Genomic DNA, 72,089 nt, shown 5'->3' with positions numbered 1-72,089 from the left:
AATTTAATTGTCGGACTATGTGTGTGTGTAAAGGGACATATTATTCCATTATGTTAATGTCTGAAAAGCATGCGTTTTTGAAGTCCAAAACGCCTTGTTTCTGTAGCTAAAAAGCAGGTTAAACGCTAGAATTTTGATATTTCTTGCTTTTTGCAACTGCAAAACGCAGCCCAAATGGTAAAAACAATTGACATGCTGCTTCTTTGAACGCAATGTTTTGCCACAAATTATGCAAATTAAACGCAGCATTTTAAAACGCAAAGTGCGCACAGGAAATCTATATTTTCCATAGACTATTATGGAAAAGGAAAGCGCATGCCTTTTGGCATGAAAACGCTGCAGTTCAAAACGGACCTAAAAAGCAGCTGAAACGCATGTGAAAACGCAAAGTGCGGACATAGCCTAAAGGGGGCTTTACACGATACGACATCGCTAATGCGAACTCGTTGGGTTCACAGAATTGGTGACGCACATCTGGCCGCATTAGCGATGCCGTTGCGTGTGACACCTATGAGCGATTTTGCATCATTGCAAAAACATGCAAAATCGCTCATCGGTGACATTGGGGTCCATTCTCAAAAATCGTTACTCCAGCAGTAACGATGTTGTTCCTCGTTTCTGCGGCAACACACATCGCTCCGTGTGACACCGCAGGAACGAGGAAGCTCTCCTTACCTGCCTGCCGGCCGCTATGCGGAAGGAAGGAGGTGGGTGGGATGTTACGTCCCGCTCAGCTCCACCCCTCCGCTGCTATTGGGCGGCCGCAAAGTGACGTCGCTGTGACGCCGCACGGACTGCCCCCTTAGAAAGGAGGCGGTTCGCCGGTCACAGCGACGTCGCCGGGCAGGTAAGTATGTGTGATGGGTCTGGGCGATGTTGTGCGGCACGGGCAGCGATTTGCCCGTGTCGCGCAACAGATGGGGGCGGGTACCCACACTAGCGATATCGGGACCAATATTGCAGTGTGTAAAGCCCGCTTAAGTCAGGTTTCTTTTACACTTTGCTGTCATGCGTGATTACTTGCAGTATTCACTAAAATCTGCAAGGAAAAATGCATGAAAAAAGCAGCAAAAAAAGCAACATGTGCACATGACCTCACATCTTTGATGAATTGGGTCCAAAGTCTAGTTTTAAATACGGTAAGTACAAATATCACAAATATAAATCTAATGTAACAAATCTTTACCAACTCTATAGCAGTGAGTTAATAAAATTATAAACAATAATGGAATAAATACTGTATTAATTAACAATATGTTTGTATTTATATATATATATATTTTATTTTTTAAAAAATGTTTCTACAAATCAAATTGCACAAATGGGAATGGAAAGTGATTTTTAGTTATTTCTACTGGGAAGAAAATCTAGTACAGTTTATACATTATGAAAGTTAAATCCTTTAATCTTTGCAATCTTTAAACCATCTATAATGGTGTAATTTTGCTAAAAAGAGTGTGTTAAATCCTCAGGCCAAACTTAAAAAAAAAAAATATCTGTTATTGAAGTGATACAGTAATTTTGAAAACAATGATAAACATTTATAGCACTGAAGTAAAAGCTTTTCCTCAATTTGTTTTTACTGCAAGAGATTTTGGGTTTTTATTGCCAGAAAGGAAATCTCCAAAGGCTTTGTTCATCTGTCCATTATGGCAAACCATGCTTATTTTTTATTATTACACTATTTTTTAACATGAAATGACTTCTTAAGCCAGAAAAGGTTTCTGAGTAGCCTATAGTGAAAGTTAATTTTTTATACAACTTGGAATAACATATACTAAATGGAATAACATTTCAATATACTAACAACTAAACATTTATTTATTTATTTATTTTAACTTATGTATTAACTTTAAAGATGAGCAAACCTACTGAAATTTCAATTCAGTTTTGGAAAATTTAATTTAATTTAAATTCAAAGTTAAATGCGCGCCATATGCGTGACCAGCATTCAATATTTTGGAGGGGGTCATGGGTTTCATATCATAGCATTTCTGCATGCAAAGTGTCAATTCATATTGAATTGATGATGCCCTGCAACTTTGTAGTTCACTTTTTTTCTCTATCTCGTTCTGTTTTCAAGATAAAAATGCTAACTCCGTTGTTTTCCACCAGGTGGCGCAATAGATGGTTTCATTGCATAGCGCATGGCTACTTTACTATACCTAGACACCACTTCTATGCCTATAACTGCCACCGTTCTCAAGTTAATGGCGGTGGACAGGATATGGGTGGACACACTGTATTAAAGGCAATACCTTGTTTAGAAATGGCTAATGTAAGTGTACAAGGGTGGATTTGGCTCATATACTCCTGCCCTGAAGACACCGATCTCATATTATAGTAGTGTGAACTGGGTCCATGTATCTATTGTGTATGTAATGTTCATGCATAGAGTATGTGTGGCCATCTAGTGGCACGTTTTAGGAAGTGCTCCCAGATGTAAAGATTAAAATCTGCCTAGCGACAGGAGGACTAAATGGCAGGAAACAGGTAAACTCTGTGGGTAACCCACATTAGGAGATACCAGCCATAGGAAACTGACTGTCTCCATCTTTGCTCAGCCACTGAGTGGATAGCTGTACTAATGGGTAGTATAGTGAGTAGGAATAGTCTGCAAGATGGATAGATACCATAGGAAATAGTCAGTGAGTGTTTATGGCATCTGTCACCTGACGTTCATGTCACAATGGGAACAGAGTGTCTCCGAAGGACTCCAGTCGGAGACTAGTAAAAGATTACCACCATCCCGCAGTTGCGAGCTCAAGGCCTGAAGTCTACCAAAGTTTCCTTGTCAGTGGACTGACACCAGTGGTATGAGTCATCAAATGGATACTTTGCATAGATCTGGGCAAACCTGGGTGAACAAATCATCACAGAAAGAAATGTTAGACGTGGCAAGTCCGATGGCGGTCGACATCATTATAGAGAATGTGTCCCTGTGGGTAGGACAAGACCCTGGCCAGGGAGGACTAAATGACTTTAGTGTGCTGGTCTGTGGTGCCAAACAGTAAGGAGGAGGAAGGATGAGCAGCAGCTGTAGTACCAGGAGTGATGGAGCAGTCTAAAGTAAAATTGTGCTTTTGAACTGAATAGTTTGTAAAGAACTTGTTTGTGTGTTGTGCGCACAGTGCCAACATGTTCAATGTGTTAAGTAAAGCACTGTTCAGAAAGAAATCAGTATCCATGTCTGTGACTCCTCAGTGGATAAATCCTGGCCTGCACGATGGAATAATCACAGGTATGGCATACCCACATCAAGTCCAAACACCCAGCCAAGATCATGGCGACCAATACCTTCCTCCTTGATCTGTGGAGGTAGCCGGGGTGCAGAGTGAGCCTAACGTCCATGACTACCACCCCGGACCAAAATCACATAAGTAACAAACATTGCCACTTTCTTCAACCATTATCTTGCAGTGATAGCATAGACACCACAATCTACTGCAGTAGTTGCAGCTAGACATGCGTACTTTGGTCCTTGGTTATTATATCTAAAAAAGACATTTAGGAATTTTTTTCTTTTGAGATTTTTTTTTATGCTATTGTGAAACCTTTCCAAATATGTGTGATTGTAATGTTAATCTAGATGTAGGCAGATACATGAAAATTATATTAAAATATATGATAAGTGTATATAGTTTATTAATTCTGGCAACCAATTAGTTCAGTCGCTGTCAAAATAAAACTAATTAAAGCTGTATTGAGTAGCATGTATACAAATATGCGTTGGTAAGTCTTTCCTGCTAATTGGTGTGCTGAACTGTCCATTGTTTCAACACCAATGAAAGGGGACACTAAATGGAAGGATTTTTGTAAAAATTAAGAAGAAGCCCCGAAAGAGTGTTTTGATTAAAATATCAAGTTGCTATTTTTGTCTTTGGAAATACATAGCTTTAAACGTGCAGGAATCTTTCTCTCTATTATTTGGTACATGGAATATAAAATGACTTGCTTTGGAACCCAATTAATTTACATTTAGCTCCTATAAATACGGTTGCATTATAGTGCATAGACCTCTTTCACATGTCCATATTTCCAGTACATATGGTGTACATTTTATTCCCGGATACCACATGTACCATTATGACCTATGGGGCTGCTCACATTTCCGTTTATTTTTTCCTCCCCTTCTTCTGAGAGCTGTAATGTTTTTATTTTTCCATCAATCTTGCCATTTAACACTAGAAGTCCCAGAGAGGGGTCATTTAACATTTCTATCTTTGGAACCCAGAGACGGGTCGAATGACCTGAAGGATTTTAGCTAACATCCTATAATCACCGTATTTTGTTCTGTAATTAAGGCCATTACTGTCGCACCACAGGAGGTTGTTGTTTTCCATTGAGTTTAGCCATTTAGTTTCTAGTTAGTTACAGTGCTGGCCAAAAGTATTGGCACCCCTGCAATTCTGTCAGATAATACTCAGTTTGTTCTTGAAAATGATTGCAATCACAAATTCTTTGGTATTATTATCTTCATTTAATTTGTCTTCAATGAAAAAAAAAAAAATGTCATAAAGCCAAATTGGATATAATTCCACACCAAACATAAAAAAAGGGGGTGGACAAAAGTATTGGCACTGTTTGAAAAATCATGTGATGCTTCTCTAATTTGTGTAATTAACAGCACCTGTAACTTACCTGTGGCACCTAACAGGTGTTGGCAATAACTAAATCACACTTTCAGCCAGTTGACATGGATTAAAGTTGACTCAACCTCTGTCCTGTGTCCTTGTGTGTACCACATTGAGCATGGAGAAAAGGAAGAAGACCAAAGAACTGTCTGAGGACTTGGGAATCCAAATTGTGAGGAAGCATCAGCAATCTCAAGGCTACAAGTCCATCTCCAAAGACCTGAAAGTTCCTGTGTCTACGGTGCGCAGTGTCATCAAGAAGTTTAAAGCCCATGGCACTGTGGCTAACCTCTCTAGATGTGGAAGGAAAAGAAAAATTGACTAGAGATTCAACGCAAGATTGTGCGGATGGTGGATAAAGAACCTCGACTAACATCCAAACAAGTTCAAGCTTCCCTGCAGTCCGAGGGTACAACAGTGTCAACCCGTACTATTCGTCAGCGTCTGAATGAAAAGGGACTGTATGGTAGGATACCCAGGAAGACCCCACTTCTTACCTCGAGACATAAAAAGCCAGGCTGGAGTTTGCCAAAACTTACCTGAGAAAGCCTAAAACGTTTTGGAAGAATGTTCTCTGGTCAGATGAGACAAAAGTAGAGCGTTTTGGGAAAAACCATCAACATAGAGTTTACAGGGAAAAAAGAGGCATTCAAAGAAAAGAACATGGTCCCTACAGTCAAACATGGCCAATGTTCCATGATGTTTTGGGGTTGTTATGCTGCCTCTGGCACTGGACTGCTTGACCGTGTGAATGGCATTATGAAGTCTGAAGACTACCAACAAATTTTGAAGCATAATGTAGGGCCCAATGTGAGAAAGCTGGGTCTTCCTCAGAGGTCATGGGTCTTCCAGCAGGACAATGACCCAAAACACACTTCAAAAAGCACTAGAAAATGGTTTGATAGAAAGCACTGGAGACTACTAAAGTGGCCAGAAATGTGTACAGACCTGAATCCCATAGAACACCTGTGGAGAGATCTCAAAATGGTAGTTTGGAGAAGGCACCCTTCAAATCTCAAGGACCTGGAGCAGTTTGCCAAAGAAGAATGGTCTAAAATTCCAGCAGAGCATTGTAAAAAACTCATTGAGGGTTACCGGAAGTGGTTGTTCGCAGTTATTTTGGCTAAAGGTTGTGCAACCAAGTATTAGGCTAAGGGTGCCAATACTTTTGTCTGGTCCATTTTTGGAGTTTTGTGTGAAATGATCAATGATTTGATTTTTGTTTCATTCTCGTTTGTGTTTTTTCATTGCAAGCAAAATAAATGAAGATAATAATACCAAAGAATTGCACTCATTTTCAGCAAGAAACTGAGTATTATCTGACAGAATTGCAGGGGTGCCAATACTTTTGGCCAGCACTGTAGGTCAGTTTGGATAAGGGTCATTTAACCCTCTTTCGGGACTTCAGGGGGAGCTCAAAATTCCTGGGACTTCTAGTGATAAGGGCGTTTTTTGCAGGACGAGCTGTACTTTTGAATGAAGCCATTGGATTTACCATATAGTGTACTGGAAAACAGCAAACAAAATCCAAGCAAGTGTGAAAAAATTGCAAAAAAAGTGTGACTTCCTGATTGTTTTTGGGATATTTTATTCACCTTGTTCGCTATATGGTTAAACTTATGTGTTGGTGTGATGCCTCAGGTTGGTATCAGTTCGTAGACACCAAACATGTATAGGTGTACCTTTATCTAAGGGGTTAAAAAAATTCCCAAGAATTTATGGCTCAGTGATGGCTTTTTTTTTGCGTCTCGAGCTGATGATTTTAACGGTACCATTTTTGCACAGATGCTATGTTTTGATCAACTATTATCGCATCTTGCTCAAAATGTGCAGATCAAAAACGTAATTTTTTTGCTACTACGACATTTACCAATCAGATTAATTTAATTTATATTTTGATAGATCAGGCATTTATGAATCCAGTGATACCAAATATGTGTATTGTTTAATCCTTTAATTTTCAATGGGGTGAATGGGGGGTGATTTGAACCTTTATGTTTTTTTTTTATTTTTTAAACTTTTTTTTAACTTTTTTTTATTTTACTAGTCCCCCTAGGGGACTATGAGGATCAGCAGTCTGATCACTCTTCCATTTCTCCAGATCACAGCTGAGATCTGCAGAAGAGCAGCTCTTCTCTTACACATGGCAGCCTTCCGGGTGTAAGAGGAACTGACTCATGATAGCTACAGGAGTCATGACATGACCCTGTGCTACCCTTACAACCATCAAATCCACGTAATCATGTCATGTGACTTCCGATGGTGCCTGGTAAGTGATTGCTTACCGCGGCGCACTGTTTCATCTCGCTGTCACATTTTGACAGCGAGATGAAAGGGGTTAACAGGCACAAGTGGAGAGCGAATCCACTCATGCTTGATAGCCGCACATGTCAGCTATACAAATCAGCTGACATGTGCAGGGATTGCTGCCAACTGCTCACGGCAGCCAGCAGGTATTAACCTCACACAATCCATGACGTACCCAGTACGTCATGTGTTGTGAAGAGGTTAATTAAAGGTTTGTCATGTCTTTATTTTTGTTTAGCTATCCTTGAAAAACACTGATGGTAAAAACAGAAACACTGATGATGACACTTGAATGATTTTGTGTACATGTTCTATACAGACATATCAAGGAAGCCTAAAGGTGTTTATTCTTTAAGTATTAATGCAATTGAAGAAGCACTAAGATAGAATTGACAAATACACATAGAATTGACAAATACAAATAAACAGAACTAAATAGAAGTGTAGATTATCTTTTATTCATTTATACTTGTAGTCAAAAGATAGCTTAGGTATCAGGGTTTACTTTGAACGTGCTAAGTTTTAGCATTCCTGGGTTATTATTTATTATTTGCGTAAAATATTGTTTGTGTGAAATACTCCTTTTTGCATATTATGGGACAAATAGGGAAGTTTAAATTGAAACTAAAAAATTAAAATAATTTTAGAAAAGGATATTAAGACACTTAAATTCTGTAATTTTTATGCATTTTGTGCTTTTATTATGTCCATGCAAAGTGTTTAATACTAGAGATGAGCAGATCGATTTGAGTTTTAGATAAAGTTCCTGAAATTCACAGGTGTCATGCAAATTTGACATTTTGAGAATTAATTTGCAATTTAAAAAAAAAAAAAAGTTGCCCGGCATAATTTCTCCCACTGCTAACACTGCTAAAGCATCAGAGAGTGGGCTTATATCATTTTGCATTGCTCAAAATGTCCTGCAGCTGTGACATCATACGTGACATCATATGAATTATCATAGCTTGTAAAGGGTTGGTCAGTACCTGGGCCATCACAGATCAGCAGTTCCCAGTGGAGCAAAATTTGTAGGGCAAAGTCACTTTCTATATCCAGAGTTACTGGGTAAGGCTACTTTCACACATCCGGTTTTTGCCATCAGGCAGAATCCGGTGTGTGTCTGATACGACGGATCCGGTGCAGATAGTGTGAAACCGCATGCACTGGATCCGTTTTTTTGATGGTTCCGGCTTTTACCTGGAACACGTGGATATAGAAAAATAACGAGAGAGAGAGAGAGAACTTTTTTGTGACCAGAGTTGAATTTCAACCACTTCTGAGCATGGTCAGTACTGAAAAACCGGATTCGGCACATGTTTCCAGCGTTTGCCGCATGCCGCCAGCACCTTGTACAATCTCTTTCCCCATTGTCTTTATCTAGATTTCAGTTATTGAGATATTTATCTTTCCTGTTTCCCTGGCGTGCTACAGGGTGGTATTTACATATTAGTTTGAGATTTCTGACTGATTTTATTGATACGCTTTTACAATCTACTTTTTGAGTACGTCATAAATGTTTTATTGTTCAGAATTAAGAAGTTTGCACTGGTTGACTATTCTGCACAATGTATGTGTGTGTATTCAAAAAAAGTGGAGCGCAGTGATTTATTGCATTAAATGTATTTTCTCCTTTGTGTTTGTAACTTTTGGACCTGTTCCTTTTCAATCACTAGCTCCTTTTTTGGACTTTATTAATATTAGAAAACTTTTTTGTTGCAATTTGTATATTTAGCCTATAAGAGCTTCTGTAAATGTTGCTAATAGAGATGAGTGAATAAACTCAAGTGGAACTGAATTCTAAAAACATCACAGTAAAAAAAAATGAAACAGCCATTACCAACACAAGGTCTTGCACAAAAGTATGGGGATCCCTGATGCAGGTTTTGAGCCTGCATATTTTGACCAAAATATGGACAAATATCTCATATTTTTTATACATTACAGATCTTTTTATTGCACATTTTTTCATTGGTATGCAGGATGAAGCCAGGCTCTTTAGTGTTGGTTGGGTGTCTGTCCTGTAAAGTACACTTATATAGTGCTGGGAAGCATGCCTGATATAACAGTACAGGCATCATTAATAGGCTGTAAGCTATGTAAACCTTATCTGTGTGCATGTTTAATGCTAGCAGCCACCTCCTCCATTAATAGGTGGATTGTGAGTGTTGTTTCATCAGTATTTTGTCCCTGTGCTGCCTCCTCCTTTATCATGGAAGCCTGCTGCATCCTGCTAGTGCATCGGTAATCTTACCGTGTGTTAGGAATGGCTTTTTTTTTTTCAGTGATTTTTTTTTTATAAGCCATTTTTTAACTTAATTTTACTTGACTTTTCAAAAATTTACATTTGCCAAAATTCAGATATTTTGTAATTTGAATCCTTGCTGATTCAACAAAATGGCAGCCTCTGCCACTTGCTACCATTTCTGAATCATAAACGGCCATTGAAACGTAAAACTAAATAAAAAATGCCCCATTATCTGGTCCTCGCTGAAACTTCTGATCCCTCCCTGCTTGTGCTGGAATCTTTGGGCATTTCATGCTGTGCTAGGACCTCCGGCTTTCATGGGGCCAAGAGGGTTCTCACATCATAATGTCATAACTTCCGCATGCTTGCTCAGAACCCTCTCGACTTTATGAAGGCTAAAAGTCTGGCACAGCAAGAGGAAGGTCAAATGATGCAACAAGGTCCGGATAGGTGGCTATGAGTAGAGGAGGGGCCAGGGATGTGAGTTGTAAGGTGAGTGTTGGGATTTGTAAATTTTTTTACATATTACATTTGTTACGTTCTGGGGTCTAGAGGACATTAAATTTGTGGACAATAACTCCTTCCACAAAGCAAAATTACTGCAAACGGATGAATTTGATTTTTGCCCGATCTGCTCATTTTTAGTAGCTAATATTTGCCAAAAGAAGACAAAGAAAAGAAAAAAAGGTGCTTTTCTAAACCAAACTGTGCTCTTGGCGCAATGTAATACCACTGAAGGCCTTAAGCTAAACACTTCAACACTATGTAACTTCAAGGCTCTTATGACAGATTTAGATGGCAGGACCTGCCAAATGACTAAACCATGAGTGTGAAAAAAAATTATCTGGTAATTGTTATATATAGACTTTAGCAAATGAGTCGTATATAACATATGGTACATAATTATATGTTTGGTGTTCAAACATCTTATTTAAAAAAGTTTACAGTGAGGTATGTTTTATTTATAGTATATAAACAGGATTTTATAAAATGTAACATAATTATATTACTTGTATTCACTTAAGAGAAATCTTTGTATTTTGAGTCTAATAAAAACATAAATCTTTTAATATGAAGGAAAAAAAAAAAACATATCAAGCTAACAAATTACCATACTACAGAAGGTGAGAAATAACACTTACACATTTTATCCTACTTTATTCTGAGTGTAATTAACCTTGTAAAAATGTTACTTTCCAAGACTGAGATACATTAGTTCATTGAGTAGAAATGCAAACCATATTTTCCAGACCTGAATCTGACAGCAAAATACATCAAGTAGAAATGTGAAACAGTTTTAATTGGCCATTAAATTATATCTCACTAGATTTACTGCTTTTATTTTCCATCTCTTTATGAGAGTAATCAAACATGAATGCATAGTTGTTGTGTGAGTGAAACATTTTATTGTTTCTTAATAAAAAATAGTATACAAAGTATTTGTTATATTACAAAGTAGTAATAGCCACTGCTTTTGTAGTGAATTTAATAAAATTTAGAATAGTAATTATAACTACTGATTTTATGTTAAAGGGAATATAAGCAGGATTTGATACCCACACTATTTAAATGCACATAAAGGTCTTTCAAAGACAAGTCCATCAAAACTTTTTCATGGTTTGTTTGTTGCTTCATTACTGAGAAATCAGCTTTTGAAATGATATGCTGAAGACTTATTGTAAATCTGAAGACTCTGTCACTCCAGCTCTATTTCCTGCACAGTACCACTTCACCTGCATGACTGATATCCTCTATGCTGTATGACTTTCATCAAGCAGGAGGAGGTGGTACCAGGTGGAGAATACAGCTGCAATTACTGAGCCTTCAGAACTACAGCCTCATTCGAATATCAATTCAATTGCTAATTTCTGAGTAAGGGAGAAACAGACTATCTAGGTAAAAGTATTGCTGAACTTGACTTTGAAAGAGCTACATGCCCAAATAAATAGTTTGACATGTGAAATTCTGCTGACAGATTACCTTTAACCTTTAAGATAAAGTCTAAAACTGCTGATCACAGATGAGAAAACCCAAACTGTAGAGCTCATGATTCATACCGAACACTTGGTGTTTAGGTTCCAGAAACGAACGCAGACTTTTACCTGTACATCCAGTTCCTGTAAAGGTTTTCGCCTGAATAAAGCTTGTTGAAAGTCTGTAGAGCAGCTGATCAGCAAGCTTTTCTGGTGCGGGGACTTCAGGTTCCATCACAGGTATGTCAGATATTGGCATGGTTGTGATTGGCCTCTGTACCACTGTGAAAAAAATAATAATAAAAAAAGAAAAACGACTTGGGCTTTCGCTCTATTTTTGATAACCAGCATGGGTAAAACAGACAGCTGGGGACTAAAATCCCCAGTGTTCTGCTTTACCTTGGCTGGTTATAAAAAAAAAAAAAGGCAATCCAGCAGCTAGGTCAACTAAGAGCCATACTTGGTGGTTAACACAGCACAGAGATTACCGTGAGAACCACCAGCTATGACCTGGGTTGAACCAGCTGCTGGATTGTTGGACTATCAAATTGTGTGACACAGTGGCAGAGCAGTCTAGCGATCAGGCAGCAACTTAAACTGCGGTCATATCTCGAAGTTCCCATGCTACCGTCTGTGACATCAGCTGAACTCTCTGCTGGATCGTTGGACTGCTTTGCCGCCATGTATTGCAATCCGAAGGTTCGGCAAACCGACAGTTAGTTCAACTGAGGTCGGAGTTGGCGCTTCACACAGCACAGAGGGTAGCATGGGAACCACTAGCTGCTACCTCAGTTGAACCTACTGCGAGATTACCAAACTGTCTATTGCATGACATGGTGACAGAGCACTTCAACAGTCTGACAGCAACTTCACCAGTGGTCACAGTTAGTACTGTAGGAGTTCCAAGTTGACGTCACTACTTCTCACAGATGGGTGGTGCCCCACTGCCCTCAGTGTGTCCTAAAGGCTGCAGTGATCAATCTTGTATTCTGTTACTGCAGCCTCTGGATGTAGCAGAGCCAAGGATCATTGTGAAATATCAGGGGTGAAAGAGGGAGTATGTATTTTTTTTTAAAATAAAGGATTTTTCTGTGTGTTTGTTTAATTTTTTTATTTACAGTTTTAGTAATGGGGGTGTCTCATAGACGCCTCCTCATAACTACCCTAGGGCTTTATGGCTGCTGTTATTTGATAAATCACCACACCAGGGCAATTGGGATGTGCCAGGTAAAGAGCCAGAATTTTTTTATATAATGGGTGTGTCAATTTAGGGGCAGCTGTGTGCTGTTATTTTCCAATAACTGTGGCCCACCTCACCCTCATAATGCCAATCCTGAGCTACAGCTTTACCTTGGCTGGTTATAAAAAATAGGGGAGACTTCATTTTTTTTCATTATTTATTCAAATAATTAAAGGGAAGGTGCAGCATTTTTTAATTTTTGTGTTAATAATAGTAATTATGTAATCAATTAATTTTAATACAAAAATAAATTCATTATTTAGTTTTTATTTCATTCCAATTTTACTTAAACACTGGGCGCTACCATCTTGGATTTGCTGTGTGTAACGTCAGTTACTCACCTCAAATACAACAGCCCTTGTGCATAGGGACTGGTAGTCGTACGCTAATCATTTTTTTTACACTGAGACTGCTCCCTGTTGAGACCTGAACACACCCTCCATGCTGTCCAGGCCACAGCAGAGGTATCGGCACTATCTTTGTGGAGACAACAGCGTATGCTGTGTGCTTACTTTCCCCCTGCCACCCGCTCTGTACTCAGAGCTAGTCGAGAAGTGACACTGAGCTGACTGGAATGTTGAGCCTAGAACATACGGGTTCCTACCAGGTCCTGACTGCAGCCCATACATTCTAGTGTCTTCAGTAGCAGTGGCAGACCATGCCTCTGCTATGGGGTCAGTGAGCAGGGGGAGCCTGGCAGCAGCTGCCCATGGTGTAAGCGCAGCACTAGGCCTCCTGCCCAGGATCACACTTTCAAATGTATCGGCATCACAGATGTCGACAGCAATCATGAGATGGAGCGCAGCGCTCCCTTCTCATTATTATCCTACTGGTGTCTGTGCTCTCTGACAGCTCAGCACAGTGGTGGGAGCAGCAGAGCACTATGTGGGAGGTACAGAGCACTATGACAATTTTTCAGCACAGAAATTTGAGTCCCCATTGACTTGTTTGGGGTCTTTTTTTTAAGTTTGTGTGAATTTGGTGAACCCGATTATCCATGGGTCCGCTCCTCTCTACTGCTGACCAGTAGTGACGAAACTGAAATATAATTATCAAAATAACATATTAAATTTATGTAAATATTTATTTCACAGTATTCAGATATTATGTATGTATTTTTCCCACACATTTTTAATATTTAAACAGTAACTTTTTTTCTATCAGTACTCATATGCTCTTTGCAGGATTTTTACTATTATTCATTTATGATTCATGTATCAACAAAGTGCTTTGAATTATAGTAAAGATGTTTAGTTCTAAATTCTCTTAGAGACTGATTGGCCCTGATGAAAATATAATATCTCATTCAGCAAAAGTAATTATTGTATGAACCTTGGTTATGCATACCTCATGAACACATGAATTACTGATGAACCCTAGTTTATTAATACATGAATAGGCAAACTGAGCACTAAAAGTATGAAGCAGAGACATCAAATAAAAATAATAACTTAAACCACAGTTAGCCAATCCCCATTGTTTCCAGGTATCAACAAGGTAACAAAAAACACATTTAGGTCTTGTCCGCACACTGCTTTTTTTGCTGCATTTTTGCTGCTTTTTTTGGTGCAGTTTTGGGTGTAGTTTGGGGTCCTAAATTGCATGAATGACCTTCCCCAGCAAATCTATGCCAAATCAGAAATGCTGTGCGCACATTGCTTCTTTATTGCCTGCACTTTTGGTTGCAGAAAAAAAGAAGCAGCATGTCACTTCTTTTCTGCGTTTTTCCCTACGTTTTTCCATTGAATATAGGGAAAAAACGCATTGTCAAAAACGCATCAAAATGCGGCAAAAATGTACCGAAAACGCGGAAAAATCAAATGCATTTTTGTATCCGTTTTTCGGCCAGTGGTGTGTTTTTCAGCCAGAGGGTGCATTTTTTGCTCAAGAAGCAAAACGTCTGTGTGCACACATACCCTTATATTCATTAAGTATAGCATAACTCTGTTTCAATTTAGAATTCTTACTTCTATTTAAGCATTTCTCATTGAACTAACTTACGAATCAAGCAAAATTATAAACTGGACTGGAACACTTGTTGATATAAATGCAATGTGTAGGTGTATATTCACACTGTGGCCATTAACAGACAAAATTCTATGGTAAGAATAAATAAGCAAATTCCCCGCAGTAATTAAATAAATAAATGTTATGAGTACAAAAATAACAGGGTTCTTAGTTGACATTATTTTGGTCAAAAATCATAAAGTATCCCACTATGACAAGGTGTACTTAATTAGTATTGTCCCTATCTATAACAGTTCACATCGTTACATTCCTGGAATCCTCATGTAGACAAGGGTAGAGCAGGATCGGTGACTGGCTGTTTAAACATGTGCCCAAGGAAAGCTATAGAGAAAAACTAAAAAGCCCAAAAATGTGGAGCCTCACCCCTAAACAATATGTACAAAGTACAAAAATGAAGCAAAATTGAAAAATGGACTGAAACACCTGCTGGTTTGAGCGCAATCTGTAGGTGAACATTCACACTGTGGCCATTAAAGATCGTTCCTTTTACAAGGAGAAAGAACAGGCCAGCTGTTTTCAAAGTGAAGAAATAATAGCTTGTTGTAAACAAGCGTTTAAGAAATTAAACATATTTGTTGATATGTTTGTTGTTTCTGTACCTGGATAAAGTACATTTGACATCAGCAATACAGTCTATCCCTATTAGAGTTGAGCGCAGTTCGCGGTTCGAGGTTCTCCAGTTCACGGTTCGAGTGATTTTGGGGGCTGTTCTAGATCGAACTAGAACTCGAGCTTTTTGCTAAAGCTCGATAGTTCTAGATACGTTCGAGAACGGTTCTAGCAGCAAAAAGACAAGCTAATTACTAGCTGGCTTTCCGCTGTAATAGTGTAAGACACTCTGTGGACTTCTGTATTGTCCCACTATTGCAAAGATATTTGCAGCACGTCTGCCTGCATTGCACACTCAAACTCATTGTTACTAAGCCATTACAATAGCAAACACTGAGGAAACTTAGTGGCATCCTAAACGTGGCTGTTGGACTTCTGTATTGTCCAACTAGTGCAAAGATATTAGCAGCACGTCTGCCTGCATTACACACTCAAACTCATTGTTACTAAGCCATTATACTAGCAAACACTGAGGAAACTTAGTGGCATACTAAAAGTGGCTGTTGGACTTCTGTATTGTCCCACTAGTGCAAAGATATCTGCAGCACGTCTGCCAGCATTGCACACTCAAACTCATTGTACTAAGCCATTATACTAGCAAACACTGAGGAAACTTAATGGCATCTTAAATGTGGCTGTTGGACTTCTGTATTGTCCCACTAGTGCAAAGATATTTGCAGCACGTCTGCCTGCATTGCACACTCAAAATCATTGTTACTAAGCCATTATACTAGCAAACACTGAGGAAACTTAGTGGCATCCAAAACGTGGTTGTTGGACTTCTGTATTGTCCCACTAGTGCAAAGATATTTGCAGCACGTCTGCCTGCATTGCACACTCAAACTCATTGTTACTAAGCCATTATTCTAGCAAACTATGCTGCCAGTTTAAGGGCCGTAGTTGCATTGTCAGGGATAATTATTGTTGTTTATTCTGCTGTTAATAAAGCTAGACCACCGCTGAAATCTACACCACCTCTCAATTTTTACTACCACATTTTAAGTGCACAATCTTGTCGCAATCAAAATAAGTGGCAAAATGACAGATGCTGGTGGAAAGTGGAAGAGGCATGTTGGAAAAGGAAAAAAAGGGTTTGTCCGTGGGGAAGGTGGCAAAGCTCCATTATCATCTGCTGAAGATAGACCATCTTCCAGCAAAAGTAAGATGTCTACTACTTACCGTGGACAATCCGATGTGCTCCCTTTTTTAAGGACACGAACAACTGGAACAAAGGTAGATGATGGCCAAAAAAGGAAAATGCTTGAATGGATCTCAAGTGGTCCAACAAGTGCCCTCTCCGCCACCTCAACTACCGCATCCAAAAAACACCAGTCCTCTGAGTTGTCAGCCCAATCACTCTTGCATTCTCCCAGCTCTGAAGTCTCCATCCGCCCTGCACAGTATGGTGGAACTGAGATGGCTGAGTCTGCAGAGCTGTTGAGTCACACTATAGCCTGGGAATCAGAAGTCTGCTCCCAAGCTACAGTGAGTACAGACCAGGAAATGGTCTGCAGTGATGCCCAGAACCTTTGTGACTCTGATTCAGGCTGAGAGGACCAAGTTTCTGAGCATAATGTTGACCCTTTTTCACCAACTATAACACCTGTTGTTATAGACAATGAGGAACATACTGATGACGATGAGATGCAGATACCAGATTGGGATGATAACTTAAATATTCGGTCAGGGCAAGAAGAGGCTCGGTCTGAGGGTGAGAGGAGTGCAAACACAACAATTGATGAGGAAGTTCTAGATCCCACCTACTGTCAACCCACAGTTAGGCACTCGAGGAGGTCAACAGAGGCGGTGGAGGAGGATGCAACCGACGACGAAGTTACCTTTCGCCTTCCTGGACAGAGTCTGAGCACTGGTAGCACGTCTACAACTGCATCCTCAGCCACCACTCTGCCTCTGAGCACTAGTCGGGGGGGCTCAGCAGGTCGCATGCCCTCTAAGCCTTGCCTAGCCTGGTCCTTTTTTGACATAGCAAAAGATCGGCCAAATTATGTGATCTGTAAAATTTGTCATGATTCTGTTAGTAAAGGACAAAACTTCAGCAGTTTGACAACTTCTTCCATGAATCGTCACATGAATAAATATCATATGTCCCAGTGGGAAGCTCACCGTGCTGCAATGCGGCCTAGCGGAGCGAACCATCCACCGCCTGCCCCTTCCAGTGCATCCGTGCACTATTCATCTTCTAGGACTGTGGGGACAGCTGTCACACCTGGTTTTCCACGCACAACTTCCACCACTGTAACCGCAACAGGCAGTTTGCTTGGTAGGTCGTCAGTTGGTTTGGAAGGGGAAACAAGTACGTGTGTACAGCTCTCTCAGACTTCGATAGCACCAACGTTGGATGAAGGCAACATCATGTCTCCGCCTGCACTTTCCTCACAAACCTGCATTTTTCCAGGGACACCCTACTCAACACCGTCTACACACAGCAGCCAGATCTCTGTCCCTCAGATGTGGACAAATAAAAGGCCATTTCCTGCGACCCATGACAAAGCTAAGAGGTTGACTTTATCCCTCTGTAAGCTCTTGGCTACCGAAATGCTGCCTTTCCGCCTGGTGGACACTGGATTTTCGAGACCTTATGTCTGTCTCTGTGCCCCAGTACCAGATGCCCAGTTGCCACTACTTCTCCAAGAAAGGTGTGCCCGCGCTACACCAGCATGTCGCACACAACATCACCGCTTCCTTGAGAAACTCTGTGTGTGAACGGGTGCATTTCACCACCGATACTTGGACCAGTAAGCATGGACATTGACGTTACATGTCGCTGACTGGGCACTGGGTAACTATGGTGATAGATGGTGAAGGGTCTGCTGCACAAGTCTTGCCGTCCCCACGACTTGTGTGTCAATCCTCTGTCTGTCCAAGTTCCGCCACTGCTTCTGCCTCCTCCACCTCATCTGGGTCCTCCACCTCCACCCCAAGCCTGCCTGGTCAGGCCACCAGCGTTCTCACTGCGCAGATGGAATCACGCACCCCTCATTACTATGCTGGCAGCAGAGCGCAACAGCATCAGGCGGTCTTTAGCATGACATATCTTGGAAATAGAGTTGTGGGCAGCTCTGGAGACTCAGTTTAATAAATGGTTATCTCCACTCAACCTGCAGCCTGGTAAGGCCGTGTGCGACAATGCTGCAAACCTGGGTGCGGCCCTTCGCCTGGGCAAGGTGACACACGTGCCTTGTATGGCTCACGTGTTGAACCTTGTTGTCCAGCAATTTTTAACACACTATCCCGGCTTAGATGGCCTTCTGACCAGGGCACGAAAACTGTCTGCTCACTTCCGCCGTTCAACCGCCGCAGCTGAGCGACTTGCATCGCTTCAGAAGTCTTTTGGCCTGCCGGTTCATCGCCTGAAATGCGATGTGGCGACACGCTGGAATTCAACTCTCCACATGTTACAGCGACTGTGGCAGCACTGCCGAGCCCTGGTGCAATACATCATGACGTATAGCCTGGGCCAACGAGATGCAGAGGTGGGGCAGATCACCCTGATGGAGTGGTCTCAGATCAAGGACCTATGCACCCCTCTGCACAGTTTCGACATGACGACGAATATGTTTAGCGCTGACAATGCCATTATCAGCATGACAATTCCAGTCATTTACATGCTGGAGCACACGCTAAACACTATTCGGAGTCAGGGGGTGGGACAACAGAAAGGGTAGGAACTACAGGAGGATTCATATGCGCAAGACACAACAACATCACCAAGGTCCAGACGTTCATCATCACCAACGCGGCAGGCATGGGACCATGGGGGACAGGGATCAACAAGGGCGCATGGTAGCAGGCAAAATGTTGAGGAAGGTGCAGGAGAACATGAAGAAATGGAGGATGAACTGTCCATGGACATGGAAGACTCAGCGGATGAGGGAGACCTTGGTCAAATTTCAGTTGAAAGAGGTTGGGGGTAGATGTCAGAGGAAGAAAGAACGGTTAGCACCTCTAAGCCACAAACACAGCGTGGAATTGGTCCTCATGGCTGCGCAAGACACATGAGCGCCTTCTTGCTGCACTACCTCCAACATGACCCTTGTATTGTCAAAATTAGAAGTGATGATTAGTGATGAGCGAGTACTAAAAAGCTCGGGTGCTCGAAGCTCGGGCCGAGCCTCCCAGGATACTCGTGTGCTCGGCCCGAGCAACGAGCCCAATGTTATCCTATGGGAGACCCGAGTATTTTTGTGAAATGACCACCGTCAGCATGTAGAAACCCTAAAAATGGCACAAAAGTCTCCGAAGAGTGCTCAAATGACATGGCAACAGCATGGGGAAGACCCCTTGAAGCATTTATCACTCAAAAGTCACAGCTGTGAACAATTTTGTCCGCGTTTTACGCCATTTTTACGGACTCACCAGAAAACCTTCCAAAATGACACCAAAATGAATTTTCATGGCGGAAATGTTAAGGGCACATACCCAATAGTGAGATAGAGCTAATGTATGTTACTTTTTGAGATCAATACATGAAAGATTTTACGTAAAACATTGTGTGGCACTCCGATGTCCCTGAGAAGAGACGTACATAAAGGCCTCTGAGTCTAATGTGCCCATTTTGAGGAACTGAGTCTTTGTAGTATTTTCCTTTGCCAGGGCAGTCCAAAATTTTGAGGTTCACCAATGACCCTGCATACAGACGTGCATGAGGGCCTGTAAACCTGAAGTGCCCATTGGAAGGAAGTGGGTCTTTTGTAGTATAGCCCTTTGGCAGGGCAGCCAAAATTTGGGAGGCTCCACGTTGTCCCTGGATAGAGACGTGCATGAGGGCCTGTTAACCTGAAGTGCCCATTGGAAGGAAGTGGGTCTTTTGTAGTATAGCCCTTTGGCAGGGCAGCCAAAAATTGGGAGGCTCCACGTTGTCCCTGGATAGAGACGTGCATGAGGGCCTGTTAACCTGAAGTGCCCATTGGAAGGAAGTGGGTCTATTGTAGTATAGCCCTTAGGCAGGGCAGCCAAAAATTGGGAGGCTCCACGTTGTCCCTGGATAGAGACGTGCATGAGGGCCTGTAAACCTGAAGTGCCCATTGGAAGGAAGTGGGTCTATTGTAGTATAGCCCTTAGGCAGGGCAGCCAAAAATTGGGAGGCTCCACGTTGTCCCTGGATAGAGACGTGCATGAGGGCCTGTAAACCTGAAGTGCCCATTGGAAGGAAGTGGGTCTATTGTAGTATAGCCCTTAGGCAGGGCAGCCAAAAATTGGGAGGCTCCACGTTGTCCCTGGATAGAGACGTGCATGAGGGCCTGTAAACCTGAAGTGCCCATTGGAAGGAAGTGGGTCTATTGTAGTATAGCCCTTTGGCAGGGCAGCCAAAAATTGGGAGGCTCCACGTTGTCCCTGGATAGAGACGTGCATGAGGGCCTGTTAACCTGAAGTGCCCATTGGAAGGAAGTGGGTCTTTTGTAGTATAGCCCTTTGGCAGGGCAGCCAAAAATTGGGAGGCTCCACGTTGTCCCTGGATAGAGACGTGCATGAGGGCCTGTTAACCTGAAGTGCCCATTGGAAGGAAGTGGGTCTTTTGTAGTATAGCCCTTTGGCAGGGCAGCCAAAAATTGGGAGGCTCCACGTTGTCCCTGGATAGAGACGTGCATGAGGGCCTGTTAACCTGAAGTGCCCATTGGAAGTAAGTGGGTCTATTGTAGTATAGCCCTTAGGCAGGGCAGCCAAAAATTGGGAGGCTCCACGTTGTCCCTGGATAGAGACGTGCATGAGGGCCTGTTAACCTGAAGTGCCCATTGGAAGGAAGTGGGTCTTTTGTAGTATAGCCCTTTGGCAGGGCAGCCAAAAATTGGGAGGCTCCACGTTGTCCATGGATAGAGACGTGCATGAGGGCCTGTTAACCTGAAGTGCCCATTGGAAGGAAGTGGGTCTTTTGTAGTATAGCCCTTTGGCAGGGCAGCCAAAAATTGGGAGGCTCCACGTTGTCCCTGGATAGAGACGTGCATGAGGGCCTGTTAACCTGAAGTGCCCATTGGAAGGAAGTGGGTCTATTGTAGTATAGCCCTTAGGCAGGGCAGCCAAAAATTGGGAGGCTCCACGTTGTCCCTGGATAGAGACGTGCATGAGGGCCTGTAAACCTGAAGTGCCCATTGGAAGGAAGTGGGTCTATTGCAGTATAGCCCTTAGGCAGGGCAGCCAAAAATTGGGAGGCTCCACGTTGTCCCTGGATAGAGACGTGCATGAGGGCCTGTAAACCTGAAGTGCCCATTGGAAGGAAGTGGGTCTATTGTAGTATAGCCCTTAGGCAGGGCAGCCAAAAATTGGGAGGCTCCACGTTGTCCCTGGATAGAGACGTGCATGAGGGCCTGTAAACCTGAAGTGCCCATTGGAAGGAAGTGGGTCTATTGTAGTATAGCCCTTTGGCAGGGCAGCCAAAAATTGGGAGGCTCCACGTTGTCCCTGGATAGAGACGTGCATGAGGGCCTGTTAACCTGAAGTGCCCATTGGAAGGAAGTGGGTCTTTTGTAGTATAGCCCTTTGGCAGGGCAGCCAAAAATTGGGAGGCTCCACGTTGTCCCTGGATAGAGACGTGCATGAGGGCCTGTTAACCTGAAGTGCCCATTGGAAGGAAGTGGGTCTTTTGTAGTATAGCCCTTTGGCAGGGCAGCCAAAAATTGGGAGGCTCCACGTTGTCCCTGGATAGAGACGTGCATGAGGGCCTGTTAACCTGAAGTGCCCATTGGAAGGAAGTGGGTCTATTGTAGTATAGCCCTTAGGCAGGGCAGCCAAAAATTGGGAGGCTCCACGTTGTCCCTGGATAGAGACGTGCATGAGGGCCTGTAAACCTGAAGTGCCCATTGGAAGGAAGTGGGTCTATTGCAGTATAGCCCTTAGGCAGGGCAGCCAAAAATTGGGAGGCTCCACGTTGTCCCTGGATAGAGACGTGCATGAGGGCCTGTAAACCTGAAGTGCCCATTGGAAGGAAGTGGGTCTATTGTAGTATAGCCCTTAGGCAGGGCAGCCAAAAATTGGGAGGCTCCACGTTGTCCCTGGATAGAGACGTGCATGAGGGCCTGTAAACCTGAAGTGCCCATTGGAAGGAAGTGGGTCTATTGTAGTATAGCCCTTTGGCAGGGCAGCCAAAAATTGGGAGGCTCCACGTTGTCTCTGGATAGAGACGTGCATGAGGGCCTGTTAACCTGAAGTGCCCATTGGAAGGAAGTGGGTCTTTTGTAGTATAGCCCTTTGGCAGGGCAGCCAAAAATTGGGAGGCTCCACGTTGTCCCTGGATAGAGACGTGCATGAGGGCCTGTTAACCTGAAGTGCCCATTGGAAGGAAGTGGGTCTTTTGTAGTATAGCCCTTTGGCAGGGCAGCCAAAAATTGGGAGGCTCCACGTTGTCCCTGCATAGAGACGTGCATGAGGGCCTCAAAACATTGTTCCCATTGCAAAGGAGCGGGTCTCCTGTCGTTGTAATGTCCATTCTGCAAAGAATGGGCGAAAAAATTTACCACTGGGGGTATACCTGAAACAAAGGCCTAACTCTTGTAACGGTCATCATGGTGGCGCATGAGGAGAAGGAGGAGCAGTCCAGCGATTATCCAAAGTCCAGAAGTGTGTACCCATGGGTGACTGGAGGTACATGGCAAATTCCCGTTACAAACTTTAAATTCCGCTCTCATTTGCTGGTGGTGTGGTGAAGTCTGGCCCAATCCAACCCTTGTTCATCTTGATCAGAGTCAGCCTGTCAGCATTTTCAGTTAAAAGGCGGGTGCGTTTATCTGTAATGATTCCACCTGCGGCACTAAAAACACGCTCTGACAAAACGCTAGCGGCAGGGCAGGCCAGGACTTCCAAGGCGTAGAGAGCCAATTCATGCCACGTGTCCACCTTGGATACCCAATAATTGTAAGGCACAGAGGAATGTCGGAGTACAGTTGTTCGATCTGCAAGGTACTCCTTGAGCATCTGGGCAAACTTAGGATTTCTTGTGGCACTACCCCGCACCTCAGGGGCTGTGGTACGTGAGGGGCTGAGAAAACTGTCCCACATCTTAAAGACTGTTCCCCTACCTCTGGCGGATTGGACTTGTGCCTCTCTCGGCTGTACGCCTTGGTTGTCCACTGATTCCTGACCTATGCCGCTAGCGTTTTGTGAGGGGAATGCTTTGCCTACTTCCGTGACTATGGCCTTCCGGAACTGCTGCATGTTGGTTGACCTCTCCGCCTCGGGAATAAGAGACATAAAGTTCTCCTTGTAGCGTGGGTCTAACAGTGTTACCAACCAGTAATGATTGTCGGCCAAGATGTTCTTAACGCGAGGGTCACGAGACAGGCAGCTTACCATAAAGTCAGCCATGTGCACCAGACTCTTAACAGCCAGGACTTCAGTAGCCTGACCAACACGTTGACTGAACATGCTGTCCTCCTCCTCCTCCTCCTCCTCCTCATCTACCCTGTCCTCTGGCCAGCCACGCTGAACCGAGGATATGACTGGTGTGCATGTCATATCCTCAATTTGGCCGGAGATTTGCTCCATGTCTTCATCCTCCTCCTCGTCATAGTCCTCCACTGCACGTTGTGATGAGACGAGGCTGGGCTGTGTGTTATCACCCACACCCACTACTGTTTCTTGCTGCAACTCATCGCGCTCCGCCTGCAATGCATCATGTTTGGTTTTGAGCAGAGACCGTTTTAGAAGGCAGAGTAGCAGTATGGTGACGCTAATAATGGCGTCATCACCACTCACCATCTTGGTGGAGTCCTCAAAGTTTTGGAGGATGGAACATAGGTCGGACATCCATCTCCACTCCTCAGGTGTTATGTGTGGAGTTTGACCCATTTCCCGACGGCTTAGGTGATGCAGGTACTCAACAACTGCCCTCTTCTGCTCACATATCCTGACCAACATGTGCAGAGTTGAATTCCAACGCGTGGGGACATCACACACCAGTCTGTGAGCCGGAAGATGCAAACTGCGCTGAAAGCCGGCAAGGCCGGCTGAAGCAGTAGGTGACTTTCGAAAATGTGCAGACAGGCGGCGAACTTTTACCAGCAGATCAGACAGCTCTGGGTATGACTTTAGAAACCGCTGAACCACGAGGTTGAGCACATGGGCCACGCATGGAACATGTGTCAGCTGGCCTCGCCTCAAAGCCGCCACCAGGTTCCGGCCATTGTCACACACGACCTTTCCTGGCTTTAGGTTCAGAGGTGTGAGCCAGTGATCTGCCTGCTGTTTCAGAGCTGTCCACAGCTCTTCTGCATTGTGGGGTTTGTCACCTATGCAGATTAGCTTCAGCACAGCCTGTTGCCGCTTCGCCGAGGCAGTGCTGCAGTGCTTCCAGCTTGGGACTGGTGTGGAGGGTACAGTGGATGAGGATGCGCAGGAGGAGGAGGAGGCTGAAGAGCATGACATTCCGGAGCTGTAGAGTGTGGGTGAAACACTGACTGAGGTAGGGCCTGCAAACCTTGGTGTGGGAAGGACGTGTTCCGTCCCTCGCTCAGACTGGGTCCCAGCTTCCACAATATTAACCCAGTGTGCCGTCAACGAGATGTAGCGGCCTTGCCCACAAGCACTTGTCCACGTGTCTGTGGTTAGGTGGACTTTGGGTGAAACAGCGTTGTTCAGGGCACGTGTGATGTTTTGTGACACGTGGTTATGCAACGCGGGGACGGCACACCGGGAGAAATAGTGGCAGCTGGGGACCGAGTAACGTGGGACAGCTGCCACCATCAGGTCGCGGAATGCTTCTGTCTCCACCAGCCTAAAAGGCAACATTTCCAGCGCAAGCAGTCGCGAAATGTTAGCATTTAGAACTGTGGCATGTGGGGTGTTGGCAGTGTATTTGCGCCTGCGTTCAAAGGTTTGCTGAATGGATAACTGAACGCTGCGCTGGGACAAGGACGTGCTTGATGATGGTGTTATTTCTGCGTAGGCAACTGCAGGTGCAGGACCGGAGGAGGCTTGTTCGCAGGCAGCATGGACAGGGGATTGGCTCGCATGCACAACCAGCAAAGACGTAGCAGTGACATTAGCAAGCACTGCTCCTCGACTCTGTTGTACTTCCCACAAAGTCGGGTGCTTGGCTGACATGTGCCTGATCATGCTGGTGGTGGTCAGGCTGCTAGTTTTGGTACCCCTGCTGATGCTGGCACGGCAGGTGTTGCAAATGGCCTTTTTAGAATCATCTGGATCCAACTTAAAAAACTGCCAGACTCGGGAAGACCTAACATTTGTACAGGCACCTTGTGTCGTGTTGTTGTTCCGGGGAACGGTTGCCTGACTTCTGCCTGGAGCCACCACCCTGCTTCTTACTGCCTGTTGGGATGCTACGCCTCCCTCCCCCTGTGCACTGCTGTCCTCGCTCTGCATATCCTCCTGCCAGGTTGGGTCAGTTACTGGATCATCCACCACGTCGTCTTCCTCTTCCGCACCCTGCTCCTCCTCCTGACTTCCTGACAATTGTGTCTCATCATCGTCCACCCCTTGTTGAGACACGTTGCCAACTTCGTGAGAACGTGGCTGCTCAAATATTTGGCCATCTGTACATACGATCTCCTCATGACCCACTTCAACATGAGCTGGCGAGAGGCCAGAATGTGCGAATGGAAACGTGAACAGCTCTTCCGAGTGTCCAAGTGTGGGATCATTAATGTCCGAGGACGTGTACTCAGCCTTGTGGTAGGAAGGAGGATCAGGTTCTGAAATGTGCGGTGCAGTATCACGGCTACTGACACTTGACCGTGTGGAAGACAGAGTGTTTGTGGTGGTGCCAATCTGACTGGAAGCATTATCCGCTATCCAACTAACAACCTGTTGACACTGGTCTTGGTTCAAGAGCGGTGTACTGCTGCGGTCCCCAAGAATTTGGGACAGGACGTGCGAGCGACTAGATGTGGCCCTTTGTTGTGGCAAAATTAGAGCTTGCCCACGACCTCGGCCTCTGCCTGCACCACCATCACGTCCACTTCCTTGTTCCTTGCCAACGCCCTTGCGCATTTTGCAATGCTGTGCTGACGTGTATTCACTAGACTTGGGCGTTATATCAAAGTTTGTGCAAATCGTGCACCTGTACGCTGCCACCGACAGGCACACACGTGCGGTTTTTAAATGCAAGCACGGACGCACTAAGAACCTAACACAGGTTTTAGGAGCAAAAATTAAGAACTCTGACACTATCAGCCACTGCTGACTGATGTGTATTATACACTACACTTGTGCGTTATATACTAGTTTGGTAAAAACGCACACAAGTGCACCTGTACGCTGCCACCGACAGGCACACACGTGCGGTTTTTAAATGCAAGCACGGACGCACTAAGAACCTAACACAGGTTTTAGGAGCAAAAATTAAGAACTCTGACACTATCAGCCACTGCTGACTGACGTGTATTATACACTACACTTGTGCGTTATATAATAGTTTGGTAAAAACGCACACAAGTGCACCTGTACGCTGCCACCGACAGGCACACACGTGCGGTTTTTAAATGCAAGCACGGACGCACTAAGAACCTAACACAGGTTTTAGGAGCAAAAATTAAGAACTCTGACACTATCAGCCACTGCTGACTGACGTGTATTATACACTACACTTGTGCGTTATATAATAGTTTGGTAAAAACGCACACAAGTGCACCTGTACGCTGCCACCGACAGGCACACATGTGCGGTTTTTAAATGCAAGCACGGACGCACTAAGAACCTAACACAGGTTTTAGGAGCAAAAATTAAGAACTCTGACACTATCAGCCACTGCTGACTGACGTGTATTATACACTACACTTGTGCGTTATATAATAGTTTGGTAAAAACGCACACAAGTGCACCTGTACGCTGCCACCGACAGGCACACACGTGCGGTTTTTAAATGCAAGCATGGACGCACTAAGAACCTAACAGGTTTTAGGAGCGACAATTGCTGAGAAGTCTGACACTATCAGGACTGTTTTAGACTGTGTACACCAGCCCCAGATATGATGAAGGCTGGTATACGGTCACCACTAGGAATGGCTATATACCCTGCCTGCCTGCCTGCCTGTATACTGCTACAATAGTCCTGACAAAGACTCTTTTGGTCACTAGCCTGTATTCCAACCTGGCTATACCCTGCCTGTATACAGCAACAATAGTCCTGAGAAGGACTCTGCTACTGTACTCCGACCTGGCAATACCCTGCCTGCCTGTATACAACTAGAATAGTCCTGAGAAGGACTTTTGGTCACACTGTTTGCAGCCCTGCTACGGAAATAGCTATAAAGGGTCGCAAACCTTTCCCTGAAGCAGCGACCCTCTCCCTGCACTGACTGTCTGGATAGCTGTGAGCAGAGCACAGCGCGCCCGCCGGTATAAAGGCTCGGTCACGCTGTGCAGGCCGGCCAATCACTACAATTCCACAACTAACAGGGCTGTGGCATTGCAGTGGTCTGCCAGCCAATCCCTGCATGAGGGCTGGCTCTCAAAAGAGCGCCAACATGCAGAAATGAAGACCACGAGTACAGCACGAGTATCGCGAGATTACTCGGTCCCCGCCGAGTAGCCCAAGTACAGTGATACTCGTGCAAGTACCGAGTAGTAACAAGCATGCTCGCTCATCACTAGTGATGATGACTACTGGCTTGCCACACTATTAGATCCCCGATACAAGTCCAAATTTTGTGACATAATTCCAGCCATAGAAAGTGATGCACGTATGCAGGAGTATCAGCAGAAGCTGTTACTCGATCTTAGCTTGGCTTTTCCAACAAAAAACGTGCAGGTGCAGGGAGTGAATCTCCCAGTTGTAACTTGACAAACATTGGACGGTCTCGTCATCTTCAACAGTCTACCCGTACCATTAGCACCGTATCTGGTGCTGGTAACAGCAATTTTATTGATTATTTTCAGAATTTTTTTAGACCGTCCTTTGCAAGGCCACCAGAGACAACAAGTCTGACACATAGTCAACGGCTGGAGAGGATGATACAGGAGTATCTCCAAATGAACATCGATGCCATGACTTTGCAAATGGAGCCTTGCTCATTTTGGGCTTCAAATCTTGAAAAATGGCCTCAGCTCTCCACTTACGCCTTGGAGATTTTGTCGTGTCCAGCTGCCAGCGTTGTCTCTGAACGTGTCTTCAGTGCTGCTGGGTGTGTGCTGACAGATAAGCGCACGCGTCTGTCCAGTGACAATGTGGCAAACTAACATTCATCAAAATGAACAAGTCATGGATCCACAAGGAATTTACTACCCCTGTGTCATCCTGGGGAGAGTAAATGCTTGTGGATTTGGAATGTGCTTGATGCAAATCAAAACATCCTGTTTGCAACTAGGGCACAAGTGCTGCCACTGATGGGGTGTCTGTGTGGCCCAATTTTTGGAAAAAAAGGGAGACTCCGCTTGGAGTAACCCTTGCTTACATTGTTTTTAAAAATGATCCAAGATGCACAGCACTGGGATCAGGAAAGACTTAGCTACCTACCCCGGTGTCATCCTGGGGACGGTTAAGGATGGCGTATTTTTGAATGTGCTTGATGCAAATCTAGCTGTGAAGTGTACAACTGGGGCACAACTGCTGCCACTGAAGGGGTGGCTGTGTGTGTGGCCCAATTTTTGGAAAAATGGGAGACTCCGCTTGGAGTAACCCTTGCTTGCTGTGTTTTTTAAAAGGAGTCAAGATGAACAAGTCATGGCTCAGCAAAGACTTTGCTACCTACCCCGGTGTCATCCTGGGGATGGTTAACTATGGCGTATTTTTGAATGTGCTTAATGCAAATCTTGCAAGGGAATGAGGGAGGGAATGAGGGAAGGAGTCTTGCGAGGATAATTTGCATATTCCCAGTGCCTTCTGGGATAAGTGAAGAGTCACCGCGAGCTCAAGGAGAACCGGGTTTTGGCCGTTACAGCCGGAAGGAAGACTTCTGAAAGCCAGGGAAGGAGTCTTGCGAGGATAATTTGCATATTCCCAGTGCCTTCTGGGATAAGTGAAGAGTCACCGCGAGCTCAAGGAGAACCGGGTTTTGGCCGTTACAGCCGGAAGGAAGACTTCTGAAAGCCAGGGAAGAAGTCTTGCGAGGATAATTTGCATATTCCCAGTGCCTTCTGGGATAAGTGAAGAGTCACCGCGAGCTCAAGGAGAACCGGGTTTTGGCCGTTACAGCCGGAAGGAAGACTTCTGAAAGCCAGGGAAGGAGTCTTGCGAGGATAATTTGCATATTCCCAGTGCCTTCTGGGATAAGTGAAGAGTCACTGCGAGCTCAAGGAGAACCGGGTTTTGGCCGTTACAGCCGGAAGGAAGACTTCTGAAAGCCAGGGAAGGAGTCTTGTGAGGATAATTTGCATATTCCCAGTACCTTCTGGGATAAGTGAAGAGTCACCGCGAGCTCAAGGAGAACCGGGTTTTGGCCGTTACAGCCGGAAGGAAGACTTCTGAAAGCCAGGGAAGGAGTCTTGCGAGGATAATTTGCATATTCCCAGTGCCTTCTGGGATAAGTGAAGAGTCACCGCGAGCTCAAGGAGAACCGGGTTTTGGCCGTTACAGCCGGAAGGAAGACTTCTGAAAGCCAGGGAAGGAGTCTTGCGAGGATAATTTGCATATTCCCAGTGCCTTCTGGGATAAGTGAAGAGTCACCGCGAGCTCAAGGAGAACCGGGTTTTGACCGTTACAGCCTGAAGGAAGACTTCTGAAAGCCAGGGAAGGAGTCTTGCGAGGATAATTTGCATATTCCCAGTGCCTTCTGGGATAAGTGAAGAGTCACCGCGAGCTCAAGGAGAACCGGGTTTTGGCCGTTACAGCCGGAAGGAAGACTTCTGAAAGCCAGGGAAGGAGTCTTGCGAGGATAATTTGCATATTCCCAGTGCCTTCTGGGATAAGTGAAGAGTCACCGCGAGCTCAAGGAGAACCGGGTTTTGGCCGTTACAGCCGGAAGGAAGACTTCTGAAAGCCAGGGAAGGAGTCTTGCGAGGATAATTTGCATATTCTCAGTGCCTTCTGGGATAAGTGAAGAGTCACCGCGAGCTCAAGGAGAACCGGGTTTTGGCCGTTACAGCCGGAAGGAAGACTTCTGAAAGCCAGGGAAGGAGTCTTGCGCGGATAATTTGCATATTCCCAGTGCCTTCTGGGATAAGTGAAGAGTCACCGCGAGCTCAAGGAGAACCGGGTTTTGGCCGTTACAGCCGGAAGGAAGACTTCTGAAAGCCAGGGAAGGAGTCTTGCGAGGATAATTTGCATATTCCCAGTGCCTTCTGGGATAAGTGAAGAGTCACCGCGAGCTCAAGGAGAACCGGGTTTTGGCCGTTACAGCCGGAAGGAAGACTTCTGAAAGCCAGGGAAGGAGTCTTGCGAGGATAATTTGCATATTCCCAGTGCCTTCTGGGATAAGTGAAGAGTCACCGCGAGCTCAAGGAGAACCGGGTTTTGGCCGTTACAGCCGGAAGGAAGACTTCTGAAAGCCAGGGAAGGAGTCTTGCGAGGATAATTTGCATATTCCCAGTGCCTTCTGGGATAAGTGAAGAGTCACCGCGAGCTCAAGGAGAACCGGGTTTTGACCGTTACAGCCGGAAGGAAGACTTCTGAAAGCCAGGGAAGGAGTCTTGCGAGGATAATTTGCATATTCCCAGTGCCTTCTGGGATAAGTGAAGAGTCACCGCGAGCTCAAGGAGAACCGGGTTTTGGCCGTTACAGCCGGAAGGAAGACTTCTGAAAGCCAGGGAAGGAGTCTTGCGAGGATAATTTGCATATTCCCAGTGCCTTCTGGGATAAGTGAAGAGTCACCGCGAGCTCAAGGAGAACCGGGTTTTGGCCGTTACAGCCGGAAGGAAGACTTCTGAAAGCCAGGGAAGGAGTCTTGCGAGGATAATTTGCATATTCCCAGTGCCTTCTGGGATAAGTGAAGAGTCACCGCGAGCTCAAGAAGAACCAGGTTTTGGCCGTTACAGCCGGAAGGAAGACTTCTGAAAGCCAGGGAAGGAGTCTTGCGAGGATAATTTGCATATTCCCAGTGCCTTCTGGGATAAGTGAAGAGTCACCGCGAGCTCAAGGAGAACCGGGTTTTGGCCGTTACAGCCGGAAGGAAGACTTCTGAAAGCCAGGGAAGGAGTCTTGTGAGGATAATTTGCATATTCCCAGTGCCTTCTGGGATAAGTGAAGAGTCACCGCGAGCTCAAGGAGAACCGGGTTTTGGCCGTTACAGCCGGAAGGAAGACTTCTGAAAGCCAGGGAAGGAGTCTTGCGAGGATAATTTGCATATTCCCAGTGCCTTCTGGGATAAGTGAAGAGTCACCGCGAGCTCAAGGAGAACCGGGTTTTGGTCGTTACAGCCGGAAGGAAGACTTCTGAAAGCCAGGGAAGGAGTCTTGCGAGGATAATTTGCATATTCCCAGTGCCTTCTGGGATAAGTGAAGAGTCACCGCGAGCTCAAGGAGAACCGGGTTTTGGCCGTTACAGCCGGAAGGAAGACTTCTGAAAGCCAGGGAAGGAGTCTTGCGAGGATAATTTGCATATTCCCAGTGCCTTCTGGGATAAGTGAAGAGTCACCGCGAGCTCAAGGAGAACCGGGTTTTGGCCGTTACAGCCGGAAGGAAGACTTCTGAAAGCCAGGGAAGGAGTCTTGCGAGGATAATTTGCATATTCCCAGTGCCTTCTGGGATAAGTGAAGAGTCACCGCGAGCTCAAGGAGAACCGGGTTTTGGCCGTTACAGCCGGAAGGAAGACTTCTGAAAGCCAGGGAAGGAGTCTTGCGAGGATAATTTGCATATTCCCAGTGCCTTCTGGGATAAGTGAAGAGTCACCGCGAGCTCAAGGAGAACCGGGTTTTGGCCGTTACAGCCGGAAGGAAGACTTCTGAAAGCCAAGGAAGGAGTCTTGCGAGGATAATTTGCATATTCCCAGTGCCTTCTGGGATAAGTGAAGAGTCACCGCGAGCTCAAGGAGAACCGGGTTTTGGCCGTTACAGCCGGAAGGAAGACTTCTGAAAGCCAGGGAAGGAGTCTTGCGAGGATAATTTGCATATTCCCAGTGCCTTCTGGGATAAGTGAAGAGTCACCGCGAGCTCAAGGAGAACCGGGTTTTGGCCGTTACAGCCGGAAGGAAGACTTCTGAAAGCCAGGGAAGGAGTCTTGCGAGGATAATTTGCATATTCCCAGTGCCTTCTGGGATAAGTGAAGAGTCACCGCGAGCTCAAGGAGAACCGGGTTTTGGCCGTTACAGCCGGAAGGAAGACTTCTGAAAGCCGCGCGCCGCTAGAATTTTAGACTGTCTTCTTCATTGTGAGCGTGAGTGAGCAAAGTGTGAGCAAAAGTAAGTGTGAGTAGAATTGTTTGTATTTAGTTGTTTAATTACTTAACATTTGTTTAGTGCTATCCCCATTAGAAAATGTGCTCCACTATTGCTAATGCAATCCAGTGTACATCTTGTCTCATGTATGCAGTCCTTGAAAAGCCGTTCGAGGGTGCATACTGTTGTTCGAGATGTGCGCAAGTTGCACGTTTGGAAGCCCAGATACTGGATCTAAATGAGCAGCTGGCAACTCTGAGATGCATTAGCAATATGGAAAGGAGTGTGCTGCTCACTGAGCAGCAGCTTGCTGGGTCAGATGTGGGGGAGGATCGTAGTAGGGAGCGGCAGGACGGTGAGGTAGGTAGCTGGGTGACAGTTAGAAAGGGGGGTAAAGGGAAAAGTACTAGGGAGGCTAGTCCTGAACTGACACACCCCAATAGGTTTGCAAACTTGGCAGATGAGGGGGATGTCATTACAGGGGTAGCATTGCTGCAGCAAGGCATGACCTCTGAACGCCAGAGGAGTGTCTGCTCCAGTAAGGGGGGGAATAGGAGTGCAGGGCAGGCAAGACAGGTACTGGTAGTGGGGGACTCAATTATTAGGGGGACAGATAGGGCAATCTGTCACAAAGACAGGGATCGCCGAACAGTGTGTTGTCTTCCTGGCGCTCGAGTTCGGCACATCGCTGATCGGGTTGACAGATTACTGGGAGGGGCTGGGGAGGACCCAGCGGTCATTGTACACATTGGCACAAATGACAAAGTTAGAGGTAGGTGGAAGGTCCTTAAAGATGATTTCAGGGAATTAGGTTGTAAGCTTAAAGCATGGACCTCAAAGGTGGTATTTTCGGAAATACTACCTGTGCCACGAGCCACACCAGAGAGGCAAAGAGAGATCAGGGAGGTTAACAGGTGGCTCAAGAATTGGTGTAGGAAAGAGGGTTTTGGGTTCCTGGAGAATTGGGCCGACTTTTCAGTTGGCTACAGATTCTATGCTAGGGATGGGCTGCATCTTAATGGGGAGGGTGCAGCTCTGCTGGGGCAGAAAATGGCTAGAAGGTTGGAGGAGTGTTTAAACTAGGAATGGGGGGCGAGGGTATTCACTTTATAGAAGGGGAATGTAGTGCAGATAGTGACCAGGGCACAAGTAATGAAATTGGGGGTGGTACGGGGGGAAGGGTTAGGACAGTCAATACAGTAAGCAGGAATATAGGTACAGAGTCATACGTAACGTGCATGTACACTAATGCCCGAAGCCTCACAAATAAGGTGGAGGAATTAGAATTAATATTGTTGGAAGAAAATTATGATATAGTGGGGATATCAGAGACATGGCTGGATGAGAGCTATGACTGGGCTGTTAATTTACAGGGTTATAGCCTATTCAGGAATGACCGTACAAATAAGTGAGGGGGAGGTGTGTGTCTATATGTAAAATCATCCTTAAAACCCATCCTGCGTGACAACATATGTGAGGGTACTGAGAATGTAGAGTCCCTATGGGTGGAGATAAGGGGGGGAGAATGAATAATAAAATACTGATAGGGGTGTGTTATAAGACGCCGAATATTATGGAAGAGGTAGAGAATCTCCTCATAAAGCAAATTGATAAAGCAGCAAGTCTCGGAGAGGTAATTATTATGGGGGACTTTAACTATCCTGATATAAATTGGGGAACAGAAACTTGCAGTTCCAGCAAGGGAAATAGATTTTTGATAACAATGAAAGATAATTACCTTTCACAAATGGTACAGGACCCCACAAGGGGGGGAGCACTACTAGACCTTGTACTAACCAATAGGCCAGACCGCATATCAAATATACAAGTTGGGGGTTACTTGGGGAATAGTGATCACAAAATAATAAGTTTTCATGTATTCTTTAGTAAGATGTATAGTAGAGGGGCTACAAGGACACTAAACTTCAGGAAAGCAAATTTTAAACGGTTGAGAGATGATCTTAGTGCAATAAACTGGGATGATGTACTAAGTAATAAAAGTACACAAAGCAAATGGGAGACTTTTATGAGCATCCTGAATAGGGCTTGTGCAGAAAATATACCCTATGGGAACAAACATTCTAGAAATAGGAGGAAACCCCTATGGCTAAATAGAGCTGTAAGGGAAGCAATAAAAGAAAAACAGAAAGCCTTAAAAGAATTAAAGAGGGTAGGTAGTGATGAGGCATTATATAATTATAGAAAATTAAATAAAATATGTAAAAAGCAAATTAAGTTAGCTAAGTTTGAGACAGAGAGACTCATTGCGAGAGAAAGTAAAAATAATCCTAAAATATTCTTTAACTACATAAACAGTAAAAAACTGAAAAGCGATAGTGTTGGCCCCCTTAAAAATAGTCTTGGTGAAATGGTGGAAGGGGATGAGGGTAAAGCCAATCTGCTTAATGACTTTTTTTCTACGGTTTTTATACAAGAAAATGCCATGGCAAATCCTTGAGGGTTTCTTGAGAGATGCTATACTGGAGTATCTCAAGAAAAATAACCTTATGACAGAGTATCAACATGGGTTTATGAGGGATCGATCCTGTCAAACTAATTTGATCAGCTTCTATGAAGAGGTAAGTTCAAGCCTGGACCAGGTAAATGCAGTGGATGTTGTGTATATGGACTTTTCAAAAGCTTTTGATACGGTGCCACACAAAAGGTTGGTACATAAAATGAGAATAATGGGGATAGGGGAAAATATGTGTAACTGGGTTAAAAACTGGCTCAGTGATAGGAAACAAAGGGTGGTTATTAATGGTACGTACTCGGACTGGGTCTCAGTTCATAGTGGGGTACCACAGGGGTCAGTATTGGGCCCGCTTCTTTTCAACATATTTATAAATGACCTTGTTGGGGGCATGCGGAGTAGAATTTCAATATTTGCAGATGATACTAAACTCTGCAGGGTAATCAATACAGAGGAGGATAATTTTATATTACAGGGAGATTTATGTAAATTGGAGGATTAGGCTGAGAAGTGGCAATTGAAGTTTAATGTAGATAAATGTAAGGTCATGCACTTGGGTAGAGGAAATAACATTTATGATTATGTACTTAATTGTAGAACACTGGGTAAAACAGACACAGAAAAAGACTTGGGTGTATGGGTGGATGGTAAACTTCACTTTAGTGGACAGTGTCAGGCAGCTGCTGCCAGGGCTAATAAAATAATGGGATGTATTAAAAGAGGTATAAGTGTTCATGAAAAAAATATAGTTCTACCTCTGTACAAGTCACTAGTGCGACCGCACTTAGAATACTGTGTACAATTCTGGTCACCGATATATAAGAAGGACATAGCTGAACTGGAGAGGGTGCAAAGAAGAGCGACCAAGATTATTAGAGGAATGGGGGGGCTGCAATACGAAGACAGGTTATTAAACTTGGGGTTATTTAGTCTGGAAAAACGAAGGCTTAGGGGAGATCTAATCACAATGTATAAATATATGAGGGGACAGTACAGAGACCTTTCCAAAGATCTATTTACACCTAGGCCTGCGACTGGAACACGGGGGCATCCGCTACGTCTTGAGGAAAGAAGGTTTAATCATAATCACAGACGAGGATTCTTTACTGTACGAGCAGTGAGACTATGGAACTCTCTGCCGCATGATGTTGTAATGAGTGATTCACTACTAACATTTAAGCAGAGCCTGGATGCCTTTCTTGAAAAATTTAATATAACCAGTTATGTATATTAGATTTTATGACAGGGTATTGATCCAGGGAACTAGTCTGATTGCCGGATGTGGAGTCAGGCAGGAAATTTTTTCCCCATTGGAACTTGTTTGCCACATTGGGGTTTTTTGCCTTCCTCTGGATCAACATGTTAGGCGACGGGTTGAACTAGATGGACTTAGAGTCTTCCTTCAACCTTAAAAACTATGATACTATGATACTATGAAATCTACCTGTGAAGTGTACAACTGGGACACAAGTGCTGCCACTGAAGGGGTGGGTGTGTGTGGGGCCCAATTTTTGGAAAAAAAGGGAGACTCCACTTGGAGTAACCCTTGCTTACATTGTTTTTAAAAATGATCCAAGATGAACAGAGCTGGGATCAGGAAAAACTTTGCTACCTACCCTGGTGTCATCCTGGGGACGGTTAAGTATGGCGTATTTTTGAATGTGCTTGATGCAAATCTAGCTGTGAAGTGTACAACTGGGGCACAAGTGCTGACACTGAATGGGTGGGTGTGTGTGGGGCCCAATTTTTTGAAAAAAAAGGAGACTCCGCTTGGAGTAACCCTTGCTTGCTGTGTTTTTTAAAAGGAGCCAAGATGAACAGAGCTGGGATCAGGAAAGACTTAGCTACCTACCCCGGTATCATCCTGGGGACGGTTAAGTATGGCGTATTTTTGAATGTGCTTGATGCAAATCTACCTGTGAAATGTACAACTGAGGCACAAGTGCTGCCACTGAAGGGGTGTGTGTGTGGCCCAATTTTTGGAAAAAAGGGAGACTCCGCTTGTTGTAACCCTTGCTTACATTGTTTTTAAAAAGGAGCCAAGATGAACAAGTCATGGTTCAGCAAAGACTTTGCTACCTACCCCGGTGTCATCCTGGGGACGGTTAAGAATGGCGTATTTTTGAATGTGCTTGATGCAAATCTAGCTGTGAAGTGTACAACTGGGGCACAAGTGCTGCCACTGAAGGGGTGGGTGTGTGTGGCCCAAGTTTTGGAAAAAAGGGAGACTACGCTTGGAGTCACCTTGCGGTGTTTTACATGATTTTAGAATGGCGTGCCATGCCTATATGTGTGTCTCCTCCTCTTTTTCCTTGTCCAGCTCCTTTGTTTTCGCATGAGTATATGTCCTTGTCACTTTCCCATGTGTTTGTGTTGTCTTGTGAGTTGTTTGTCACCTTTTGGACACCTTTGATAGTGTTTTCTATGTGTTTTTATATGTTTGTGATTGCCTGCCATTGTTTCCTATGCGGTTCGAGTTCGGTTCGTTGAACGTTCACCGAACTGAACTCGAACGAGACCTCCGTTCGACGAACCGAACTCGAGCCAAACCACGGCCGGTTCGCTCATCTCTAATCCCTATAAAACACATTATGCAGCCAATGTGGCTAGCAGAGCTAGGCAATGACAGCCACAAAACATGAATGGTAAAGAAGTAGGACAGACAGAAAATTCTATGTCAGTGTCATGAGTGTCTCACTTTGGGGAAGACACCAGATTCCCCTGCATGTTCAATACTGTTATTGGATAACATCTCCTTGCTCGTGGTGCTGTAAGGGTTAAGCACCCTTCCCTACCTAGCTGTTGGCTGTAACATCCAATCTAAGATGTGGCTCTTTGAGATCTCTCCTTTTCCCTATTTAAGTATTGTGATCTATTAACATGATGCCTGTTATAGAATCTGAATCCCTCATTTCTATGTGGTCCACTTTGGAAGGAGCCTGCTCTGGAAGAAGTTTATTGTGTTGTGTGCAGCTGTGGTGTTGGTTGTACTGAAGCCACCTGGAGTGTTTTCCTTGCATGTCTACACTGTGTGCAGAATTATTAGGCAAGTTGTATTTTAGAGGTATTTTTTTTATTATTGATCAACAACTATGTTCTCAATCAACCCAAAAGACTCATAAATATCAAAGCTTAATATTTTTGGAAGTTGGAGTGTTTTTTTTTTAGATTTGGCTATCTTAGGAGGATATCTGTTTTTGCAGGTAACTATTACTGTGCAGAATTATTAGGCAACTTAATAAAAACCAAATATATTCCCATCTCACTTGTTTATTTTCACCAGGTAAACCAATATAACTGCACAAAATTTAGAAATAAACATTTCTGACATGCAAAAACAAAACCCCAAAAAATTAGTGACCAATATAGCCACCTTTCTTTATGATTACACTGAACAGCCTACCATCCATTGATTCTGTCAGTTGCTTGATCTGTTTAAGATCAAGATTGCGTGCAGCAGCCACCACAGACTCCCAGATACTGTTCCGAGAGGTGTATTGTTTTCCCTCCCTGTAGATCTCACATTTTATGAGGGACCACAGGTTCTCTATGGGGTTCAGATCAGGTGAACAAGGGGGCCATGTCATTATTTTTTCATTTTTTAGACCTTTACTGGCCAGCCACGCTGTGGAGTAGTTGGATGCATGTCATGGAGCATTGCCCTGCATGAAAATCATGATTTTCTTGAATGATACCGACTTCTTCCTGTACCACTGCTTGAAGAAGTTGTTTTCCCTAAACTGGCAGTAGGTCTGGGAGTTGAGCTTCACTCCATCCTCAACCTGAAAAGGTCCCACAAGTTCATCTTTGATGATAACAGCCCATACCAGTACCCCACCTCCACCTTGCTGGCATCTGAGTCGGAGTGGAGCTCTCTGCCCTTTACTGATCCAGCCTCTCGCCCATCCATCTGGCCCATCAAGAGTCACTCTCATTTCATCAGTCCATAAAACCTTTGAAAAATCAGTCTTAAGATATTTCTTGTTCCAGTCTTGACGTTTTATCTTATGTTTCTTGTTCAAAGGTGGTCGTTTTTCAGCCTTCCTTACCTTGGCCATGTCCCTGAGTATGGCACACCTTGTAATTTTTGATACTCCAGTAATGTTGCAGCTCTGAAATATGGCCAAACTGGTGGAAAATGGCATCTTGGCAGCTTCACGCTTGATTTTCCTCAATTCATGGGCAATTATTTTGTGCCTTTTTTGCCCAACACGCTTCTTGCGACTCTGTTGGCTATTTGCCATGAAACGCTTGATTCTTTGGTGATCACACTTCAAAAGTTTGGCAATTTCAAGACTGCTCCATCCCTCTTCAAGACATCTCCCAATTTTGGACTTTTCAGAGCCCGTCAAATCTCTCTTTTGACCCATTTTGCCAAAGGAAAGGAAGTTGTCTAATAATTAAGCACATATAATATAGGGTGTTGATGTCATTACACCACACCCCTCCTCATTACAGAGATGCACATCACCTGATTTACTTAATTGGTAGTTGGCTCTCAAGCCTATACAGCTTGGAATAGGACAACATGTATAAAAAGTATCATGTGATCAAAAATACTCATTTGCCTAATAATTCTGCACACAGCGTATTTCCACTGTTTATACTTTTTCCCGTGTGTCTCTGTATTGTAGGGCAAGACTAGTGATCTCGTTGGCCTGCTCACTAGACAGAGGTAGGGTTAGATGAGGGGCTAAGGTCTCCAGCTCGGCGACAGGTTGAAAGAACCTGTATAAAGATGCAAGGGAGCTCAGGAATTAGCTTGAGGTGAGTTTAGGAGTTGTCCCCTCACCCCTCTCCCTAACAGCAGGGTCCTCAATTGTATGGCTCCTGTGTTTCGTGTGTGTTGTTACTTCTTCTGGGGGTTTGACAGGTATTGGTCAAAACCCTGCTAGTCATAAGTGTGACAATCAGGTACAACAGTATAGATGACATGATGGCCAGGGAATAGATTCTTGGGAAGATCATGGGCCATTGTACCTGGTGACAGTAGAAAAGTGTTGTAGATAGAAAATGTACAGTCAAGCAGAAAGATGGTATGGCTGATTTAATCATTGGCATCAGCTCTAGGTGAATGACTGCCAGCTCTGTTATTAAGCTGGAGACTGTACATGACAGTATGCTTATTGCATACTATGCTAATTCTTACTATTGATACAACTTTCTGACCCAAAGGTCTATTACATTGGGGTCAAGGTATCTGCCTCAGAAAAGACACAGTTTAGGTATGACTGAACTGGGTTATTTAGCTGGTGGATCTGTTTGCTGAAGGGTGTCAGTTGGCGCAGTGGCAGATAAAACAGGAAGGTCTGTATGGATTACAGAGTAATCTACTGGCTATTGTGTTATCAGAATTTGTCTGCTTGGCAAAAGCTTTGCTGTGCAGGTAGCTCAGATTCTCCTGTTAGTAAGCCAATTTGGACTGTTATGTAGATGCTGGAAAAAAATGTCCATATTTTGCTTTTATAGCAAAGATCTAAAATCATTTCATCCAATAGTCATCATTTTGGAGGATGGTAACAATACACCTTTTTTCAACAAGCATTACAGCATATAGCTTGCCATACTGGTCAGCATGACCAGAGCATTGTTGTTTTATGTACATCTCCTTGCTGCAACAGATGGTTGTCATGGTCACTGTCATCATCATGTATATCAGATTATAGTTTATATTCTTTCTCCATCAGATCGTGCATGCTGGATAGTATTTTTTCCAGAAGAATATTGATGGGGATAAAACAGATTATTCCAAATTTGTCGTTACTGACAAATTTGGTCACTTCTTTAATCAATTGCAGTACACAATGCACGTCCATCACAAGCTGCCAATGATAGATCTTAATGTTCTTCACCCTCCAGTTTCTCTGCTACATTAGATTAGTGCTGCTTCTACCGATGCTCCAACTTTTGCTGCATCAAATTCCGGTGGGTTGAGACATCACTAATCAGGTAGCGCTTTGGCAGATCATTCTATTTTTGCAAAGCCTGGGGTGTGCTTTGCCATTTAAGAATATTTAATATAAATTAATATAAATTGAAACTTTCTTGGAAACAGCCACCATCCACATGAAGTGGATAAATTCATCAAGAAAATGTTGGCAATATTAAATTGAGGATCCACTGCAAAGTAGCCAAAATCATCTGACATTTCTGAATATGATATAGAATATGACAATGCCCAGCTGTAGTTCACAGGGAGCCAGCCAGTATGATAGTTGCAGCTTGATTCACAGCAGCAACTTGTCCAATGTATGGGGCCCTTTGCACACTACGCTATCGCAAGCCAATGCTGCGATGCCGTGCGCGATAGTCCCCGCCCCAGTCGCAGCTGTGATATCATGGTGATAGCTGGCATAGCGAACATTATCGCTACGCCAGCTTCACATGCACTCACCTGCCCTGCTACGTCGCTCTGGCCGGCGACCCGCCTCCTTATAGCGACGTCACACGGCAGGCGGCTAATAGAAGCGGAGGGGCGGAGATGAGCGGGACGTAAACATCCCGCTCCCCTCCTTCCTTCCGCAGAGCCAGTGTGAGATGCGGTGACGCAGGTAGGAGATGTTCCTCGATCCTGCGGCTTCTCACACAGCGATGTGTGCTGCCGCAGGAACGAGGAACAACATCGTACCTGTCGCTGCTGCCAAATAATGGAAATGTCGGACCCTACACCGATGATACGATAACGACGCTTTTGCGCTCCTTAATCGTATCAAAAAGGATTTACACACTACGATATCAACTACGACGCCGGATGTGCATCACTTTCAATTTGACCACACCGATATCGCACCTGCGATGTCGTAGTGTGCAAAGCCCGCCTAAGGCTTTTGTCCCTTATGCTGTCAAGTTGTAAAGATGCTTGGCAGCACTTTACCTTAATGAGCAAAATGAGTAAAGGTGGTGTGTAGAATCTCTAGGAGGAAATAGGTACTGTAACTGCTACCTGGTGGTGGAAACCATCATCAGGTGTGGAGGCTTAATCACCTGTCACAATTGCAATGGTGCATTGCTGCCACTATAAACATTTACACAGTATGTCACAAATTAATGTATTTTCCTACCAATAATTATTGCTCCAAGTCTCTATAATTTAGTGCATTTCAAAGCTCAATGACAAGTCAAGGCAGGCCTATGTTTCCCTGCATATAAGAACACAGAGTGGGTGCTTCTTTCTGTGACAAATAATGGATGGGCATGAGAAATTCTATACCTGTCACTGACCATCTGACCATGAGAATCCTATGGAGTCTCATTCTGAGAATATTATCAGACCAAGGTTCCATAGGTCAATTCGGGTCAGCGACAGGTACGGAATTTCTCACAACTATGAGAAATTATGGGTCTGTCGCTGACCTCGAGTGACATATGGAACCTCGTTCTCAAAACAAGAGTACATAGGGTTCCATGGGTATCAGGGCACATTATATCATTGGATTATAAAAGAACTTCAAGGATGTAGTTAACAAATTGAGGAAAGGAAATATTTATTCAAATAAACTATATTTTCCTCTGTACATGTTTTTGAACTGTACTTTTAATGGTTTGGTAATGCGCGTGTTTGATAGATTCCTCTCCATTACTAACTTCTGGGCTTGATGCCAGCTGTCAATTCACAGCTGACATAAACACCAAAAGTATTACTCCAATTGCCTCTGCACCAGAGCAATCAGAAAGAGCTGGGCAAAGCATTGGAATTGGTGCATCTTATGGATGTGCCACTTCAGGGGCAGCTGCATGCTGATATTTTTACACTGGGATGGTCCAAATAATCAAAGGCCTTCCCAGCATGATAATACCAGCCCCCGGATGTCTGCTTTACCTTGGCTGGGTATCAAAAATAGGGGGGGCTCCATGCCATTTTTTTAATTACTTAATTAGTTTTAAAAAATCATGTGGGATTCCCTCTGCTTTTGATAACAAAAGTAAAGCAGACAACTGAGGGCTGCAGCCAGCAGCTGTCTGCTTTGCCTGCACTAGTAATCAAAAATAATGGGGATTGCACAACATTTTTTTGTTATTTATTTTGTTCACAACAGCTTACAGACATCTTACCCATGTCGAAAAGCTTGTTGTTTGGCTGAGATGTTGGAGATGTCAAGGAGAGCACTATGCATCAGCCACTGATGTCACCCTTTGGTGGTGAAGGTGTTACAATGTGGGCATGTATGTATAGTCAATACAGAACTACCCTACACTTTGTCAGTGGTATAGTGACAAGACCCTACTACCTGAATAACATAATTAATCAAATCTGTGTTCAAAATGTGTTCCTCTGCAAGAACAATACAGGCCTAATTTCAATTTTCCTGGGAGTAATGCTTCATCTCATCGAGGTCACATCATTAGGTAATGGCTGGGGTACATCAAATGAAGTGGCCTGCACTTTCTCCAAACCTGAATCCCATAGAAAACCTGTGAGATCAGCTGAGTCTCTGAACAGACTAAAAAATCTGTACTCCAGAACCTCAATGACTTGAGGGCTACCCTTCAAGAAGAGTAGGATGCCATGCTTCCACAGACAATATCTCGCCTTGTGAACAGCAGGAGATGTCGTTATCAAGATTTAATTAAGAATCAAGGCCACATGACAAGTTACTGAGACATTGGCATTTTTTCGAGGGGTATACCTACCACTGTTTTTGGTTTTTATTTCAATAAATTGTTTGATGAGAGGAAATCAACATTGCATGCTTCTACTTAAATACCCTACTTTCTTGATAAAATATCACACTAGCATTAACTATTTACATTTTTTATTAATTTCACCCGAAACTCCCTAGATCTGAATCCTAATGAGAACCTGTGGTTACAATTGATTTGTAGCATTTTTTATGTCAATTTACTTCATGTTTGAAAACAAAATCTTTAATTAAAAGACAATTTGCAAAAAAAAAAAAAAATAGGACAAAAAAGACATTTAAAATAGGTATTCACTTTATAAACAAAAACATTAGTTCCATCTTTAAGGAGTATTACGGTACTTCTTAGTTGTTAACAAATAGGAAACCTAAGTTGTTTTATTATTCTATCCCTAAAGAATATAGCATATTGGCTAACTAGTAGACTCAATGTCCAGTGATTATAATGCAGTGTGACAGGAATTTACCAGGATACAACAAGAGCATCTCTTGGGAATTAAATAACACTGGCAGTAAATTAAAAAAAAATGTGTGAATATATTGTTATTTCATTTTATGGAGAACACAGTTAATGTTCCTTAAATATCTTTCCACTTTAAATGTGAAAGAATAGTTACCACATTGTATGTATTTGACAGTCAGTTAACATTTAGAAATATTTTGACGGCCCCATAATTCCTGAAAACAATTTAGTTGTCTATCTTTTTCCTTCTGTCATGACATAATACTTACTAAATACCAAACCTACTTGTAGATGTCACATATTTGCTAGATAATGTAACTCTTCCCATTTCCTGTTGCTTGGTTATTGGCACTGAAATAAAATATCACATAATATAAAGTTTTAGTAAAGTGATTTACAACATATGAAAATAAATAAGAATTGTTTGCTTCCTCAATTGAAGACATTGGATTAAAATATTTGTATTTGAACTTGTACAAAGATGTCCATCCATTTATATTTATCATAGAGAAACCGGCTTGAACTTTCATATTTGCATTTCTATGTGTGCTTCATTAAAGCGAATCGGTAAGTACTTTTTCACCCAACCTCCTCTATAATGCAAGTTGACCATTCAAAAACAAGTCCAAGAATGCTCTTACAGGACCAGTCTGATCCTCCATTGAAAAATTAGCATTTGAATTAAAATAAAGCTAAAGAACTATTGAAGATCTGAAGCCTCTGTCACTCCAGCTCTATTCCCCACCCAGCACAGATTCCTCATGCTTGGCAGTGTCTATGCTGTATGACTTCAGCCAAAGGTGCTTTCAGTCAAGCAGGAGAGGAAAGAGATGGATTGGGATTAGGCTGCAGATCTATAGTACCTCTGCAGGTAAATTTCTAATATTTAAACTATATGTAGAGAGCAGTATTATAGTGGAAGTCATCTGAAAAATTCAAAATTTCCAAAAAGCATTCTGTTTTTTTTAATCACTCTCATGGTCTGTAAAATGTGAAGGTGTTCAAAGAAGCAACAAATGACTTAAAATATGCACAGCAATGTTATATTATGTTTATTTTTAAAATAAAAAAGTTCTCACGGATTCTTTAACACTAGAAGTCCCAGAGAGGGGTCATTTAACATTTCTACCTTTGGAACCCAGAGACGGGTCGAATGACCTGAAGGATTTTAGCTAACATCCTATAATCACCGTCTTTTATTTTGTTATTAAGGCCATTACTGTCGCACCACAGGAGGTTGTTGTTTTCCATTGAGTTTAGCCATTTAGTTTCTAGTTAGTTCTATTCAGTTTATTGTATTTGATAATAGTTTGGACTAATGCGGGTGTCACACGGTACGATCTATCGTGCGATCACACGAGCGATCGTACTCGCCCCCGTCGTTTGTGCGTCACAGGCAAATCGCTGCCCGTGTCGCACAAAGTCATTAAACCGCAGTCACACGTACTTACCTGCTGAGCGACCTCGCTGTGGGCGCCGAACATCCTCTTCCTGGAGGAAAATAAATAAACGATTTTTTAAAAAATGAGCTACGTGTGACAGATAAACAATTTGCACACAATTTGCAAACGTTTTGCGTCGCTCGTAGGTGTCACACGGGACGACGTCGCAAACGATGCCGGATGTGCGTCACAAAAACCGTGACCCCGACAATGCATCGCACGATAGATCGTCTTGTGTGACGCCCGCATAAGGGTCATTTGACCCTCTTTCGGGACTTCAGGGGGAGCTCGAAATTTCTGGGACTTCTAGTGTTAATATAGTATGATAGCTAAACAGACCCCTATAAACAGTATAATACCTCCACAGAGCCTAATATAGAATATGATGGCCCCACAGCCCCAAATCACATTATGAGGCCTTACAGCCCGCTATATGCAGCTTGATGCCACACAACTCCTTCTAATCATTGAGGCCCCCACAGCTCCCTATAGGAAGTATGATGGTCTACCACTGCTCCATTATGTACATTATTAGGCTCTCAGAACCCTTTATATACAATATGATGTTCCACTACCCCCTACATACATTATTATATCCCCACAGATCCCTATATACAGTATAATGTCTCAAAAGATCCCTATAAACAGTATGATGGCCCTATGGCTCCCTGTATACAGTATGATGGCTGCACAGCCCCTTTATATTATTTCCACAAGGCCCATAGCTCCCTTACATACAGTTTTATGGTCACACAACCCCACTATTTACAGCCCCTAAATTTCGTATGATAGTCTCACAGCCCCTACATATAGTATGATTACCCCACAGCCCCTTCTACATTGTATAAAGGTCACATAGCTCTCATCCACAGTATGATGATCCCACAGGCCCCTATATACAGTTTGATGCTCCAACAACTCTCCTATAAATAGTTCATTATATGAAGTATTCTCTCTCTCTCACAGCCACCCTATAAATAGTACGATATCGCTGCAGGTCTCATATATACTGTATTATGTTGCCCTCAGGCGCCTACATAAAGTAAGAAAGGCCTATACAACTCGATAATGAAAAACAATAAAGACCATACTCACTTAAAATTGATTTCAATCTTTGCACCCACTGTCTAGTCTTCTGGCTTCTACAGTGGGCTGTAATTTTCTGTTTGAAGTAATAACATTATCACACCACCTGCATCGGTAAGCTGACATCTTGTAAGCTGTAGATCTATAGAAACCTGTGTCCTACAAGATTGTAAGTGATGTCACGGTATTGAACTGTAGCGGCGTTATGTTGAGGCCCAAATCTTTCATACCAGCCCCTGGCCCTAATTAACTTACATGGTGATATCCCCAAGTATTATTTTTACCTTTGGGAGAAGTAAAATGTTGCAATGTATAGTTTTCTTACCAGAAGAAATTGTGATGTCTTTGCTTGAATGTGGCTGTAGCATGGAGCTTGTAGACTTGTTTACTGAGGGCTTTGACCAATTACATATATTGCTAAGTGAATCTGCATGAAAGGCTAATCAACATTTACTATTTAGAAGAAGATATTGAATTATAGATTCGAAAAGAGACAAAAGTAATTTTCACATATGCAGAATATATAATCATGGCGCCCTTGATATTGTTCCCGAAAATATGGTACTTCTTCCAGAAAATTATTGCAATTACACATGCTACCATACACATTTTTAATTCATTTGCATGTATTGGAAAAACACAAAAAAAACAAAGATGAAAAGGCACATTGGACATTATTTCACACACAATCACAAAAATGGGCCGGAAACATTTTTGGGAACCTTTCCAAAACTTTGGATAAACAACTTTGTTTCAAGCATGTGAGGTTTGATCAATCTCACCAGTGGTAAGTAACAGGTGTGAGCAATATGAAAATCACACCTGAAACCAGATGAAAAGGGGAGAAGTTTATTTAACCTTCTCATTGTGTGTCTGTGTGTGCTACATTAAGCATGGAAACCAAAAAGAGGAAAAGAGAACTGTCTGAGAGCTTGAGAACTAAAGTTGTTGAAAAATATCAACAATCTCAAGGTTACAGATCCATCTCCAGAAATGTTGATGTTTCTTTATCTATGATGCATAACATAATTAAAAAATGTACCCATGGCACTATAGCTAATCTCCCTGGATGTGGATGGCAGAGAAAATTGATTAAAGGTTGCAACGCAAGATAGTGTGCATGGTGGATGAGCAGCCCCATTTAAATTTCAGTGAAATCCAAGCTGTTCTGCAAGCTCCGAGTGTCTCAGTGTTGACATTTCATTGAAATGAAACGCTATGGTAGGAAACCCAAGAGGACCCTCCTACTGACACAAAGTAATAAAAAATTTGGACTGCAATTTGCCAACGATTTATGTGAGTAAGCCAAAATACTTCTGAGAAAGCGTCTTGTAAACAGATTAAACTAAGATAGATCTTTTTGGTAAAGCACATCATTCTACTGTTTAATGAAAATGGAATGAAACCTACAAAGAAAAGAACACTGGGCCTACAGTCAAAAATGGTATAGGTTCAAAGATGTTTAGGGACTCCAGTATCCTCCCACACTCCAAAGACATAGTGATAGACAATTTAGATTGTAAGCCTCAATGAGGACATTGTTTCTGATGTATGTAAAGATCTGGCAAATTAATTGAGCTATAGAAGTTAATAAATATTATTATTAGTAGTAGTGTTTTATTAGTATTATTATCATTAATATTATTCTTTTGCTTTCTTGGCACTGGCTGCCTTGACTGTGGGCAAGGCATCATGAAATCTGAAGATTACCAAAGTATTTTGAGTCACAATGTAGTGCCCAGTGTCAGAAAGCTGGGTTTGTATTCTAGGTCATGGGTCTACCTAGGTCATGGGTCTTCCAGGAGGATAATGACCGCAAACATACTTCAAGAAACACACTGAAATGGATGGAAACAAACCGCAATGAGTTTGGATCTAAATCCCATTGAACACCTGTGGAGAGATCTTATAATTGCTGTTGGGAGAAGGCACCCTTCAAATATGAGAGACCTGGAACAGTTTTCAAAAAACGTGAGTGGTCTAAAATTCCAGTTGAGAGATGTAAGAAGCTTGTTTGATGGCTGTATGAAGACATTGATTGTTGTGATTTATTCCAAACATTAAGCTGAGGATGCTAACAATTTTTTTCTGGTCCATTTTTGGAGTTTTGAGTGAAATTATGTACAATTTGCCTTTATTTTCTCAGATTTTTTTTTGTGTTGTTCCAATATACACAAATAAAATAAACATGTGTATGACAAAACCTGTATAAGTGCAATAATTTTCTGGGAGAAATGCTTCATTTTCTGAAAGAATTTAAAGGACGTTAACACTTTTGACCATGACTGTTTGTCATTTTACATTAAACTACAGTACAGTATAGGTTCTATGTCATAATTATTGAAGGGTATTCACACCATGTATATATAGCTATACACATAAAGAGGAAAGTGAATGACCAGAAAGATATTGGAAATGTACTATATAATGTAACTGGTACATAAATTAAATAATAAAATAGTGATGAGCAAATAGACAAAAAAAAGTTCACAAAGGAACATATCAGGAACAGGGTATTATATCAATTATGTTGTATTTCCTAAAGAAATACAGTATATGACAAAAGTGAGTACACCCCATCACCTTTTTTAAATACCTTATATATTTTCATGGGACAACACTGAAGATATGAAACTTTGATACAATGTAAAGTAGTCAGGGTACAATTTGTATAACAGTGTAAATTTGGTGTGTCTACTAAATTACTCAACACTTCACAATAACTATCAATACCACTGTCAACAAAACTGAGTTCACCACTAACTGAAAATGGCAAAATTGTGCCTAAAATGTCAATTGTGACCCATAGAAGCTGTATTGTGATATAGAATCAGCTAGCAACTAGCGGAATTAATAATGTGAAAAGGAGACAGGAAGTAGTTGTGGAGCTCCAGAGAATGCTGGGAAAAGGGAGTGGTGTCCATGACAACCAGGAAAAAAACATCTGTGAGAGAGATTTGAAGGAACAGACCAGTGGGTTAGATCAGTGTTTTTCTTGAGAAACAGTCGATATAAATAAGGAGGCTCAGGATAGACAAGATTCTGTATTATCTGAAGAGAGGAGTAGAGGGACAGCACGGACTATTTTCTTCCTACCACAGCTCCATTGTATGAGGCGAGTACACACTGCACAGTTCTAGACACACTTTGAAGAGGACTGATCTGTGAGGAGAAACCCTTTGTATAGAGTTGTTGATGAGTTATCGTATGAAGAGAAGTAATGTCATGTATTGGAAAGAAGTTGAATAAAATCCCAATAGTTACCTTCATATTTAAATTGTGGGATAACTGTGCCTGAAGATCCTGCCCTCCTTTTACTGTACAAAAGAATAATGGTCGCCCTGTGTAAGATTTCCCTGGGATTTCTGAAGAACTCATGTAAAGTATAAGCCTTCACATACTGAGGGTGGTACTTGCAACATTGGTGCCCCGTACGGGGAATCCTGAGAGGGAATAAGGCTGTAATTGAGAAGAGGCACAGCTATTGTAATACACAGCACCACAACTCAGCTCTGCTACACCATTTAAAGGGGACCAGCATTGTAAAAGCACAATAGCAAAATCAGCAGCTATGGATGTGGAAACACAAATCAATAGTGTCAGTGAGCTGCTCTTGCAGTTATCTTTTGAGGAATTGAGTACAGTAACATGACATGTAAAGATGGCAGAAGAACAGATCACCAAGGCACCAACCGCAGATATCTCTTAACAGCCATTAACAAATATATGGATGAATTAGGAGAGAGAGAAGATGAGCACGTCATGGGGATATTCCTTCAGGAATTAACACAGTTCATAACCGGGTTGAGGATGAAGGATGCAGAGGAGCTGACCATCACCAAGAGTAAGATACTCCTTCCACAGACAGAACTACAGGAATTGAGAGAACAATTTATCGCTTTAAGAACAGCTATGCAGCAATCTGCTGGAACTTCTGAACCAGGGAGGCAGACCTCCCTAACACAGCAAATCACCATAAGAAAAGACTTTAAGATTCTTGGACAGATTGAGGAAAGAGAGCAGGAGAAACTGTCTTATACTAACTTGCTGCACCAGATTGATGCAGGGGTGCAGAAAGGCTACCAGCCAGAGGAGATCATCGAGGCAGTGGTAAAAGCTATCAGCCCAGGACTAAATCTCAGAAATATGCTAGAAATGAAAAGTCACTTGACATTACCACAACTGAAGATGATCTTAAAGGGGCACTATAAAGAAGAAAGCACTTCAGAGCTGTTCCACAAACTCATTAATATTGCACAGGAACACAAGGAATCTCCTCAAGGAGAGGAATGTTCAGAGCAATCAAATTGAAGGACAGACTGTTGTTTGCATCCCGTGATGTAGAGGCGGAGGAAAGGTTTGATGCTGGGCTAGTTCAGAAGAAGTTTCTGAGATCTTTAGGAACAGGATTAATCAGCAAAGACATCAAGCTACAGAAGAAACAGTATCTAAAAGATCCAGATATTTTGGATGAGGTCTTAATTGAAAAGATGAATGAGGCAGCCAGTTTGGAGTCAGAGAGTGAACAGAAATTAAAGAAAGGCTCCGCTACCAAAATGAACCAGATGAAGTTGGAGACCCCTAGCATTCAGTCAGAAGATCATCCGGGAGACTCTCCAGTATCACGACAGAGAGAGAACACCAAATCGCCAGCGATAGAAAAGACAGCCGGCGCTGATTGGAAAGAAATGATTGGAGAACTCTGAGCTGAGTTGACAGAGGTGAAGAAGTGGATCTGCACTAGGCCTGAGCCTCGAACATTCAGACTCAGAAGTGGTTTTCGACAGGGAAGATGTCCTGCTTGTGAGAGTTGCCGATCGTCAAGTCAAAATACTGTCTGTTGCCATTGTCTAAGATGTGGTGAAGAAGGGCATTATGCCAGAGAATGTCAAGCGCCATGACACTTAGGGTAAAACGACAGAAGGTTGCCAGTGCGGGGCGACTGGTAACTGCAACATGGATGAAGCCCCGGACACAAATATCACCAACATCAAGATATAACGACTGCATCAGCACTATCCCCACATGTGTGACCGTCTTCGACAGCTCCAAGAGGGAGAAAACCATCAGCTTCTTAATGCCCAGTGTTGAAGTCAGACCATGCATTTCTGAGAGCAAGATGATTGTTCGGTCAGAAAGGGTAGCCTCATCAACTTAATTGGTGAAAGATGCTTCATACAGTGCAACTTAGATGGACTTCTGGTGAAAGCGCTATGGTATACAGGTGCCCAAGCGAGCCTCCAAAATGAAGAATGGAAAAGGTGTCATATGCCACACACCTGCCTTCATCCACTAAAAGAAATGTTAGGACTGGTGGAACTCCACGGCAAAGCCGTCAATCAGACCGAGATCCCTTTTATAGGCTGGGTAGAAGTGACATTTCAACTCAGTGCCACAAAGAAGAGCGATGCTATTGAGTTATTGGTACCCTTTCTTGTCTCCAGTGATCACTCGGTGGCGGAAGAACCTATCCTGGGTTACAATGTTATCAGTGAGGTTATCAAGAAGTACAAATCAGGGACACCTGTGTTGGAGGCGGTAGCCAAGTTGCTGGCCATTCCTAGAGTCGTAGCAGAAAATGTGATTCGTGGAATAAGTAGAGCACAAAACACAATGGACATGAAAGAAGTAAAGGTAGGCCTGCGGTCAACCGTCATCCCTGCAAATCAAATGGTGGGAGTGAGGTGTAGAGTTAGGGTTCAACTGGGAAGAAAAATCCAGAAGAGACTGTTTGTGCCGAGAGACTCATCAGAACTTCCCGAGGGTCTCATCCTAGGAGAGACTGTGCTTATGATTTCTACTGGTGGTTTTGTCAGAGTGACAGTGCTGGTAATAAATACGACAAAGCACAAAGTGAGGTTGTACCCTAAGACTGTTTTAGGTCACATTAATAATAATAATAATAATAATAATAATAATCTTTATTTCTATAGTGCCAACATAATCTGCAGCGCTTTACAATTCAGGAGGATCATATACAAACAAGTAACAGTTATAGAAAATACAATATTTAAAGGGAAAAAAGACAACCCTGCTCATGAGAGCTTACAATCTACAATGAGATGGGGGGGACAAGGTACAAGTGCTTATTTACATTGACAATCCAGCCATCTCAAGAAAATGGGGGATAGATAATGGCTTCCTGGATCAGTTGGCCAGAGCCTTGAGATGCATTTGGGTGCTATGGAGTTTGATGTGGGGTACGTTTCTGAGAAGTTGGAAGGATTAGGTGAAATTAGTTTGGCTAGGGATTGTGATAGGCCACCCTAAAAAGATGCGTTTTTAGGGTGTGTCTGAAGCTGAGTAAGTTGTGATTCGTCCTAACTTCTTGGGGTAGACCATTCCAGAGGTTTGGTGCAACTCGGAAGAAGTCTTGGATTCGGGAGTGGGAGGTTCGAATTAGTGTGGATGTTAGTCGAAAGTCATTTGCAGAGCATAGAGAATGGGTGGGATGATAGACAGAGAGGAGGGTGGAGATGTAGGGGGGTGCCGCATTGTGGAGAGCTTTGTGGGTGAGAACAAGCAGTTTGAATTGGATCCTGTGATATATGGCAGCCAGTACAATGACTGGCACAGAGCAGAGGCATCCGAGTAGCGGTTGGCCAGATAGGTGACCCTGGCTGCTGCATTAAGGATGGACTGTAGAGGAGAGAGTCTAGTTAGGGGGAGACCGATTAATAGAGAGTTACAGTAGTCAAGGCGAGAGTGGATCAGGGCCACGGTGAGGGTTTTTGTCGAAACCATTAAGACGGTATATCCGGCCAGTGTTAGACCAGTCCAGATTTCTACAGTGAATTTAGTTTCTGAACCACGAAGCAAAGTGTGCCCAGGGGAGAGAACTTCACAAATTACCTTAGCAGCTTGGGACCCTCCAGTACCCCTGGAACATCTAAGTACTAAAGAGCTAGCAGTAGCAAAACAAATATTAAGAGAAGAGTGTCGCGCATTCTCAAAGGATGACTCTGATATCGGGTGTATTCCGTCATTACAGCTTAAGATGAATTTGAAAGACTGTACCCCAGTAACCAGAAGTTACGTGTCCATACCCAAACCATTGCACCGTGAAGTAAAGGAATATCTGCAAGATCTAATTAATAGAGGTTGGATACAAAAATCAAAGTCTTCCTACTCCTGTCCTATTGTCTGTGTAAGGAAGAAGGATGACACACTGAGACTCTGTTGTGATTACCGGGAACTAAATCGAAGTCAATCCCGGACCGGCACCCAATACCAAACATTCAAGATATGCTAGATAGCTTATCAGGAAGTACCTGGTTTTCAGTTCTGGACCAGGGCAAGGCGTACCACCAAGGGTTTGTGGAAGAATCCAGTAGATCACTAACAGCCTTTATCACACCTTGGGGATTGTATGAGTGGATCCGTATACCATTTGGGCTCAGCTCTGCCCCGGCAGAATTTCAGAGAAGCATGGAAGCCTGTCTAGAGGAGTTAAGAGATGATATCTGCCAGACATACCTAGATGACAATGTGGTACACAGCAAGACCTTCATTGAGCATGTGGCGCATGTGAGGACTGTACTCCAACGTTATCAGCAACATGGAGTCAAGCTAACCCCCAAAAAATGTGAACTGTTCAGAAGACAAGTTCGATTTCTGGGAAAAATTGTGTCTGGGGATGGATACACCATGGACCCAGCAGAAATCGCTCCGGTAATGGCCCTGAAAGACTAGCATCCATCAAATGTGGGAGAATTGAGGAAGATCTTGGGATTCCTCTCCTATTATAGGACTTATATACAGAACTTTTCCCGGATTGCTGCTCCGTTATACCACCTTTTGGGAGGGACAACAAAGTCAGCCACATTAGTGGGAAAAGAAAAGAACACCGGCTGGACTCGACCTAAAGGAAAAAAACACAGTTTCTGCTCAGCAACCAATTATCTGGACTTCAGATCACCAAGAGATATTGGAAGAATTAGTAGATTACCTTGTAAAACCACCTATAATGGCATATCCTCATTTCAACCAACCATTTGTGATGGTGTTGCCTCTCAAATGGGACTTGGAGCTGCCCTGTATCAGCATCAAAATAGTAGATTGAGAGTCATCGGCTATGGTTCCAGAGCATTGACAGATGCTGAGAAAAAGTACCATCTTCATTCTCTAAAACTGGAATTCCTGGCATTGAAGTGGGCTGTCTGCGAATGATTTAGAGATTATCTCTATTACAGTAAGGAGTTTGAGGTATACACTGATAACAACCCTTTGACCTATGTTCTCACTACAGCTAAAATGAATGCTACAGGTCAAAGATGGGTGGCTGAACTAGCTGACTTCAACTTTAGTATCAAGTATAGGCCAGGAAAATGCAATGCGGATGCAAATAGATTATCAAGAATGCCAATAGAGCCTGAACAGTTCATGCAGGAATTCTCCGAAGAAGTCAGTCTAGAAGCTATTGTGAGCACCACTCAAGCAGTACAAGCGCAGCATGAGGAATGCACACCATTGTGGTATCCGTTGACTGTAGCAACTACCGTGAAAGCACCAGAACAAGATCACCCTATGTACAGCCAACAGTTATCAAAAGAAACAATCCAAAAAGCTCAATGGGAAGATCAGATAATTAGCAGAATTCTACCTTATGTGGAACAAAACTGGTTTCCAAGGAAGAGAGAAAGAGATACGGAGTCACCAGCAGTAGCTGTCTTATGTAGAGAACGGGTGAAGCTCTACCTCAGCACATATGGTATCCTGTATAGAAAAAGAGGGCAGAAGCAACAGCAAGTACTACCAACAAGATACCATCGACTGGTCTTCAAAGAACTACATGAAGACATGGGACATCTAGGAGTAGAAAGGGCTACAAATTTGGTTCGGGAACGGTTCTTCTGGCCGTACATGCAGAGAGATATCGAGAAGTTCGTGACCAGAGAGTGTGGTTGTTTGAAAGATAAGCGTCCTAACACACCAACTCGAGCACCTATGGGCAACATCCAAACGACTTACCCATTTGAGCTGGTTTCTGTTGACTTTTTGCATCTCGAGACGTGTAAAGGTGGATATGAATACATCTTAGTAGTGATGGACCATTTTACTTGATTTGCTCAAGCATATTCAACCACCAATAAGTCTGGCAAGACGGCGGCAGAAAAGATTTTCAATGACTTTGCTCTGAAGTTTGGGTTCCCAACCAGACTACATCATGATCAAGGAAGAAAATTTGAGAACCAGCTCTTTGCCAAGTTAGGAACATTCTGTAGGATCCAGAGATCTCACACTACACCCTATAATCCTGAGGGTAATGCGCAAGTGGAACGCTTCAACCGTACATTATTGTCAATGTTGAGAACATTAACAGCTGACCAGAAAAAGGATTGGAAGAATTCTGTATCGAAAGTGGTGCATGCCTACAATTGTACCAAGAGTGAAGCAACAGGTTATTCACCATTCTTTCTGTTGTTTGGTCCATCTCCAAGATTACCCATTGATATAATGTTCGATACTCCAGTTTCAGAGACTTATAAGACATACCCTGACTATGTTCGGAAATGGAAAGAACGGATGGCAGAAGTTTACAACATAGCATCGAAAATAGTTACAGAAGTTAAGAACAGGAGCAAAGAATACTATGATCGGAAATGTCATGGAGCGGAATTGATACCTGGAAGTCCAGTAAAGCTTCGTTCGTACTGGGAAGACAAGGTATATGTGATCAGCAAGAGGATGTCAGACACCAGCCCAGTTTATGAGATTAGACAGGAAGCGGGAGACAACAAAACTAGAATTTACCGAGAGTGAATAGACTCCTTGCCTGAACTTAAATTAAAAGACTTTGTAATCACAAAGAATGATAACCATAGGTGAGACTAGTTAGCCTTAGCTGGCTGAAAACGGACGGAAAGCTCCAGCTGAAGAGATGTTGATTGTTAAATTGTTTTATGTTTTGCAGGAGATCTACAAGCAAGAGTTAGTTAGGATCAGATTGTGGTTAATATTGAACATACGATGATTTTTAGCACCTTTTTCCATATACACGGATAAGGAACAATAACTCCTAGGATGGGCTAGACCATCGAGAAAGAATACGAATGTCGGGACGACATTAAATTAGGAGGGAAGAGTGTGACCCATAAAAGCTGTATTGGGATACAGAATCAGCTAGCAACTAGCGGAATTAATAATGTGAAGAGGAGACAGGAAGTAGTTGTGGAGCTCCAGAGAATGCTGGGAAAAGGGAGTGGTGTCCATGACAACCAGGAAAAAAACATCTGTGAGAGAGATTTGAAGGAACAGACCAGTGGGTTAGATCAGTGTTTTTCTTGAGAAACAGTCGATATAAATAAGGAGGCTCAGGATAGACAAGATTCTGTATTATCTGAAGAGAGGAGTAGAGGGACAGCACGGACTATTTTCTTCCTACCACAGCTCCATTGTATGAGGCGAGTACAGACTGCACAGTTCTAGACACACTGTGAAGAGGACTGATCTGTGAGGAGAAACGCTTTGTATAGAGTTGTTGATGAGTTATCGTATGAAAAGAAGTAATGTCATGTATTGGAAAGAAGTTGAATAAAATCCCAATAGTTACCTTCACATTTAAATTGTGGGATAACTGTACCTGAAGATCCTGCCCTCCCTTTACTGTACAAAAGAATAATGGTCGCCCTGTGTAAGATTTCCCTGGGATTCCAGAAGAACTCATGTAAAGTATAAGCCTTCACATACTGAGGGTCGTACTTGCAACACAATATTTTGTGTGACCACTATTATTTTGAAGAACTGCCATAAATCTCTTGGGCATGGAGTTCACTAAAGCTTCACAGGAGCCACGGGAATCCTCTCCACTCCTTCATGACGACTTCACGGAGTTGTAAGAAACCTTGCACTCCTACAGCTTGTATAACTGTGTAAATTTTGTGTGCCCTCTAATTAACTAAACAGAGTGTAATGTGACTCAGTAGTGTTATGGGTGTGAAAGGAGAGCAAGTTTGTGAAATCTGGTGTTATCGCTCACACACTCCCTTAGGCTATGTGTCCACGTTGCTTTTTACCTGCTTTTTACCTGCTTTTTACCTGCTTTTTCAACTGCAGCGTTTAATGCCAAAATGGATGTGTTCTGCTTTTCAAGCAAAGTCTATGGGAATTTGGGTTTCTTGTGCACACTATGCTGTTCAAAAAGGTGCCTTTTTGTGGCAGAAATTTGGGCAAAAACTCAGCTTTGCAGTTCAAAACGCAAATGGCAAAAACAATTGAACCAAAAACCTGTTTCGCACAGTTTCGGTGTGATATTCTTCCAAGAGGTGCACATTTGTTGCTGAAATCTGGTGCAGACATTTCAGTATCAAAGTTGCACCTTCTTGGCAGAAAACTGCACTGAAACGGTATCAAAATAGTTTTTTTGCATTTTTGGGCCAAGAGATGCAAATTTGATGAAATCTATACACCATATGCATGGGGCTACAGCCTGTAGCTGTATGCTTTATCTGTGCTGCATATCACAATATGGGGGTTCCTACAACAATTTTTTAATTTATTTTTATACCATGATAGTGACATGCATGCAGGTCAGTGATTGCAAGCAGTCAGATGCTGTCACACAGGCTTGGGGCATGTCTGACTGCAACCAATCACAGATGCCAGGACTGCCGGTGGGTGAGGGAAGCAGTGAATATGCATGAGCAATAATGAGAGGCTCTGGAAGAAGAGTGAGAGGCCTCGAAGCAGCTACAGCCACACTGGAGACTTGGTAAGTGTAGCGTGCTTGCTTTATTTTATTTCTCCTTTATTTATTTTTTTATTTCCTGAGTTGCTGGACCCCGATCATAAGCTGGAGTTCCCTGAGAACTCCAGGCCAGAGTTCTGCACCTGGATACTTTTGAAACCGCGCTGATCCGGACTTTTACAATCTGGGTCAGCCCATCACTATTAAGGATGATTGTCCAAAATGCATCAGTGTTACTGTACTGCTATTCCTCATGGTTTAAGGATTTGAAAGAAAACAGAAGTGCTGGACACATATTTCTTCTTCCTGCCTGCACTCTGTGGATGCCAGCCAAGTTGATCCACAAACCTACTCTTCAGTCCAGATGCTCGGTACATTTGTGTTTTGGACAATGTTGGTACTGTTGGTGAGCTGATGTAAAACTTTATTTTGTCCCAGAAGGAAGCCTCTTCTAAAGGTGAGGCACAAGAAAGTCCGCAAACATTTTGATAAAGACAAGCAGATTAACTGCATGGATTACTGGAACCATGTTTTGTTGGTCTGATGAGACCAAGATAAACTTATTTGGTTCAGATAATGTTAATCATGTGTGGTGAAAACAGGTAAGAAGTATAAATACAAGTGTGTCTTTCCCACAGTCAAGCATGGTGGTGGGAGTGTAATGGTTTGGGGCTGCATGAGTGCTACTAAATAAAAAAAAAATCAAAAATCAAATCTTTATTTTTAAATAGCGTGAACATATTCCGTAGCGCTTTACATACATCAGGAACACTGTCCCCATTGGGGCTTACAATCTAAAGTCCCTATTAGTATGTCTTTGGAGTGTGGGAGGAAACTGGAGAACCCGGAGGAAACCCACGCAAAAATGGGGAGAACATACAAACTCCTTGCAGATGGTGTCCTGGATGGGATTTGAACCCAGGACTGCAGTGCTGCAAGGCTGCAGTGCTAACCACTAAGCCAGCATGCTGCAACTGGCTGACTGTGCTGCTACTGGCTGTGGGGAGCTACAGTTCATTGAGGAAACTATGAATGCGAACATGTACTGTGACATAATGAAGTAGCACATGATCCCCTCCCTTCAAAAACTACAGCCGCAGGGCTGTGTTCCAACATGATAACCCCAAACACACCTCCAACACGAGCACTGTCTTTCTAATGAAACTGAGGATAAAGTTGCTTGACTGGCACACCATGTCTCCAGACTTAAACCCTGTGGCTCATCTGTGGGGCATCCTCAAATGGAAGGTGGTGGAGTGTGAGGTCTCTAACATCCACCAGCTCCTTGATGTTATCATGGAGGGGTGGAAAAGGATTACAGTGCCTCCTGTAAAGCTCTAGTGAACTCCATCCCCAAGAATGTTAAGACAGTACTTGAAAATAATGGTGGCCGCACAAAATATTGACACTATGGGAAAATTTGTCCCTTTTCACTTAGAGGTGTATTAACTTTTGTTGCCAGTGGTTTTGACATTATTGGCTGTGTCTTGCATTATTTAGAGAGCACACCAAATTTACACTGTTGTACACATTCCAGCAGTTTATTTCTGTCATCCACTTCTACCAACCCTGGCAGCTCCACCACCACTCAGTCCGGTAACCAGGTATATTCCTATTTATTTTGCCTTCATTTCTAATCATATACAGCAGTACATTTTTACTCTGTTCCCTCCAAAAGCACTCTCTGGCTTCAGGGAACCCTGAATCCCATCGCCTACCCCCCAGGCCTCCCCTTAACCCGTTCAGCCCCAGAGCATTTTCCGTTTTTGGTTTTTGCTCCCTTTCTTCCGAGAGCCGTAACTTTTTTATTTTTCCATCAATCTTGCCATATGAGGGCTTGCTTTTTCCGGGACGAGTTGTACTTTTAAATGAAATCATAACTTTTACCATATGGTGTACTGGAAAACAGCAAAAAATTCCAAGTGTGGAAAAACTGCAAAAAAAGTGTGATCACACAATAGTTTTAGATCTATGGCTCAGTCATGGCTGATTTTTTGCGTCTCAAGCTGACGTTTCTAATGGTACCATTTGTGCGCAGATGCTATGTTTTGATCGCCTGTTATTGCATTTTGCGCAAACCTTGCGGTGGCCAAAAAACGTAATTTTGGCGTTTGGAATTTTTTTGCCGCTACGCCGTTTACTGATCAGATTAATGGATTTTATAGTTTGATAGATCAGGCATTTCTGAACATGGCGATACCAAATATGTGTATATTTTTTAATTTTTTAACCCTTTTATTTTCAATGGGGCAAAAGGGGGGTGATGTGAAGTTTTAGGTTTTTTTTTTGTTTTAAACTTTTTTTTTTTACTTTTTTTATTTTACTAGTCCCCCTAGGGGGCTATAGCGATCAGCAATCCGATTGCTCTGCACTATCTGCAGATCTCAGCTACAGAGATGAGAACTGCAGATATGGTGCTTTGCTCTCCGTGCTGGCATTATGCCGGCATTGAGAGGAAGTGACTCATGTTAGCTACAGGCGTCATCACATGACCCTGTGCTACCATGGCAACCACCGAAAGTCACGTGATCACGCACGTGACTTCCGGTGGGGGCGGCGGTAAGAAAATGTAATGGCTGCGTGCATATACATCTAACTGCCAGACTTTGGCAGCGAGATGTAAGGGGTTAAATGTTGGGAGTGGAAGCGATTCCACTCGTAACATGCAGGCACACATGTCAGCTGTTAAAAACAGCTGATATGTGCGCGGATCGCCGCATCCTGCCGGCGGCAGGGGGCGGGGCTTAACGTCACACGCTCCATGATGGATAGATCCGTCATTGGTCGTAAAGGGGTTAAGTGCTTCCCCAAGCCTTCCATTTTTTACAACTCTGCACTAGTTTGAGGTCAGTAAAAGTGCCATTTCCTTTTTTTTCCCATTTTTTTTAGGAAACCTCACCCTCGTCAATTACTTATTTTTGCCATTCCACTCACAGATTCCGGTAAACATCGGTTCCTCCACCCCCATCCAGCTGTCCTCTTCTTCAACACGCATCATTTCACCTCATCAACGTAACCATTTTTTTCCCCTTGAGTCCATCTCTAACCCTTGGTAGCGTGGTAGTTCTTAGATTTATTTCAATATTAAAGAATTCAGCAACTCAGTAATCCACTAGAGAATATTCAGTCAGCTTTTACTTTTTCTAGCTACCACCTCAAAAAGATATATTTTGGGTGAGAGGAAGTTTTATTATACTTGTGAGGCTAGTAAAGTTGTTTGAACATTTTTACAGCATAATAAATAATATCACTTTGTTGGACTTTTATTTTTATCTGTAACAACGGCAAACTACTTCTGTTAAAGTTGTTTTATTGCGCTTCAATTTTCATTCAGTACACACTTTTTTTTTATTCATCTATGTGGGCAAAGTGTACTAATTAAAATGAGGTTTTATTCTGTTATTCCTAAAAAAAGCGAAATACCTTTTAGTATATATTTGTGCATAGTGTGTTTGTGTGTACAGTGGTAAAATGCTTTATACAGCTATTTTCATTGACATAATAAAAAGTTATGGCTATCTGAACAGAAAAATAATATAAAATCACTGTGTCCTCGAGATCAAACATAGTTGTGCACTAAACAGTTACAAATTAATAAGGCACATATTTTTTATTTACACTGTAGTGCTGCTTGAAACTTTGTAAACCCTATTGAATGTTTTATATTCCTGCATAAATTTGACACAAAACTACACAAAACTACATCAGACAAGAGCTAAAAAAGATAAATGGAACCAAATAAAGCAAAAGAGTAAAAAATATTAGGATGTCATTTTTTAAATGAGGAAAATTATCCAATATTACATGGCTATGAGAAGCAAAAGTGGATGAATCTTTTCTGTAAGTATTTAATGAGATTCCTTGTGCAGCCATAAGTGCATATGAATTTTTGTTGATTAGTACTGCACATTGGCTTGGAGGAGTTTTAGCCCATTAACCCCTTCACAATCAAGGACATACCGGTACATCCTTGCCATGTCTGTCCGATTACCGCAGTCTCATTGCATAAGGTACAGCAAACATGTGAGGATAACAGGAATGGGTGGATCGTAGATCCACAGGCATCTTTTAACCCCTTAGACCGTGCTGTCAAACTCTGACAGCATGATCTAAAGTGCTCCAGCAGGGATCACCATTGACGGCTTAGTGACCCAATCACAGGGCGCCAATGGGTTGCCATGGCAGCGTTTGTTCAGATGACGACCCTTATTGCTGCCATGATGTGTTTCCTGTGAATGCCAGCAGAGTGCCGGCACTCTTAGGAAAGCAGCATTTCCCCTGATCAGAGGGATGCTTGACCATCACTCTGATCAGGAGAAGCAATTGGACTGTAGAGCCTTAAAGTCCCCTAGGGGGACTAGTAAGGTGAATAAAAAATGTAACAAAAGTTTTAAAAAATATGAAAAAAATAAAAACCTAAAAGTTCAAATCACCCCCCTTTTGCGCTATTGAAAATAAAACAAAACAAAATATTATAAAATAAAAAAATACTATTAAAATAAAAAAAATACATAGATTTGGTATAGCCGCTTTCAGAAATGCCCGATCTATCAAAATATAAAGTTTTGCAATTTCACCACACTTTGAAATTTCTTCCATTTTCCAAGAAATGTTGGGTGGAATTAATGATCTCATTCAAAAATACAACTCATCCTGCAAAAAACAAGCCCTTATATTCCTATATTGACAGAAAAATAAAAAAAAGTTATGACTAGAGTTGAGCGCGGTTCGTGGTTCGAGGTTCTCCAGTTCTAAGCTCGAGTGATTTTTGGGGCTGTTCGAGATCGAACTAGAACTCGAGCTTTTTGCAAAAGCTCGATAGTTCTAGATACGTTCAAGAACGGTTCTAGCAGCAAAAAGCAGGGCTTTTTACAGCTACAGTGTGCAGGAGCCATCGCTGGCAGCCTGCCAGAAGCTGGTAACCAAGATAAACATCGGGTATCCAAGCAAAGCGCTTTGGTTAGTAACCCGATGTTTATCTTAGTTACGTGCAGGAAGCCCACACTTCCCCGCTCAGCTCACTCCGCCCCCTCCTGCCCGCGGCATGTACACATACATACACACACACACACACACACACACACACACACATGGTCCCGCTCGGCTTACCTGCGGTGATGAAGTCCCGCCATCCCGACCTCAGCGCTGTCACTGTCCTCCATGGCCGCCGCTTGTCACATCACCTCTCGCTTCCGACCCGAGACGTCACGGACCTCTCACGATACTTGATGTGAAGGCGCCGGTCATTGACCTCAGTGACAGGGGCTGTCGGCAGTGCTGGAGATCAGCGCAGGTAATGTACCTCGCTGACAGCAGCACTTGTCATGCCCTGCAGTGACCTGGGCTGACCCATTGATGTTAGCTCAGGTCACTGCATTGCTCTCCCAGTCAATGGGGAACATCCTGCTCTTCATTGACTGGGACAGTGTGGATCGTCATGGCAACCCCTTGGATTACACCAGACCTGGATTTGTTTTTCATTCTAATAAATTGGTTAAAGAGGGAATGTTTTGGGGAGTGTTTTTTCAAATAAAAATGTGGTTGTCGTCTATTTTTTTTTTATTACTGACTGGGTTGGTGATGTCGGGTATCTGATAGACGCCTGACCTCACCAACCCCAGGGCTTCATGCCAGGTGACATTACACATCTGGTATTAACCCCATATATTACCCCGTTTGCCACCGCACTAGGGCGAGGGATGAGCTGGGGCGAAGCACCAGGATTGGCGCATCTAATGGATGCGCCACTTCTGGGGCGGCTGCGGCCTGCTATTTTTAGGCTGGGGAGAGTCCAATAACCATGGACCTCCCTAGTCTGAGAATATCAGGCTCCAGCTGTCTGCTTTACCTTGGCTGGTGATCCAATTTTGGGGGACCAAAAACACCACACAGAGAAAAAATACTTTAATAGAAATAAATACACAGACACATTAGAGACTCCATCTTTATTACCCCCTGTCAGCCCTCCACGATCCTGCTCTTCTGTCTTCTTTCTTTCTAGTGTAGTAGTAGTGACGATTGTAGTGAGGAAGGATGAGATTCACCAGCTCATCACTTGGGGCTGGGGAACCTCCATCCTCACTACAATCATCACTACAATCGGGAAGCAGCGTGCAGCCTTCACTCCGTGAGTGATCAGTGCTGGCTGCTAGCGGTAACGCTGACAGACGCGTTACCATAGCAACGGTGCTCTCGGAGCCGCGGTTAGCGGTGACGTCACCGCTAACTGCGTTGCTATGGCAACGGTGATCTCCGTTAATGACCGGCTGTGTTAGCCGGTCCCTAACGGAACGGGGAGTCGACCGTGTGCTAGAGCATGTCGCCGGTACACGGCGATACACATATGTGCACCGTGTACCGGAGAGATGCACTCGCAGGTCCTACATGACGTGTCATAGTCATGTGACCAGTCTGTAGCCAATGAGATAATAGCCACGTGACTGGTCACATGGCTATTTTGACGTCACGATAGGTCCTGCATCTCTGCTGGCAGTGCAGGTCACCAGGAGGATTCAGCGATCATCGGATGGAATAGCGGCAGGAGACAGAGTGCAGAAGGGATCGCGAGGACCGGTAAGTGTTATGGCAATGTTTATTAACTGTTTGTGTACATTTATAATGCATTTTTATGTGTTTGTGATTGCCTCCCATTATAGCCTATACGTTCGAGTTCGGTTCGTCGAACGTTCGACGAACCGAACTCGAACGGGACCCCCGTTCGGCGAACCGGCCTCGAGCCGAACCGGGACCAGTTCGCTCATCTCTAGTTATGACTCTATGTCTAAGGGGAGGAAGAAATGAAAATGAAAAATGGAAAATCACTCGGGGATGAAGGGGTTAATCCCCGTAAAGAAAACTTCAACTCTTCCATGAGCTGCTCTCTTCAGATACTTTCACAATATTTTTACAAAATTAGAGTCAGGACTTTGACTTGGCATTTGTAGAAGAACTTTTATATTTTGAGTTGTTGACTTGCAAGATAGTTCATATTCTCTTGTGATTTAGCTATTGGGCAAATGTTCCAACATATTCCTTTTACAATTTGTTGGTTAAACCCACAATTCATTGTTTTATCAATTATCTGGCCTGGCCAAGATCCAGGACAAACAGGCTCAAACCAGGATACTACCACCTGTTATGCTCTCGTAGTAACTCACACGAGAAACTTAAAGCCTATCTCAGAATAAACACACCTGACCCAACCAGTTCCTGTACAGATCAAGGTTCCTAGCGGCGCAAATGTACCGTGTCCAGGGGCGGTAGTCATGGGCGAGGGTTTCACTGCTTTCCTCACCCCAGCACACTACAGACAAGAGTGTCTGGACTTTTTATCTTCTAGCAGCGGTATTTCTCGACAACAAGCCAGTTTCTTATCGTCTAGCTCACACTGTGCAGTTACGTGTTTCAAGTTATTAAATAGAAGTCCATAATGGTTAAAAACTGCATGTAGTTTACTGGTAACAAGTTTTCAACACTGTTTCCCTTCTCTTGCGAGATGTTTCCCATGTGGTTTCTCACAAGGCATTAACAAGTAAGTACTAACCGGCTCTTCTGTTATGCCTGCAGACAAGTTCACATGGGTTAACAAGGAGGGTGGGGATGGTTGGCACTTCACTGTCCCCTGGGTATTTAACCATATGGGTCAAAGTGTATCACTGTGATTAGAATATCTTACATGGCTATACTACTCCTTCGGGATCACTCCTCAAGTCGATTTCCCCAGTGTCAGTGACTATCAGTCAACATTGTCTCGCCACTGCCCGCACTGTGCACACTAGCTTCTCTGATGGATTGGTACTCTCTGGTCCCTGAATTCCTCCTTGGAATATATGCTGCAATCCTGTCCTGGTCATCTTTATTTCCTCCTGCCTATTTCTTCTGACTTGACTTAGAACCCAGGGCTAGTGACAACCAATGTTGGCTGGTATTACTGTTGAGGATAAGAATAAAGTAACCAAAAATACTTAATTCAGCCATTTCATAGACTCAGGTATGTAGTTTAGTTGATGTAATCTAACACACATATTTATGAATGCTTCTGTTTCTTGCTAACACACACACATATATATATATATATATATATATATATATATATATATATATATATATATATATATATACACCCCGTATTTTTCACTTTATAAGACGCACTTTTGGTCCCCAAATTTTTGGGGAAAGTAGGGGGTGCGTCTTATAAACCGAATATACGGGGGTGTGTGTACATATATATGTGTATATATATATATATACATATCTATATATATATTTATATATATACTCTGCAGGGTCCGCTCTGGAGCGGTGCTGGGGGCAGGTGAAAGCTGCGGGCGGCAGCGTTAGATCTCCTGCTCCCGCTCATATAATATGCACAGCCGCTGTTCATCATCATGGTGCTGAAACTGAATCGCGCTGATGGGCTGGGGCAGCGGGGCATATTATATGTGCCTTTGATCACACATGATTCCCCCCTGTGTTAGATATGGCTCCTATACTGCTGCCCATAGTAAAATAAAAAAGCTTTACTTACCTCCAGCGCCGAATTCCCAGTCTCCTGCTGCTGCTGTCTGTGATAAGGCATGCAGAGATGATATCACTCTGCCGTGCCGATCACATGACCGGCAGCAAGAACCAGGAAGTGGAGGAGGACGGAGCTCAACCCCACAGAGGGAGACACAGGGATTACAGCGCTGAGAAGGTAAGGAAAGGGTGCTTTATTTTATTATGGGCAGCAGTATGGGGGGCATATCTAACACAGGGATGTGCCATCTATAGTGGCCATGGGCAGCAGTATGGGGGCCATATCAAACACAGGGGAGATGTGCCATCTATAGTGGCCATGGGCAACAGTATGGGGGCCATATCAAACACAGGGGAGATGTGCCATCTATAGTGGCCATGGGCAGCAGTATGGGGGCCATATCAAACACAGGGGATGTGTGCCATCAAAAGGGGTCATGGGCAGCACAGGGGGACGTGTCCCAGCACAAAAGGGCTATATTCAATATAAGGGGGCCATATCCAGATTAAGGGGGGCTAATTTTATGATGGTTGGCTATGAGGGACATATACCCTATATGATTTGTTAGACGGACACTGGCATTATAAGATGACCCCATTTAACATTAAAAAAAAAATTCTCTTTTCCTTCACAAAATTGGGGGGTGCGTCTTATAATCAGGTATGTCTTATAAAGCAAAAAATACGGTGTGTGTGTATGTATATATATATATATATATATATATATATATTTATATACACTGTATATTTAGAGATTTTCCTTAATACAAAATGCCAGCACATGTAACTTAAGCCTGCTTTACACACTTCAATAGATCTTTCAATCCGTCGTCGGGGTCAAGTTGTAAGTGACGCACATCCGGCATCGTTCGTGATGTATTTGCGTGTGAAACCTACATGCGATCGATATTGAACGAAAATACGGTGATCGCATACACATCGTTAATTCCTCATACATTGGACGTTTGGTAGTACGAAACTAGTCAATTGTAACGTGTGACATCCATCATACGATTTTGATGTCTGAGGCTATGTGCGCAGGTGTGCGCTCTGCACCGCAGCTTAAAAAAGGTCTGCTTCAGAGCGCAGCTGAAAAGCTGCGTTCTGAAGCGCCTCACAATGTCTGTCATTCACTAATCTCTGTCAGTCCGTCACTATCTCTGTCCCTCACTCTCTGTCCATGTCAGTCTATCCCCCTCTCTCATATACTCACCGATCCCCGATCCCCGGCGCTGCACGGCATTCACACTGATCCGGCGGCTTTTACTGTTTTGAAAAAGCCGGCCGCCCATTAAACAATCTCGTGTTCCCTGCTATCCCCGCCCACAGGCGCCTATGATTGGTTACAGTGAGACACGCCCCCCACGCTGAGTGACAGGTGTCACACTGCACCCAATCACAGCAGCCGGTGGGTGTGTCTATACTGTGTAGTGAAATAAATAATTAAATAATTAAAAAAAACGGCGTGCGGTTCCCCCCAATTTTAAAACCAGCCAGATAAAGCCATACGGCTGAAGGCTGGTATTCTCAGGATGGGGAGCTCCACGTTATGGGGAGCCCCCCACCCTAACAATATCAGTCAGCAGCCGCCCAGAATTGCCGCATATATTATATGCGACAGTTCTGGGACAGTACCCGGCTCTTCCCGATTTACCCTGGTGCGTTGGCAAATCGGGGTAATAAGGAGTTATTGGCAGCCCATAGCTGCCAATAAGTCCTAGATTAATCATGTCAGGCGTCTATGAGACACCTTCCATGATTAATCTGTAAATAACAGTAAATAAACACACGCCCGAAAAAATCCTTTATTGGAAATAAAAAACACACACACATTCCCTGGTTCACCACTTTAATCAGCCCCAAAAAGCCCTCCATGTCCGGCGTACTCCAGGATGCTCCAGCGTCGCATCTAGCGCTGCTGCATGGAGGTGACCGGAGCTGCAGCAGACACAGCCGCTCCGGTCACCTCCACACAGCAAATGAAGACAGCCGCGCGATCAGCTGAGCTGTCACTGAGGTTACCCGCGGCCACCGCTGGATCCAGTGACAGCGGGTAACCTCAGTGACAGATCAGCTGATCGCGCGGCTGTCTTCATTAGCTGCGTGGAGGTGACCGGAGCGGCTGTGTCTGCTGCAGCTCCGGTCACCTCCATGCAGCAGCGCTGGATGCGACGCTGGACCATCCTGGATTCCGCCGGACATGGAGGGCTTTTTGGGGCTGATTAAAGTGGTGAACCAGGGAATGTGTGTGTGTTTTTTATTTCCAATAAAGGATTTTTTCGGGCGTGTGTTTATTTACTGTTATTTACAGATTAATCACGGAAGGTGTCTCATAGACGCCTGACATGATTAATCTAGGACTTATTGGCAGCTATGGGCTGCCAATAACTCCTTATTACCCCGATTTGCCAACGCACCAGGGTAAATCGGGAAGAGCCGGGTACTGTCCCAGAACTGTCGCATATAATGTATGCGGTAATTCTGGGCGGCTGCTGACTTATATTGTTAGGGTGGGGGGCACCCCATAACGTGGAGCTCCCCATCCTGAGAATACCAGCCTTCAGCCGTATGGCTTTATCTGGCTGGTTTTAAAATTGGGGGGAACCGCACGCCGTTTTTTTAAATTATTTAATTATTTATTTCACTACACAGTATAGACACGCCCACCGGCTGCTGTGATTGGGTGCAGTGTGACACCTGTCACTCAGCTTGGGGGCGTGTCTCACTGTAACCAATCATAGGCGCCGGTGGGCGGGGTAAGCAGGGAATACGAGATTGTTTAATGGGTGGCCGGCTTTTTCAAAACAGTAAAAGCCGCCGGAGCAGTGTGAATGCCGTGCAGCGCCGGGGATCGGGGATCGGTGAGTATATGAGAGAGGGCTGCTCAATTCACTTACTCAGGAGTTTAGCAGTCACCGGTGAGTCCTTCACTGGTGACCGCTAATCAGGGCGCGACACAGACAGAGCCGCAGCATGACAATGAAGTCGGGTGAGGTTCACCCGAGTTCATTCTGACAGTGCGGCTCTGTCTGTGTCTGCTGTGAACTACCATTCACCGCTGCTACATGGCTGTCTGTGTCTGCTGTCAGCGGCCATTCAGCTCTGCTACATGGCTGTCTGTGTCTGCTGTCAGCGGCCATGTAGCAGAGCTGAATGGCAGATGACATAGTAAAAACGCATCCCTACACATTACACACGCTTGTCAAGTCAATAAATAAAAAAAAAAGGGTGCCCAATGCATACGTCACAGAACACATGATCTAAAGGATCGCACACAAAATTGATCAATTTAACATAGGCTACTAACGCACGTGTGACAGCAAATGAACGACCTACGTGCAATCTCATTAGATCGCATATGCAACCTGGGCGTGTCACATCGCATACGAGATCGCATACCTAATTGTAAGGTGTAAAGCTGGCTTTAAAGATGGCTCCTACATCCTGGCCAATGCCCAAGATGATGAACACAAAGGAGAATTCTCAATGTATGTACTGACCAATCCAGCAGAGACTATGCAAGTTCCTGTATGTCCTGAGTCCAGCCTACGATATTTGATTGGACTATATTTTGTCTACACCCTTTACTTCTCTAGAACTATAAAAGGCTTTGTAAGAAAATTAAACGAGTAGAATTCTTTGGCGCTCGTCATGGAAGAAAGCTCATAACCGCTTCAGAGTCAGTTTTGTTCTTTCTCAAGTGCACACATGACATTATAATCGGAACACGGCAGTCAGACCTTAAGAGACCCATTGTAGTTTCACCTCAACATTACTGTACCCAAAACCACACACAAAACCTACTATTGTTGCCACATATGTAAATATATGGTATAGATGCTTATAAAACAATGATGCCTTCAGGGGGTTGCAGGTCTCAGGAAACTCTCCTACAAAGTCCCCAGTGACCCATGTGCAGGCTTGACTAACCCTTACTACAGGACTAGGAGGAGACAACTTGAATGGTCCTTCCTACTTGACCATCGATTGTTCTTCATACCTCCTTTGGAAAGGGGTAAAGGAGAAGAGCACTACAATTCTGAATCAGGAAGGCATGCAGAGATAGAAAAAATCATTTAGTGAAAAATATGAAACCATGAAAATAAAAGTGAAATAATGAAGTACAACTGCTAGAAAGAAATGCCTCCTACCTCCTAGTTAAAGGAGCAGAAAGGAATAGGACAGATATAAGAGACAGCAGAGATATAAACCTAGCAGATCTCAATATGACTGGCAAATATCCCATGGCAGTGTGGCTGTAACTCCAAGTAAAATCCACAAAGAATATCAACTAAAGGAAAGATCAGTCAGAGGAAGGTTTTTAAAACACCAACCAAAAAGTGATAGGGTAGACTAAATTGACAATTGAAAACATCTGTTGTCCAAGGAGGAATGAAACAAGGTCAACAGATAATAAGAACCCAGAAAGAAACAAAACCTGGTATGGCTCAGACAAGTAAGAAGCAAATCACACAACACAGGCAACACAACTCCAAAATTACACTTTTGGTCACCACAATATTTTTTTAAAATACAATAACAGGTGGTCAAAACAGTTCATCTACACAAAATCATATAATTAAAAATGTCAGCTCAGGACACAAAAAATAAGCTATTAATGAGCCCCAGATCCCAAAAAATGAAAACACTTCGTGTCTTGGAAAATAGTTACAAAAGTGCTACTCTTTTTTTGGACAAACTTCTGAAATTTGTTTCACCACTTAGATAAAGGTAAAAGTATACATGTTTAGTATCTACAAACTCATGCTAACCTGAGGCATCATACTCACATGTCATATAGTGAACATAGTGAATTAAAAAAAAAAAAAAAACCATTGTGCAATTTCATTTATTTCCCCATTTCTCCACATTTGGAACTTTTTTCCCATTTTTCAGTACACTATATGGTAAAACTAACGTTTTCATTCAAAAATACAACTCACCCCACAAAAAAATAAGCCTTCATATGGAAATATTGATAGAAAAATAAAAAAGTTTTGGGTCTTGGAAGAAGGGGAGGAAAAAACGAAAATGAAAAATGAGAAATCACCCAGGGGAGAAGAGGTTAAGGGTGGTCACGACTGTTTGCAGGACCATTTTCTCTATCTCACCACTAATAATATCATTTAAATCTCTCTCAAATTGCCAGTCTGGTGTGATGTACTATTTATATATTGTTAACAATTTTATAATAGATGATAGTAGTGAGTATTAATCATAATACTAGAATTACTACTATTGGGTACTTTAAGGTTAATTTTATTTTTGGTTATTTTTCAAAAATATATCATTGACAAAACTGCCAAACTCAGTAATGTTTTTACCTTTCAAATAAAACTAAAGACTTTGCTTGAATCATGACTTTCTTTGGAAGCACTACTGAATTCCGTGTTCACTTTGTTACCGTTCTACTTCAAGAATGTGTTATGAGACTTTATTTGTAAATAGTAATCTTCCTGTCAAGTCGTAATTTCTCACAATCCTCTGGAGTTTTCAACTCTGAAAGTGCTGCACATATCATTTTAGTAGTTT

The sequence above is a fragment of the Anomaloglossus baeobatrachus genome, chromosome 6 (genome assembly GCF_048569485.1).
Source record: "Anomaloglossus baeobatrachus isolate aAnoBae1 chromosome 6, aAnoBae1.hap1, whole genome shotgun sequence".
Taxonomy (NCBI): domain Eukaryota; kingdom Metazoa; phylum Chordata; class Amphibia; order Anura; family Aromobatidae; genus Anomaloglossus; species Anomaloglossus baeobatrachus.
This window is presented reverse-complemented; position numbering follows the sequence as displayed.